At 37.7% G+C, this 72,089-nt stretch overlaps 1 protein-coding gene across 1 annotated transcript; it reads right to left on the reverse strand.

Moving 5' to 3' along the window:
• Positions 1 to 10,808: 10,808 nt before the first annotated feature.
• LOC117989599 (acyl-CoA:lysophosphatidylglycerol acyltransferase 1-like) lies at positions 10,809 to 54,088 on the reverse strand. Its single transcript, XM_069503942.1, has 7 exons — positions 54,083 to 54,088; positions 52,704 to 52,840; positions 50,040 to 50,173; positions 46,191 to 46,372; positions 43,485 to 43,612; positions 11,125 to 11,238; positions 10,809 to 10,881 (listed from the first exon to the last, which is right to left on the reverse strand). Exons 1-7 carry the CDS (start codon positions 54,086 to 54,088, stop codon positions 10,809 to 10,811), a joined length of 774 nt encoding a protein of 257 aa, XP_069360043.1.
• Positions 54,089 to 72,089: the final 18,001 nt, after the last annotated feature.

The raw sequence follows: 72,089 nt of genomic DNA on the forward strand, positions 1-72,089 counted from the left end.
AAGTCGTTGCTTCGTACCTACAATATTAACTCGCTATGAACACTTCCTGAATCTTGATAACTTAGGCGGGCAGTAACCCTGCAGCATCAGGATTAAGGAGTTGGATCCAGAATTTTTTGTCACCACTACAGAAACTTTCTCTGTTGATTAATAAAATCCTACAACCTCCGTTTTGGAAGTCGGTTAAAAAGTAAAGAAATACACCTAACCTGGGACCTTGCAAGCCTTCTTGCAACTAGGCCAATAAGGCCCTATATAAACAAAACGAACCTATGATTATGGTGCTCAAGCAATTGAATAGCCAAGTAAGAAATAGCTAAAATCTTGATAACCCTTAATACAAACGGCATAAAGGTGATATTAGAACGGCAATCGTTTTTGCATCACATACCTTCTAAGCAGTTCATGTAATGAAGGCTCGTTATGTTTAGGGTTGCCACATCCACTCTTTTGTTATAAAAATAAAAAGATTATCAGTGGTACTGATTCTGAGCACACCTAAATTTTAGAGTATTCGCACCTCCTTCTTACTAATGCATTGTGAAAGTCTGACAGTTTTAAATTTAATTTAGAGCTGTCAAACCTCGTGAATGTAGCTGCCAGTCGCGAGCCTAGTGTTTAAATTTGTAACGTGTACTCAAATTTAGAGTCTTTAAATGTAAAATTTATGTTCCGTCCTTTAGCATTATTAAAGAGAATAAAGATGCAGATACTCTAAATTTAGTTTAGAGTAAGACAAGAGGATCGGCGCCAGTAAGTTACTAAATAAATAAAAGCGATATAGCCTATATAGGGAGGTTTAGGTTTCGGTTTTAAGTTCACCACACTTGAACTGGCTTTAAAAATAAAGAAAAACATTGTGAACAAACCTTCATATCTTTAAAGGTGTGGAAAGTCTGAAGTGAAGGATAAACGTCAAGTAGAAGAAGGAGCTAAAATAGCGTTCTCGTACTGGAAATCGCAGCGTTGGAAGACCCTCCACTAGGTAGACAGACGACGAGTCGCAGCGAGCCGCTGGATTCGAGCGGCGCAAGAGCGTGGCGTGTGGAAGTCCCTACAAGAGACCTATGTCCAGCTGTGGACGTCTATCGTTTAGTAATCATGATGATGATGAGAAGAAGATTGTACCTGGATTATCATCATCATCATCATCATCATCGTCATGATCAAACTATTGCCGGTACAATACAGAGCACGGGTCTTCTCCCAGAGTGAGAACGGTTTTTTGCCATATTCCACCACGCTGGCCAAGTGCGAATTGGCAGACTTCACACACCTTTGAGAACACTATAGAGAACTCTTAGGTATGCAGATTGCAGTGTCCTCGATATTTTCCTTCACCGATAAAGCAAGTGATATTTAATTCCTTAAAAAGCACACTCCGAAAAGTTAGAGATACGTGCCCGGGATCGAACTACCGACCTCTGATTAGGAGGCGGACGTCCCACCACTAGGCTATCACAGCTTCTTTACCTGGATGCCAAGTGGCAACCCTGATGATATTCCTCGTAATCGGATTGGCAGCGTGTAGTTGTAATGAACCCATTTCAGCATAGATTCCTAATGAAGCCATTACAGTGGGTATTATATTATTGTTAGCCGAATAATTTTAGATATCCATAAATAGCTCACAGCAATCTCCCCTGACATACGTAAAAAAGAATAAACTGACTAACTGACACATTGATGCTCACTCCACGGATCCGTGTGGCACTATAAAAACGGAGCGTACCTATCCTACCGATCCGTGTATAAATTATTATTTACTAGCTGCCCCAGCGAACTTCGTACCGCCTAACAGTCGATTCTTTTTCAGGAAATTTTTAAAATTTGCTCTCCATAAGAACCATCCTCATTCCTCCATAGCGAAATCGGCTCAGCTGTTCTCGATATTTGCGATCAGCAACACATTCAGCAATTCATTTTTATGTATAGAGATTATGTATATTATATACTTATACGCACAGCCTAAACCGCGGGTCTCAGAGACATGAAATTTTGAGGGTGTGTTATTTGTAAAGAGTAGGTATCCACTAAGAAAGGATTTTTCGAAATTCCACCCCTAAGTGGGTTAAATGGGGATGGAAATTTGTATGAAAGTGCGTCGTTTTTGAAGTTACAGCGTTGAAAATTGGTATTTAAGCTTTCGATTAAAAATTAAAAATACGATACGATTTTTGAAAATTCAACTACCAAGGGGGTTAAATAGGGGTTGAAAGTTTGTATAAAAGTCCGTCATTTTTCGAGTAATTTGCATAAAAATTTGTGTTTGGGTTTTCGGTCACAAACGAAGAAATACTTGTTTCAGGATTATTAGAAAGTCAACCTTCTCGATTTTCTAAATTCCACCCGAGCAAAGCCGGGGTGGGTCAGCTAGTTCGCTATATAACATACAATAATGTTAATATATAATATAAACATGTTAAAAAAGCAACTCTAAAATACCCATTTCAGATTTCTATGGTCTGTCCAAACCTTAATATTAAGGTAGCACTTTCTGTTCCGTGGTAGCACTTCAAATAACTCCGTCGTCTGGTGACCTCCGGCTCAGTCAGTCATTAGCATACAGATTGCATCGCGCCCCTTGTAGCGGCGTTATTATATTCAGTCCGAGATTCGATTCTTTGCATTCCACCCGTGGTTAGCATTTCAAAGTGCTAATATAATATCTGTGCTGATAAAATATGCAAGGGGTGAAATTAACGTCTTATTTTACATTTTTTGTTAAATTAAGTCGTAAGATTGAAAAAAAAAGTTATTACCGAAAATGACCTAATCTAGGACGATTTATTAAATTCAAATACAAGTCAGCCTTTGACTGCAGTCTCCCCTGGTGGTAAGTGATGATGTAGTCAAAGATGGAAGCGGGCTAACCTGCAAGAGCAGTTTTTATTAAATCCTTCCCCGTTTGTTTTCTACGAAAGCTTAGGCGGATATCTTCTTGTATAAGAAAGTACTGTACATCTTCCCACTGTCGACCAAAGCTCATTAATTATGTGTTATAAGCACGCAAATCGCTAACGGGCTCGCGTCAACGGCTTACATTCAATCGGTGATTCAATTGATTAAGGCGTCAAGTGTGGTTAGCATTGCAAAATGCTCCCTTCCATATTAATGAGTATGCAAATGGAGTAGGTACGTGTAGTTTACTGAACGAGTTAATGCGTGGAATTCGAAATATTTAAATTACGAAAACAAAGGTACCTACTTAACAAGTAATATTTAAAATAGTTTGGGTTAAGTTTGGCTAGGTTTGAGTTAGTTTGTGTTAGGATTGGGTTAGGTTTAGGATTGGGGCGTGCCGGCCAGGTAAATTCCCAGTGTGCCTGAGTGCTGCTGATCCCTTTCGGATACGTCCGAGGGGTGTTCGGGCCGGTACACCCCGGTAACAAGGCTAATAATCTCTCTTCAGGGATATTGTTGGCTATGGCTAATGACGAAGTGAAATAAAAAAAGTTTTTTAATAAATAAATAAAATAAATAAAATGTTTTTATTTCGACCAACAAGGATCATATTGGTGTTAGTAATTACACGAAACTTAAACCTAATTGTTAGTAATTATTAATTAATGAACAATCATATCGAAAATTACGAACAATGAAAAACAGTGAATAAATCTGCATTTAGTAAGTTTTCTTTTAAGACTAAGAACAGTCTTAGACCCCTAGACTGACAAAATCATATTTTTCAATGAAAATGAATAATTTCGCAGAACTTTTAATACTTAGGACTAGTTCAGTAGATAGAAGGGAATATTTATTAGCATACAGATTGCGCTCGGCCCCGGGAGGCATCGGCGTGATTACATTCAATCGGAAACTAGATTTCTTTGGGTGGCGAGTGTGGTTAGCATTGCAAAGTGGTGTGATCCATATTAATGAGTTCGCAAAACGGAGTAGTTCGGTCGATGTGTTTGTAAAGTTTACCACTTTTTAATTTGTGTTTGTTTAATTATTCTAGAGCTGTCAATCCACACTTGGCCAACGTGCTGAAAATGAACTATAGGTAAAAAATGTCTCATTCTGCAAAGAGTTGAGAAGTGGGCTGTCGATGGATTGATGAGATGAAAGTGCTTATGTGGCCCAGTTGCAACACCGAATACTAGACGGTTGTTCTGGTATGCGACATTGTCCCAAGTTGATAACTGGAAGGGCGACTGACGGAAGTCCGAATTCGTTTCCATTTCTTTTCCTCCGTGCTTCAAAGCTCGTTCGCATTCTGACGAGTCGTATGTGGAAGGATCTGAGAGCTCACTCCGATTATTGTCCCAAGAAAACCACAACCATTATGCAAAGGGGTGATAGTTCCATTCTGGTTTTGCTAATAAAATCAAACTCAAGAGGTATTCTCAAGAACTCGAATAATCAACGTTGAACAACAATGAAAACTAATCTGTAAACTTGTAGCCTGATTACATGTATTCATTATTAAAAGAAACTCATCAAAGAAGAATCTCGTTACTCCCGAAGTTGCACGAGAGTTGCCGAACTATCCCGAAGTTGTGTTCTTTGATACAGCCCGCAACTATCGGTTGGGTTTTACTATCGGCGGGTGGTGTAACTTGAGAATTCCAAGCGACTTTTAGGTGATTTTATTTTATTTAGGTAAAGTTTCTAAGTTTGTTTGTAGGGGGTAATCTTTGGAACTACTGAACCGATTTTGAAAATTCTTTCACCAGTAGAAAGCTACATTATTCCTGAGAGACATAGGCTATATTTCATTTTCAAAAAAATTAGAGATCCCTTCATACACTCCCATTTACACACACACACACACGCACACACGCTCACACATACTCATAAGCACACACTCACACACGCATACACACACACATACAATCATACACACACTGTTGTAATTTTATTTTATTATTGTATATACCTACATTTATTCTAACTCTATTCTGTTAAAATAGTTTAATTATAATTTTAAGTAATCTCTTTTGGCCTTCTGTTATACCTAGATTTAAATTTAAATAATAATTATGTATTTACGCTGTTGATTACTTTCAAATAAACAAAAAAAAAAAAAAAAAAAAAAAAAATTGCAATAAAGTGAAAAAAGTCGTCTCAAAATAACAAAGTATTCTATGAAAGCAGAAATTTCTCCGCGTATTGTCCATCAGCGACTAATGAAGTTTGAATCATGGTAGCTTTGGGATATAACAGGTAATAAAGGTGTAAAAAAAATACGTCAAACTACCTATAAAGTCTAATTTTTTTTATATTTTCTTCGAAACAGTATTAGAAGTCACGTCATGCATTGCCAGACACTAAGCATCGTGGCAACCCCCTGCCAGATGCCCTTAAAGTAAACTAAAACTGCAAGTTAATAACGGACTGCGCCATCTAATGTGATTTAGTAAGGTTTTTTCGTGAACACATTTTTTTTGTCGCGTAACCACAAATTTATAGGTTTCGGACTTTTTCCTTTACTTATGCTATAAGACCTACCTGGCAAATTTCATCACTAGGTCATCGGGAAAGTCCCCTATAGGTTTTCCCGACAGACATGACAGACAGAGAGACAACAAAGTCCTTATAGGATATAAGGGTACATTTTTCCTTTCGAGGTACGGATCTCTAAAAAGAAATTTCTGTTGTCAGTAGAAGAAATTATTGCTCTATCTATCTCTCTGAGTATATTATGAATCTCTCAGCGTCTATCTTGAAAAAATTAACAAAAGACTATTTTTATAAAAATAGTTTTTTTGTCAAAGTCTTGAACCTCATTATCACAAATTCGAAGACTTTTTATTTGAAAAATTGCACCCCCTTAAATTTTGCACCACACACCATAAACAAGATCAAAGCATACCGTCTACGACATCATTAAATGACGACCATGTGAATACATCCTTACTTTATATAAATAATACTCTTTCCCCCTTTGCGTTAAGCGGCATTTTCGCTTGGCAAAACTTAATTTTGCTCTCAAAGAATGTTCGTGATTGCTTATAGGTGCGTTCAACGTAAGAATAAAATCTAAAGACTATTACTTACATGGGATTTGGAACTTTATATGGCTTGAAATACAGATGAGATTTGTTTGAGGGAAATATATTTTATAGTTTATGTTGCCGTCCATATTTTATTAATATGTTACTATTGAAACCTAAACTGAAAGGAAAATAGTGGAAATTAGTATTGCTTGGTCGTAACGGGTCTTTGAATATAATAGGGTGTTGGGATGTATGGATTTTCTTATCTATTTACTTGCTTATGAGTAAAATCTTATTTGATGGTTAGTGATGATGCTTTCGCCCGCTAAACGACTCAGAGCTTTTTTATGAGGCCCATAGTTAGCGACCATGTCTCGGATCTCGGCCATACTCAGAGTACGTTGAATGTATTCTAGAAGATTTGTGGTGGTATAGCTTACGTATTCCTAGGACACACAATCTAGTTAGGTGGGTCCAATTTCGAGAAAGAGGTCAGCCGCCGAGTCCAACTCGGCTAAGCAGCGTCAAAAAGCTTCAAGATGTCTTATTGTCCAAAATTCCGCAGTGCTTGTAGTCCAAAGTCTTCGAACTGTGCGTGTTGCCAGTGATGACATATTATGTAGGCCAGTGATGACATATGTAGGACGTCTATCGGTTGATGATGATGATTGCTTACTTTTCCTTCTTCTTTAATAGTGGGAGGGTGAGTGGTGCATATCGCATGCTGCACATATTGTACCACACAGATTTATCTGGTTTGGCGGATTATAAAAGAGATTTTAGATTGCTGTTCTTTGTAAATTGTATTTATAAAAAAATATTGCTACAACATAAAATAATGGAATTAACAAGCACGTTATGGAATTAAAAATAAATAAAAATCTGTTTTAGAATGTACAGGTACAGCTCTTTCATAAATTAGACAGGTTTAAAATACTAATTAAGTATTTATTTGTTCCTGAACACATTTAAAAATTTTATGATATGACCACAATTTCACGATTTTCAGATTTTCCCCTTTACGTGTGCTATAAGGCCTAAGGCCTACCTGTCTTCTTAACAAATTTCATAATTCTAGGTCAACGGGAAGTACTTACCCTGACAGACAGACAGACAACGAAGTGATATTATAAGGGTTCCTTTTTTCCTTTTGAGGTATGGAACCCTAAAAATGCTGCACTTTTTTGAGTCAACACGGATAGGGTAGGTGTACATATTTGCGGTAGGTACCTCGCTCTAGTTGGGTTGTCTCAATCAACGCGGTGGGACCACACAATCGTCCCAACCACCCGCACAGAACATTTATCTATTAGATCACATCCTAACCAAATAGTGACTCAATCGTTAACTAGGGACAAGGGTAACTTGGATCTATCGTTGCTTTACTCCGCTTTTAGTATTAGCTCCAAACCAATGTATAGTACGCGACAGGTTGAGATGGTAATCGGGCTATGAGGCGGGGGATGCCCCGCACACCCGCATGTCACCCGCGCTATCCCGCACTGGGTTAGCGTGAGAGCTGTGCGGGTGTACGGGGAGCACAGCCAGTGGCGTAAAAATAGAGTGACAAGCCGGAGAAAAAAAGGTCACGGGCCCACGGACCAAGGGCCCCCCACAGCCTACGAGGGCCGGGGGCCTAAGAAAAATTCGTACCCGTTTTATCAAATAATACCTACCTAGATTTGATTTGGAGGGTGCCGAAAAGTAAAAAAATATGTGCTCTCCATGGGCAATACTGTAAGAAACTTGGCGCTCGCTTCGCTCGTGCTTTATTGATTTCTGGATGCCTAGATTTGATTTCAAGGGTGGCAAAAAGAACACAAAATATATGTACATCTCTTGAGGGACTTTTGAAAAAAATCGAGCTCGCTTCGCTTTCAAGTTTTTGTGTATTTAGATTTTACTTATTTTCCGAAATATTTTTTTATATAATAAATAATTTTGTCGTTGCTTCGCTCGCGCTTATAGGTTTATGTGCATAATGAGGCCTGAGGTGCCTAAAATGGAATCTTGCACCGCAGGCAAATCTGACCCGGACTAGCTCTAATATTCATTCATATGTGAACAGTAAATATGAATGCGAAAATAATATAACGTCCGTCATAACAACCTCGTGACATATTCTGTGACGCGTGACATGACATGACGTCATGACGTGAATATGCCCCGCTAATACTTGTTCACTGAAACAGGTCATTAGCAGCCTATCTCGCGCTTAGATCGCACATCAGCCCTAGCATAATCAGCGCGACACATCTATCGTGGCTTTTGCAACAATGATGTTAAAATGTTGATGCCGATGGTTTACACAATAGAGGAAGAGCCTGGGAGAGCCAGACCTTCGTTATTTTATAAAAGGAAAGTGTATCTGCGCGTTGTCCCCAACGCAGGGAGGAACGATCTGCGACTATGAAGTTTGGATCATCGTGGCTTTGGCAGATGACCATTCTCAGTAGTAGGCCAACCCACCACCACCCATAGCCCCTCCAACCTCGCGGTTATATGGGCCGAAACGCGGGAGAGCGCCCGTTCGGTACTTGTTCGTTGGCTCTTTCCCGGGGCGCCTTCTTGACTCCCTACAAGTTCTTGCTCTCTGCTTCCTTGTCCCCATCAGGTCACTCTCCTCATTCTGGGGCAGGCGTCACAGATACGGGAGATTCCCGTCGCCGTTCGTGGTGTCTCCTGTTTCCCACATCCTCTCCTGTCATTGCGTGTCTGTTTCCTCGCTCTCGCTTCCCTCCTCTGAGCTCGTCGCGTCCTCCTCATCCTCCTCGCTTCCTTCCTCCTCGTCTTCCTCTTCTCCGCGTCCCCTTCTCCGTCGTCGCTGCGTCGGATTTCGGAGCAGCTCCTTCTCCTGTGCCACGCGTGTAGGAAAGAAGAATCGGTAGTGGGACAATGAGTTAAGATGATGATGAAATTTCCCCTATCGCCTATCGGAAATCAAACCCAGAACTTTCCAGTTATAAGAACACTGCGCTCACCAGTACGCCAGGGAGGACACGGGTAGATGCTAGTAGATATAATGTACCTATTTGATATTTTTTCATAACGTGTTCGCTGGCACGTGAAGAGGATGTAACGTGACACGACGTGACGCGAATACGCTGTCTACGTCACTTCATAATAATATATTTTATTTGATGAATATTATAGAGAGAGAGAGAGCCAGGGTGTGCCAGACCTTCGTTATTTTATAAAACCTGAAAGTCTCTCTGCCTATTGTCCCTACCACTGGGAGGAACGTTTGTTTGGATCATGATGGCTTAGGAGATAACAGGCATTGAAAAATCTTACGTCAAAGTAGTCAAAGTCAATTTTTTATATTTTAGAAACTACGTCATGCATTGCCAAGTATCGTGGCAGCCCCCTGCCAGACTCTCTTATCGTTCAAAAGTTTAAGGATGTCTGGTAGGGGTTTGCCAATATACTAAGTGTCTGGAAATGCATGACGTGATTTCTAATACTAGTTCGCAGTCGAAGACGTCTTGTTGATTAAAAAAGCTGTTAAGTACTCGCGATCTCAAAGAAGAAAATAAAGTGAGTAAAACCGCGTAAAAGAGCAAGTTCATACTAAGAAAGTTGTACATAGAAGTCCTGTCGCTGCCTTTTAATCAAGTAAAGTAAAAAGGGCGCTGCGTTAGACAATGTAACAGTTTCGTATCAAGTACGGAAACTACAACTTTGTGTTCTTTGTGCTCCCAATAACTATGAGAGGATGAGATAGAACGGCTACACCGATGGAATGTTTACACTTGCTACTGTACTTGCTCACTTGCCTGTCAAGTTGACAGTTTTGTCACTGAGAAAGGGAAGAATGAAAGTTTTATATTAATTTATTATTGTACAAAAACTACAATTTTATGTTCTTTGTGCTCCCAATAACTATGAAAGGATAAGATGGAGCGGCTACACTTAAAATTCCATCACAGCTTTTCATCACGTCAAATAAATTTAACCGTGGAGGTCACTTTTAAGGTTTGCATTTGACATACTCTACTTACATAAAAGCAAAAAAATTAAAGACATCTAAAGAGAAACAGTACTTAATGACAAAAAGTAACTTTTCGTATTGGTGGTGAAGTTAGTACTATTATATATTCTGTGGTGAAGTTTTCTCGGCGCGTCGTATAATAGCCTCAAGTTGACGGAATTTAAATAAAGATATTTAAAATTAAATTCAAAGAAAAAGAAGATAAAGGCAAAAAGTAAGTATAAGGTAATAAAAACTTTTATAACCACATATTTATTAGGCAAGTCTCCTGTTGTGCGGTAGCAATACTACCAAGTGATACCCGCGGACGAACACAGATTTTAGTGGAAGCAAGCCCCACATAACCCCTCCGTTTCCCTTGACTCCGACCGAGTATGCGCCAGGCATTCCCTGTGTATAAAAAACGTTTGTCTCCTGTTGAAAGTCAACTTACCCGTCAAAAATTCCGTTCAAACGTGGCACGGTGCTGCAACAAAGTGATTGTTTCAGTTACCTGCCGAGAGACGGTGCCTTAATTTCGCTGCGCCTGTCCAATATACCCCTCGCAGCGCGCTCTCTTACACTATACCTGCATACTATTATAAACATACCAGAAGGGAAGTTATTTATTAACCACGACACACAGCGGTATATCGAGAGTTATTCCTTTCATAATAACCTTACTGCAATATTAACTTGATTAGGGCACAATTGCTATTGAAACCACTCAATCAGAAATGCGACCTAAATACAAAAGCATTTAATAGTCGAATGAGTCTGTGGTCGAACACAGACTGCCTTAAGAATCATCAAATACTCGCTTTTATACCAATCGATTCAAGATGGTGAATGGTGATGCAACACATCACGTGACTTCTGTAAGAGATAATTAATTATCATAAGTGCGCTAACAATCGGCCGTCCTGCAAACGCTTCCGCCCTCGGACAGCGTAGTGGTCTAATGAAGAGCTGAAAACATTCACACGAATTAGACACACTTAATAAAGTTCCACAATATGTCGATACACGAGTTCTAGATGATGTTCATACAGTATCATTCTAGCCGTGCATCACGTCACCACAACAACATTTATAGCATGGATACCTGTTGCAGTTTGGATAACCAATTCTCACACTACGACAGCATTCACAATGAATGCCTGCGGCAGTCCGCAGAATCAATCCCAACACTACAACAGCGTTCACGGATACCTGTTGTAGTCTGTATAACCAATTCTCACACTACGACAGCATTCACAATAAATGCCTGCGGCAGTCTGCAGAATCAGTCCCAACCCTACAACAGCGTAGTGGTCTAATGAAGAGCTGAAAACATTCACACGAATTAGACACACTTAATAAAGTTCCACAATATGTCGATACACGAGTTCTAGATGATGTTCATACAGTATCATTCTAGCCGTGTATCACTAGTCACCATAACAACATTCATAGCATGGATACCCGTTGCAGTTCGGATAACCAATTCTCACACTACGACAGCATTCACAATGAATGCCTGCGGCAGTCCGCAGAATCAATCCCAACACTACAACAGCGTTCACTTACAGCATGGATGCCTGTTACAGTTTAACTTCTTCATTGGACTGTAAAGGAGGGGTTGGCTTGTATCACCTGTGGTTTGAGCTAGATGATGTTCAGGATCATCCTAGCCGTGTATCACCACCCACTACAAACAGTGTTCACTAACAGCATGGATACCTGTTGCAGTCTGTATAACCAATTCTCACACTACGACAGCATTCACAATGAATGCCTGCGGCAGTCTGCAGAATGAGTCCCAACCCTACAACAGCGTTCACTAACAGCATGGATATCTGTTGCAGTCTAGTCATTGGTAAACCAACTCCTCTAATACTATCCGCCATGTTGAAGCGATCACATTAAACAAGAAAATTCTAACCAGAGATATTCATTTCAATCTTTAATTTCGTAAACTTGTGCAGATCAAAACATAACTTGATCCACTATCAAACAAATATTACGGGTACCGTCTGTATGACTGCAGTGGGAATATCACCGACTTTTATTTGTCACCTCGTGACAAAAGTTAACTTTAGAATTACCACGCGACTCGACTATTGTTTAGTCACTCTAAACACACATTAATTACTTTTATTTTGCGTCAAAACTTAAACTTGTTTTCATAACAACTAGTCAAAACTTGTGGGTATTTGAAAATAATTACTTTTAGGTACATATGAAATTCCTTTAACCGACTGTTGAGTCCGTCTTTCTGTCACATAAAAGTAATAAGTCGATTTATGTTTAACCTCGAAATACTTTAACAAACCTTCATTTTAAGCGAAGTGTATGAACTAGCTATCGGCCAACACGCGTACCATCTACATTCTACTGGTACCTTAAACGACAGCACTAATCACGTCACGTCGGTAGTGAATTCCGAGATGCTACGTCTAATTATTTTCACCAAAATTAACTAAATCACGTTACCGTTTACTACAATGCGATTGTTCGGACATTCAATCACAACGCTAACACAGAATACACAAAACGCAAAACTACTACGCAACTTTAAATAAAATCAAGTTGAAACACTTTATTTTGAACTGATTCTAATTTCGGTCAGATGAACCCAAAGCGGGTAGGCAATTAGGTACCGTCCCACTTCTGATATAAACATACCAGAAGTGAAGTTATTTATTAACCACGACACACAGCGGTATATCGAGAGTTATTCCTTTCATAATAACCTTACTGCAATATTAACTTGATTAGGGCACAATTGCTATTGAAACCACTCAATCAGAAATGCGACCTAAATACAAAAGCATTTAATAGTCGAATGAGTCTGTGGTCGAACACAGACTGCCTTAAGAATCATCAAATACTCGCTTTTATACCAATCGATTCAAGATGGTGAATGGTGATGCAACACATCACGTGACTTCTGTAAGAGATAATTAATTATCATAAGTGCGCTAACACTATATGCATTTTCAATTTAAAGTTTCTTTGTAAATGAGTTGGGAATTAAATGGTAGTGTAAAGCCTGCCCGCCCACACCCTTAAGTTGAAAGACACGGTCTGCCCGCGAAATTCAAATTTAATTTGGTTTTTCGCAATTTGTAAACTAATACGACAAGGTAAGCTTATGGCATTCAAATTGAGCCCCTATCAGTATCATCTTGACAGGCTTATATAACAATCTTTACTTGAAAGTGTCCAGTTTAAGATTAGTCAAAATAATGACTAATTTGTGAGTAGCTCACGTCAAACACATTATTTTGACTAATTGAAGGCACAACTCTTTTTATTCGGTAGGGTGACGACAAAACTATTAAGTACAAAAATTATTAATATAAAATCAAAGTACGAACAAAGCGACAAGTGCCCAGCAACTAAACAATCGAATAAGCTCTTAATTATTAATTAATTAGTCGACAAGCGTTCAAGCGCAAATGTTATCATATTAATTGCACTTTACATAATTGTAAGCAACTAATAAATTATTATCATATTAGCATTGTCCCGGCTCTAGGTATTGGTTTTTATGCGCGTTCGATTTGATAAATAAATAATTAATTAATTAATACGAGAATTACTTAATTGATTATTAAATATTCATAATGTGTAGGGAGTAATTAAGTGCCTAATTTAATCAAAAGGTCCTTTTTATGATTTCTTAGTAAAAACAAGGAATCCCACCAATTCTTCATCATCCTCATCATCCTCATGATAAACCCATCGCCCGCGCCGGCCCATTAATGAGCACGGGTCTTCTTTCAGATTGAGAAGGGTTTATACTACAGTCCACCACGCTGGCCAAGTGCGGATTGGCAGACTTCAAACACCTTTGAGAACATTATCGCATGCAGGCATGCAGGTTTCCTCACGATGTTTTCCTTCACCGTCAAGTGAGTGACATTTAATTGCTTAAAACGCATTTAACTCCGAAAAGTTATGCGCGGGATCGAACCTCCGACTTTCCGAATAGAAGGCGGACGTCTTAAAAATAGAAATAAATTCCTAAATTGATCGGCAGTCGAACTTAAGACCTTCTTCGTCTACTTATAAGGCCACAGCAATGCGGTTATCTATATATAAAAAAGGAAAAGGTGACTGACTGACTGACTGACTGACTGATCTATCAACGCACAGCTCAAACTACTGGACGGATCGGGCTGAAATTTGGCATGCAGATAGCTATTATGACGTAGGCAACCGCTAAGAAAGGATTTTTGAAAATTCAACTCCTAAGGGGGTGAAATAGGGGTTTGAAATTTTGTAGTCCACGCGGACGAAGTCGCGAGCATAAGCTAGTATAATAATAATATAGAGGCTGTTAAGTCCGTATATTACCTCTCGTCTACGACAAATGGGCCCTCAAGACATTATTAGGCCCCCGGTTACGCTTGCGTGAATTCAGGATTGCCTCCCCATGTCTTGTATATTATTGTAGTTCCTTAGATATCGAGTAGGACACGTACTTTATAATAGTTTATACAACAAAAGTAAGTATACTTAAAAAATCATGTTATTTCCTCTTCTGTAGGAAAATTGTAAAACAATCGTCATTATCATGATCAACCCATCGCTGGCCCACCAGGTACTAAGAATAGGTCTCCTCTCAGAATGAGAGGGATCCGGCCTTAGTCCACCACGTTGGCCAAGTGCGGATTGTGAGACTTGATACAGCTTTGAGAACATTATGGAGAACTCTTACGCATGCAGGTTTCCCCACAATATTTGAAAACCTTCGACGTTAAAGCAAGTGATATTAATTAATTTTAGCGTTTATACTACCGTGAGTGCGTGAGGCGCGTGCGCGAACGGACTCCCTTGAAAAAGGACCCCGTATGGGTTCGAAACTAGTCGGGCTAACGTCGACTACACACGTGAGTAAAGCCGGGACAGATATTATTTAGAATGATATTTAATTGTTTAAAACCACAAAACTCGGAAAAGTTAGAGGTGCGTGCCTGGCATCGAACCCCGATCTCCCGTATAGGGACCCACGTCTAAACCGCTAGGCTACCACTGCTTTCGGTTGTAATAATATTAAGTATGTATTATTTATTTTTATTTGGTTATGACTTATGATCATTTGGGATGCAACTTGTGTAGACACTTTAGCTGCATCCCACATTCAGGCGACCTCCTCTATGGCGGGTGCAGCGGCCATCAGCGCCGAACAGGCCAAAAGGCGCAAATATGAAAACCTCGATGGGAGCTTCGTATTCGTGCCTTTTGGTGTGGAGACCTTGGGGCCGTGGGGCCCGGGGGCTCGAGCTCTTTTTGAAGAAATTGCGAAAAGAGTTATCGAGTCAACCGGGGACCCGAGAGCTGGCAGCTACCTTGGCCAAAGAATTAGTTTGGCCATCCAAAGGGGTAATGCTGCCAGCATCTTGGGTACAATGCCTCGCTGCGGTGGTCTCGATGAGGTTTTAGATTTAATTTAATTTATTTTAGTTTTAATTTAATATTGTTTTCTTTTTTTTTAGATTTAAGTTTATTAATAGTTTATTTGTTTCCATCTTCAAGTAATTATTAAATAATAAAAGTTAATCTAAAAAAAAAAAAATATCTAAATATATAAAAGTAAAAGGTGACTGACTGACTGACTGACTGTCTGGTCTATCAACGCACAGCTCAAACTACTAGTCGGATCGGGCTGAAGGCATGCAGATAGCTATTATGACGTAGACATCCGCAAATAAAGGATTTTTGAAAATTCAACCCCTAAGGGGGTAAAATAGGGGTTCGAAATTAGTCTAGTCTACGCGGACAAGGTCGCGGGAATAAGCTAGTAAAATATAAAAATAGGATCGCCTTAGTCCAGACAAAGGGTAGAAAAAAATATAAACAACAAGATTTTGTACAACAATACAAGGGTCAGTTGGAACGTGAGGGTTGATCCGACCCCCTGACATATGGAGAGCCGTGAATAATGAAGTTAACGGTGTGACAGGAAATAATAGTGCTACATTTATCCTGCGACTGCTGTTACAGTGCAGTGTTATACAGTACGTAATATTTATCTTACCGAACTTTACTTTCTCATCCACACCTTGCGAGCTAATTTATTTTATTTTATTTTTTCTTTATCATACAAAAAAAAAAAAAAAAACTATCGTACAATTTTCCTATTCTTACAATTTACAACATCTATTTCAATGTATTATTTCTTATTTCTTCTTTTATGTCCTACATCACTTTAAATTTAAAAACTTTAAACACTTTATTTCATTTTATTTATCCATTTACTCGCCAACTTTATATATTCTATGCCACTGACCATAAGGTAATATTTAAAAGGCGGTCACTGAAAATCAGCGTTGGGGCATCTGGTACCTCAGATGTTTGCTCTAGAGGTTTGTGTCTGAGGGGCCCGACGTCTCAACACAAGCTGAGTGGCCTACCTGTTCGAGGTGTTGCACTGCTGTACAGGACGATATTGCCTACACCATGTACCACCTATATACCTCGAATAAACATTATTCTATTCTATTCTATTCTATTCTATAATACAAGAATGACAGACCTTGAAAATATATTAATTATTTGACCATTTTTCGTCCAAATTTCAAGCCCCTATTTCACCCCCTTAGGGGTTGAATTTTCAAAAATCCTTACTTAGCGGATGCCTACGTCATAATAGCTATCTGCATGCCTTATTATCCTGCGACTGCTGTTACAGTGTTATACCTACAGTACGTAATCCAAGAATGACATACCTTGAAAATATTTTATCATGGGGGTAATTATTTGACTTTGATTTTTTTGGAACAGGCACGAATAGGGTCTCATCATCATCGTCAACCGATAGACGTCCACTGCTGGACATAGGTCTCTTGTAGGGTCTTGCGCCGCCGCCATCCGGCGACTCCCTGCGACTCGTCTGATGTCGTCCATCCACCTAGTGAAGGGTCTTAAAACGCTGCGTCGTTCGGTGCGACGTCGCCATTCCAGCTCCTTGGGACCCCAACGTCTATCCGTTGTAAGAACTATGTGCCCTGCCCATTGCCACTTCAGCTTCGCAATCCGTTGAGCGGTGTCGGTTACTCTAGTTCTCCTACGGATCTCCTCATTTCTGATTTGATCACGTAGAGAAACTCCAAGCAAAGCTCTCTCCATCGTCCGCTGAGTGACTCTCAAATAGGGCCTGAATAGGGTCTTGGGCTGTAGTAATAAAATTAAGTGATTTTTGTATAGCGGTAGTTAATGGGTCTAGAATTCATTATTATAAAGAGGATAATTTTAAAAAACATGATTTTTATTTATTTTTAACATGAACGTCACGCTGTACGGAAGGTGAACAATGACGTCACAATCTGTAAACGAAAATTTCTGTTAAATTTTTTAACATAAAAATAGAGTAAAATATTTTTTTACTATTAATAAAATAAATAGAGCTTTTTATATTTTATAATTTATACACTAACCCTGTAAGTTTTATCCCTTATATTATTATTTATTAATAAAATAATGTTTATCTAAAATCAGTCACTGTAAAGCGTAGTAGAGCGTAGTAAAGCGTAGTGGTTCTATCATTATAACACCCTACCCTACATTTATTTAATGAGCGCATTAGGGCGCAGCTACGCGCGCGATGGATTTTTTTACGCCAGCTTTCCGCTTGCGAGCGAAAAGCGGAAAAACGTAATTCAATGCGCATCTGCTTATTATAATAAAGGGTTTTATTTAAGCATAAGCGAACTGCTCGTTGAATTAGCGCATGAGCGTGAAAAAAATAATATGTTGTTGTTAAACTTTATATTTAATTTTCTAATATTCAGTTTAATTTATTTTAACTTAAGGCTAGCCTTATCTAATTAACTACTGTTAAAATCATGCTCGCGTGGACTGATGCCAAAAATATTGGCCGCATTTCCGCGTTGGACAGCCAGACTGCTCCTTTGCGCAAAAAATGAGCTAGCCCTTCTGTCACCAGATCATGCTATTAATCGCGGTGAAATATCTCGTATTTTTTTTAGCACAAAGACTCCATGGCGCCTTAAAGTAATCCTCATATTTAAAACTAGCTTATGCTCGCGACTTCGTCCGCGTGGACTACACCTTTCAAACCTCTATTTCACCCTCTTAGGGGTTGAATTTTCAAAAATCCTTAGCGGATGCCTACGCCATAATAGCTATCTGCATGGCAAATTTCAGCCCGATCCGTCCAGTAGTTTGTGCTGTGCGTTTATAGATCAGTCAGTCAGTAAATCTAAATATATTAAAGGAAAAGGTCCTTTTATACATTTAGATTTATTTATTTACCTTACACGTCTAACGTCCATGACTGCGTCAGTTCCGTTTTACAAACAACAAACCACTTCCAGACTCAATATTGTTTTTTACATCCTCGAATTAGAACTGTGGAACCCTTGTACGAGCGCACTAGAAGCGACACATGTTTGAAGGACGTTATATATTTTTACGGCGTCTGAAAATGTTATTTACGGGTTGAAAGAGGTGATTTTCAGTTCCCTCCAATATTCTGCAGACGTTTAGGACGTATTTTCATATTGGATTAGACGCCCGATACAAATGGGACGGGAATTTATTTTTGGCAAGTTTACCTTGTTGCGGGGACGAAAATTATAATCAAGTCAAAGTCAAAGTAAAATTATTTATTCAGAATAGGTAACATGTTACGCTTACTGATGGTCAAAATTGTTAATTTGTAAGATGATACAGTGGTGATAATTAATTATGTACTTAAAACTATAGCTACGAGGGTTCCAAACTCGCCCAAGTCTGAGAAGAGCCCACAACAAACTCAGCCGGGTATTCCTTTTATTATCATCACTAATTTACGATGATGACTAGATGATACCCGCGACTTTGTCTGCGTGGATTTTTTTTTAAACTTCGTGGGAACCCTTTGATTTCTCGGTTTAAAAAGTAGTCTATGTCCATCTCCAGGATGAAGTCTCTCTTTACCAAATATGTAGGTATATACAGGACACAAAAAGTAGCCTATGTCACAGACATAGGCTACATAGACATTCTTTTCAGCCGAATTTGACGACCACATCAAAAACAGAATGAGCTATGAAAAGTTTGCAGACAGTCAGACACTCTTTCGCATTCTTAATATTAGTCTTAATATTAGTCGCATTTATAAAGTCGCGAGCACCATCACTAGATGATTCCCGCGACTTCGTCCGCGTGGGTTTATAAATGAGGATCCAAATTATGTATAATGAAAGAGAGTTAAACACGAATACAGTAAATAAAATTCAGTGAATCTGAAAAATTAAAACTGATTTTAATATTAAAAACTCTTTAGTTTTTTCTTCGCAGATTTTAGGATAGAAGACTAAAATATGATTTTGCGGCTATATTTTAGTCTCATCATAACACCTCCCCATCAACAAAATAACGCATCATTTAAACCCCATAACAATACTGAGTAACTCGAAGCATGACATTCGGCAATATGACGAGGTGTGAAATAAGGGTGGCCACTCACAATTCTCGATTATACCCCGCCCAGTTCACTTTGGCCCCCAGTTGTTATCCAGCCACCGGTTCTGTTTGGTTAAGACAATGAAGTTACAAGAGGGACGGGTCTAGGTTAACTGGTTATGTCTTAGTAATACGCGCTAGTGATGTACCGAATTTTACATTAGACTAGACCGAAGTCAAATATAAGTAGAACTAATTTTTAGGGTTCCGTACCTCAAAAGGAAACGGAACTCTTATAGGATCACTTTGTTGTCTGTCTGTCTGTCGGTCTGTCAAGAAACCTACAGGGTACTTCCCGTTGACCTAGAATCATGAAATTTTGCAGGTAGGTAGGTGTTATAGCTGACATTCGGGGAAAAATCTGAAAACAGTGAATTTGTGGTTGTAACCACAAATCCACCGTTTTTTTTTGTATGATGAAAAACAATCATACAAAAAAAAATTGTGGTCATGAACTAATAATAAGTTTTTTCAATTTTCGAAGTAAGATAACTATATCAAGTGGTACCCCACTTGATATATGGGATTTTTCCCCTAATGTCTGCTATAAGACCTACCTATCTGCCAAATTTCATGATTCTAGGTCAACGGGAAGTACCCTGTCGGTTTCTTGACAGACCGATAGACAGACAGACAGACAGACAGACCGACAGACAGACCAACAGACAGACAGACAGACAGACAAGCAGATAGACAGACAGACAGAACGTTCAGTTTTTCCTTTTGAGGTAGGTACGATACCCTAAAAAGCATTTAATAGTCGGTAGAGTCTCGAGTCGGAACGAGACTCAACAGATAACGTGACTTCCGTTCCAAAAGGCATCAACTACAAGTGCGACAACATTACGTACCTACTCTATTTGATTACGATATTTAAGTGAACCACATCACTAGTTCGCACCCTCGTCACGTAAGAGAAGATTAACAAAGATATTATGGAATTCAGAATGATGTACCGACTGCCTACGTATACCTACAATCCTACAGCTGTGTGTAGGCTCTTCGTATCAAGTGCACTTGAATTATTTTATTTGTTCATCCACCTGACATGAAGTTAAAATCACAGAGAATTCAACCTCAAAAGTACGCATATACAAGGTTTTGCATGAAAATTTGTTGTGATTGGTTGACTCAAATTCTTTCACATAAATATCTACCTACGATTAAAAAGTCGTATAAAATTAAAGCTGTGACAGCCTAGTGGTTAGGACGTCCGCCTTTTAATCGGAGGTCGGGGGTTCGATCCCGAGCACGTACTTCTAACTTTTCGGAGTTATGTTCGTTTTAAGTAATTAAATATCACTTGCTTCAACGGTAAAGGGAAACATCGTGAAACCTGCATGCCTGAGAGTACTCCATAATGTTCTCAAAAGTGTGTGAAGTCTACCAATCCGCACATGGCCAGCGTGGTAGACTATGGCCAAAACCCTTCTCACTCTGAGAGGAGACCCGTGCTCTGTAGTGAGCCGGCGATGGATTGATGGATTGGCGGCGATGATGATGTTAAAATTAAATGTTCTTTCACAAAACGGTTATCTACTAAGTGTTTTTATAGTTAGGTACCTAAATTTTTTCGAGTACCTATTTCGATTATTTCCAGCTTTTGCTAGTTCTATGAACATTCCTAAGCCAATATACCAATATCTACGCACTGCAACGCTACCCTTCTGCTGATCTCCAATAAATTCCCCGGGCAGGCTATTTATTGTGGATTTCCATAGAAATCCCGTCACCTTCCACAAACACCGGGACGTGACGCCGAATGTAGGGAACAGTGTTTGCAGAGACGACGTAGGCTTATTTCTCTTCAATCCCACGAAAAAGGCCGTTGTTGAATATTTTGAATACTAGCTTATGCTCGCTTCGTCCGCGTGGACTACACAAATTTCAAATCCCTATTTCACCCCCTTAGGGGTTGAATTTTCAAAAATCCTTTCTTAGCGGATGCCTACGTCATAGTAGCTATCTGCATGCCAAATTTCAGCCCGATCCGTCTAGAAGTTTGAGCTGTGCGACGTGCGTTGATAGATCAGTCAGTTATGTAACGAACATAGCCTACATACAACATAGGGACACGTTCCTTACCTATTGGGCTACGCATGTGTCTGAACATTGAATTGAATTGACTAGAGACACCAGATAGGTCTGTTGATCTCTATGTTACCCTAATATTGCTTGGAGCGTTGCATTCTTCTGATGGCTATTTATAAATAATACATAAAGCAACTTTAGCGTTCGAGAGCACTTTAGCGAGAGAGGAACATAGCACTCTGGTGTTTGTGCATCCTACCTAAAGGAGAGCCTAGCGCCCAGTGCTTGTGAATCTTTACTATAGTGATTTCTAGCGTACACAAATAAGTGATGACTTATCACTTGAGACCGAGCACTCTGAGTGCTAAATTACAAGGGTATGTGTGTAAAGGGACACGTTCCTTACCTATTGGGCTACGCATGTGTCTAAACATTGAATTGAATTGACTAGAGACACCAGATAGGTCTGTTGATCTCTATGTTACCCTAATATTGCTTGGAGCGTTGCATTCTCCTGATGGATATTTATAAATAATACATAAGCAACTTTAGCGTTCGAGAGCACTTAAGCGAAAGAGGACCATAGCACTCTGGTGTTTGTGCATCCTGCCTAAAGGAGAGCCTAGCGCCCCAGTGCTTGTGAATCTTTTGCTAGAGAGTGATTTCTAGCGTGAGTACTTTATCACTTACAAGTAAAATACAAAAACCCAGCATTAGCGTTTGAAGACACCTATGCGAGAGACGACCATAGCGCTCTGGTGTTTGTGCATCCTGCCTAAAGGAGAGCCTAGCGCCCCAGTGCTTGTGAATCTTTTGCTAGAGTGATTTCTAGCATGGACTACTTTATCACTTACAAGTAAAAATAATAAAATGCAACATACCTTCACACAATGGATTGAGGTCAGGCCTGCGATTATAACTTGCTTCGGCGGTATCGTAGTGCAAGCCGCTCATCCTTGAGATCTCTAAGATCATTACACTCATTCACACACAAAGGATTGAGGTTAGGCCTGCGTTTATAGCTTGCTTCGGCGGTATCGTAGAGTAAGCCACTCATCCTTTAGATCTCTAAGAGATCGATATACCTACACCACACCACACTACACAAACCATTTACAGTGGAACACGCCACTATAAAGTATGCTTGCATGCGCCGTGCTATCTCATGAGAGGAACGCACCTCTCCTAACAGTATGCTTGCATACATTGCGCTATCCCTTGAATGATGACGCGTAGTGGGGGGGGAGCTCGTGTTCGTTGGTATTTTATGTTCTTAATGTGATAGGATACCAAGGGAAGGCAGAAGCTCACCGTTGAAGGCGCGGCGGAGCTTTCAACCATCATTCACTCCTAACCCCTTTTACACGAACTGGAGTGAATGGTGCCATTACACAGGGCTTCTTCTTCCTACAGTAGGAGGAAGAGCTTACATTTAGGTTTACACACGTTGAGTATGGGTACTAATATTATTACACTTCTTTTAATACGTCTCAATTGCTGAACCCACATCTTAAACCCCAATGGTTTAAATTCTATACCCGAACACGGTAGACATTTGGTATTCAATACGCGAACAACTGAATGATCGACCAGACAACTCCTATACACGAACGCACGTTCCAAAATAATGTGTTAGTTTCTATGCGTGAATACATACCTTCAAAGCCCGAACACCTACAGTCATTTGAGCATTCAATACGTGAATGCCCACTTCCCCTGCTCATACCCCGTAAGGTCCGTTAGGTCTGATGAACTCACTATTTCTGATACTCTAAACGTCCTTGGGTTATTGCGTTCACAACATGTTAAAAGGTTTCTACTGTTAGATGATACGCGTGCCACTAAAAGATATGAAATAGGAAGCGTATTCTTTAGGTAGATCAGTATATGAGGTAGGGTAGATTCATTAGGTAGGCCTCGGTATAGTTACAATTGGTGCCGTGACCAGGATTCGAAACTGGGTTATTACGGCTAAACAGATGGTATAAAGATTATATAGGTAGGATAAATTGGGCGAAAGCCTACAATTGTTGCTTGTGAAGTGGAGAGAGTCAGAAGAGATCTTGAGTTCATTATGGCCTGGATGACTTCTGATCTGGGGGTTGAGAAATTAGGTAAAGCACACAACCGAATATTTTTTTTTTTTGTTTACAGAATTAAACGTCACATTGAATAAGTTAACACGTAAGAGACTTCCTTGAGTTTAGTTAATAAAAGTAAAATAAAAATAAATTAGTAACAAGTGTACGAAAAAAAAAAAATGGAGCAAAGAACTAGGAGGGGTAGGAAAAGGAAAGCGCAATCACCAGTACAATCAGAGAATGTAGTAACAGAAAATGATATAAATGTTAACCAGCCAATGCCGGGAAGAAATGTTGCTGGTGATGTAGAAGTAGCGCCCAAACGCAGAAGACTAGTAAAAGCAAAGCCTTCTAGTGTAAGGAATAAAGAATTTTCAATGTTATACAAATTGATAAACAGAAATACACGAATGATCGAAGAGAAATTCAAAACATTAGAAAATCGTTTAGCACAGGAACAACAACTCACCGATAATGTAACTTCCGTACAATTAGAGCCTGTAGAAAATACAGCATCTAAGATAGAGGATTATGCAACATGTAATATAATGAATATAGCAACCGAGAAACCAAAATTTTATAATGGTAAGAGTCACCCTGTTACATTTATAGAAGATTTGACTGCATATCTTCGGAAGGTTCCAAATAAAGGGAAAGAATTAGAATTGGCCTATGAATGCCTACAAGGCGAGGCAAAGGACTGGGTTAGATTGTATAAATCTAGATGGAAGAATTTGGATGACTTTAAATATGATTTTTTGCAAACTTATTGGGGAGAAACGGAACAGAATAAAATAAGGAGAGAAATAGTGTGTGCAAAGTGGAATAGATCTACACAACCAACTATGCTTGGACATTTTTTAAAATTAACTTCACAAGTTAAGATGTTGTCCTTTGAAATACCCGAAAAACAATTAGTGTCTGATATGATGAAGCAATATCCAAAATCAATACAACAAATGTGGATTATTACGAAGGGAGAAACCATTTTTGAAGCAACAGAATTTCTAAGAAAACAAGATGATATAAATAAACAAGAAGATACAGGGCCAATTGATAAACCACGAAATGGATATGCCTATAAGGAAAAGACCTTACAGAGAGATCAGAATAGGCAAGGTAACAGGAATTGGCGAAGGCCATTTAACGCAATAAATCGGCAGTATAACGGTCAAGATGAACAATGTAATGCTATACAAGTAGGTGACATAAATTATGGAGAAAACTTGGATGAAATTCAAGGTTGTAATACACATCAATCAAACTAAAGGTGGCTGTGGAAACGGTCCCCAACACAGCTACTAACACAGGGGACAAAGCTTTGAAAATTATGCTGAAATATGGATGGCGACCACGGCAGAGAATAGGCAAAGGAGGGGGGTTGTACACGCCAATAGAACACAAGGGTCAAACAGGCAAAACTGGTTTAGGATACCTAAATGAATTAAATTGTAAAGAAATAATTAAGTTACTACAATTTCGGACACACCACGCAGAAACTTACGTATTAGACGGTGAAATTTTAAATGTTTATGAAGAACAAGAAATTTTAGAGACATTATATCAGATAAAATCTGAGATACATATTAAGTTATTAGATTTTGAAGTTGACTGTTTACTTGATACCGGTAGCGATATTACTTGTATATCAGAATCAATGTATTTGCAATTAAAACAATGTGCTGTGAAATTACCTTTAATGCCTACACGTACTATACAATTGAAAGGGGCTATAGGGCAAAAAAGTATAAAAATCCAACAAATGGTTATAGTGCCAACCAAAATAGGTAGTTTAACTTTAGATATTGGTTATTTAATTGTGCCTGGATTGACTCATTCAGTGATATTAGGGTTTGATTGGATAAAGAATAATGAGATAGTTTTAAATCTGAGGAAGGATAAAATGTGCATAATTATTCAAAAAGATAATCAAAAGTATGTAATACCATTTATTAACGGGCCATTGGACATTCAAACAAAAGAAGTAATTGGCATACAAGGGGATACTGATCTTACGATTCAGATTAAAATCGGAACTGAAATAACGGAAGGTGATAGGGTTAAATTATTGGGTATGTTAACACTTTTTAAAGCTATTTTTACAGAAGAATTAGGGAAGTGTAAATGTTATGAGCATGTTATAAAAATGAACCATGAAGATCCCATAGTGAAGAAATCATATCCTATACCATATGCGTATAGGCAAAAAATGGAACAAAAGTTAGAAGAATTGGAGAAGTTGAAAATAATATCCAGGGCGTCGACGCCTTACAATAGCCCCCTAACATTTACATTGAAACGAGATGGATCAATTAGGGTATTATTAGATGCTAGGGAGATAAACAGACACATGGTGGCTGAGACGGAAAAACCACCATTGCAATTGGATGTGTTAAACTCATTTCATGGTTGTAATTTTATAACTACACTTGATTTAAACAATGCTTATTTCCAAATACCTATCAGTTCGGAAAGTAAAAAATATACAGGATTTTCATTTAATGGAAAATCTTATGTATACAACGTATTACCACAAGGATTGAAGACAGCGGTAGGAAGTTTTAGCCGTGCAATGGACAAGATTTTAGGCCCAGAAGTACGCCAATTTTGTATTAATTATCTTGATGACTTAGCTATCATCACAACGGGCTCTATAGAAGATCACATAAGTAGTATTGCAACAGTCTTAAGGAAGTTAGAACAAGCTGGGATGACATGTAATATAGAGAAATGCGAATTCCTATGTAAAGAAGTAAAAATGTTAGGGTATATCATTTCCACTAAAGGAATTCGAACTGACCCAGAGAAGGTTGAAGCAATACAAAAGTTTCCTACTCCCAAGAAAATTAAACATTTAAGAGCTTTCCTGGGGTTGTGCAATTTCTATAGGAGATTTATACCGAATTATGCAGACTGTATTTATCCGTTGTGTGAACTTCTTAAAAAGCAGAAACGATGGAAATGGACTGAAAAGGAACAAGATGCATTTGACTTAACGAAGAAACAATTCATTGATACTATAGAATTGCAACACCCAGATTTTGGAAGTAAATATTATTTGCAAACGGATTCATCTGGGGTGGGTTTTGCTGGAGTACTATACCAGATAGGAAATGGTGGGGAAGTTAAACCTTTAAGTTATTATAGTAGAGCTTTAAAGGGACCCGAATTTAATTGGACTGTTACAGAACAAGAGTTTTTTGCAGTCATTAGTTGTCTAAAGAAATTTGAAACTTATTTGAGGGGCTCTAAGGTCGTTATAAGAACGGATCACAAAGCTTTGCTGTTTGTAAAAACTTGGAAAATGTTTAATAGTAGAGTAACTCGTTGGTTGTTATATTTAGAACAATTTGATTTTGAGATGGAGCATATTTCCGGTAAAGAAAATATAGTTGCTGATACCTTATCTAGATATCCGGCCGATAGTCGTAAAGTACAAGAAGAAAAAACTAAGGTGCCAGGCATCTACTATTTATGCAAAGGAAACAAACTACTGGCCTCAAAACTTAAGATGCTACTACAATTGCAAAGAGAAGATGAAGAAATACAGAGTCTTGTTAATGGACGAGAGATAAGATATAGGGACAGAATTTCAATAAAGGACGGCATTGTATATTTTAAAACTAATTATGGAGATAGAATATACCTACCTAATTGTGTGCGGGAGGAAATGGTAAAGCAGATACATGAAGAAATGGGTCATCAAGGTGCTTATAAGATAATCAAATATGTAAAAGATAGAATGTTTTGGAGAAATTTAGCAAGAGACGTGAAATCTATTATAAGGAAATGCCATATTTGTCAGCTCACCAGAAGTAATAATATAAAATATGTTGGACCTTGTCAGTCTATAATATCCAATGACATTGGAGAAATAGTAATGGCGGATTTATATGGACCGCTACCAGCAGGAGCATTCGGCTTTACTTACATACTTGTAGTGCAGGATTCATTCAGTAAATTTATTAAATTATTTGCTTTACGGAAGGCTACGAGTCAAACTTGTTTAACAAAAATAAAACAGTTTAATGATATTATAAAAATAAAAGCTATTATGACCGACAATGGTTCTCAATTTATCAGTAAAAAATACAAGGAATGTCTAAAAACCCTCGGAATTAAAGCTATATACACTACCATTCGGAATCCTCGACCAAATACCACTGAGAGAGTCAATAAAGAACTAGGTAGATTATTTAGAGCATATTGTCATAAGAATCATAAAACTTGGGTAGGGTTTTTGCCTAAAATTGAAGAGTTGTATAATAACACGATTCACGATAGTATAGGATATACTCCATACGAGGTTTTGAATGGGGAAAGAACTAGATTAACAATTGATGCTTTAATCCATCAAGGACATGAGAGGCTAAATGTAGAGGATATACGCAAGAGGGTTAAAGAGAAGTTAAAAGAAACAAGTAAAATAAGGAACGAAAAATATGATAGACGTCATAATCTGATTGAATTTCAAATAGGTGATTTAGTCAAACTAAAGAAATGTAATCGATCTAGCGCTCAAAAGAAAGAAATAAGTAAATTTGACCTATTGTATGAGGGTCCGTATGTAGTTGCAGCAGTGCCATATAAAAATGTATATGTTTTGATGTATCCAAACACGGCAATTATTCGGGGAAAATTCAATGCTATACATTTATCAAAATATTATTCTTGAATCGATAAGAAGTAAAGTCTATGCATTTCAGCTGTAAAGACAACAAAGTTATGTGAAATTAGCTATTTAATAATTGAGATAAGTGAAGTTCTATTACTGAATTATTATTTTTATTATTGATTGTTAAATGTATTGTAGTTAAAGGGAAGCAATTCATGAATGTAAAAATTAAAACTAATTAATAATTTTTTTTAATTATTTAATGTTAGTAGTGACTGAATTAGTATATTTAGTTAGGAACACTATTGTTAAAATGTGTTGAAATTAAAGGAGAAGATATGATTAAAACTGATTAACAATTTTAATTTTCAAATTACTTTCTGTAAGTAGTAACTCAATAAGTAGGTTGTTAGAAACTTCGATGCTAAATGTATTGTAATCAAAGGGAAGGAATCCATGAATGCTATAATTCGAACTAAGTGATAATGTTAATTCCAATTTAAGAAGTCATTCAATGTGTAATAACTAATAATTAATATTGTGTAATCAACTATGTGTGTGTATTGTATTATTGGGTGGGTGTAACAGTAGTTGATTTTCTAGACAGATATCTATGTATATTCATATTGTAAAATAAAATACGGTGGACGCCCAGTAAACCGACTTGACAATGTTCGCTAATGCAAGATTGGACGAGTTATAACTTTTACGCACCATCACTATAATTGTGCTCGACTCGTTGTAGTTTTGATTCTTATTGCTTAGGTTAAATTAAAGTTAAAGAAGATAGCGATGCGGTCTAGCGTGTGTTAATTTTGTACTGTTTACACAAAACACCGACAATTAAAGACAAAGATATTACATGGATATTTAAGACCGCCTTAATCGTAATTTGTCGGATTGCCGGGAGTCCACTGTAGCAATGAATTTTGTAGTTGTCATGTAAGGCCAATTGTTTAGTTAGTAATTTGTTTAGTTCTATCAAAACACGAACCGACTTTTTTTTTTCCCGCTTAAAAATTGAGAAGAAAAGGTAAATGGTCATCGTAATGGTAAATTTTATTCAGCATGCCGCGAGGTGCAATGCTTCATAAAAATTTAGGGGGTTGGATGTAACGAACATAGCCTACATACAACATAGGGACACGTTCCTTACCTATTGGGCTACGCATGTGTCTGAACATTGAATTGAATTGACTAGAGACACCAGATAGGTCTGTTGATCTCTATGTTACCCTAATATTGCTTGGAGCGTTGCATTCTTCTGATGGCTATTTATAAATAATACATAAAGCAACTTTAGCGTTCGAGAGCACTTTAGCGAGAGAGGAACATAGCACTCTGGTGTTTGTGCATCCTACCTAAAGGAGAGCCTAGCGCCCAGTGCTTGTGAATCTTTACTATAGTGATTTCTAGCGTACACAAATAAGTGATGACTTATCACTTGAGACCGAGCACTCTGAGTGCTAAATTACAAGGGTATGTGTGTAAAGGGACACGTTCCTTACCTATTGGGCTACGCATGTGTCTAAACATTGAATTGAATTGACTAGAGACACCAGATAGGTCTGTTGATCTCTATGTTACCCTAATATTGCTTGGAGCGTTGCATTCTCCTGATGGATATTTATAAATAATACATAAGCAACTTTAGCGTTCGAGAGCACTTAAGCGAAAGAGGACCATAGCACTCTGGTGTTTGTGCATCCTGCCTAAAGGAGAGCCTAGCGCCCCAGTGCTTGTGAATCTTTTGCTAGAGAGTGATTTCTAGCGTGAGTACTTTATCACTTACAAGTAAAATACAAAAACCCAGCATTAGCGTTTGAAGACACCTATGCGAGAGACGACCATAGCGCTCTGGTGTTTGTGCATCCTGCCTAAAGGAGAGCCTAGCGCCCCAGTGCTTGTGAATCTTTTGCTAGAGTGATTTCTAGCATGGACTACTTTATCACTTACAAGTAAAAATAATAAAATGCAACATACCTTCACACAATGGATTGAGGTCAGGCCTGCGATTATAACTTGCTTCGGCGGTATCGTAGTGCAAGCCGCTCATCCTTGAGATCTCTAAGATCATTACACTCATTCACACACAAAGGATTGAGGTTAGGCCTGCGTTTATAGCTTGCTTCGGCGGTATCGTAGAGTAAGCCACTCATCCTTTAGATCTCTAAGAGATCGATATACCTACACCACACCACACTACACAAACCATTTACAGTGGAACACGCCACTATAAAGTATGCTTGCATGCGCCGTGCTATCTCATGAGAGGAACGCACCTCTCCTAACAGTATGCTTGCATACATTGCGCTATCCCTTGAATGATGACGCGTAGTGGGGGGGGAGCTCGTGTTCGTTGGTATTTTATGTTCTTAATGTGATAGGATACCAAGGGAAGGCAGAAGCTCACCGTTGAAGGCGCGGCGGAGCTTTCAACCATCATTCACTCCTAACCCCTTTTACACGAACTGGAGTGAATGGTGCCATTACACAGGGCTTCTTCTTCCTACAGTAGGAGGAAGAGCTTACATTTAGGTTTACACACGTTGAGTATGGGTACTAATATTATTACACTTCTTTTAATACGTCTCAATTGCTGAACCCACATCTTAAACCCCAATGGTTTAAATTCTATACCCGAACACGGTAGACATTTGGTATTCAATACGCGAACAACTGAATGATCGACCAGACAACTCCTATACACGAACGCACGTTCCAAAATAATGTGTTAGTTTCTATGCGTGAATACATACCTTCAAAGCCCGAACACCTACAGTCATTTGAGCATTCAATACGTGAATGCCCACTTCCCCTGCTCATACCCCGTAAGGTCCGTTAGGTCTGATGAACTCACTATTTCTGATACTCTAAACGTCCTTGGGTTATTGCGTTCACAACATGTTAAAAGGTTTCTACTGTTAGATGATACGCGTGCCACTAAAAGATATGAAATAGGAAGCGTATTCTTTAGGTAGATCAGTATATGAGGTAGGGTAGATTCATTAGGTAGGCCTCGGTATAGTTACAGTTATCAGCAGTGGCGTGCACAGGATTTCAAACCAGGGTATGCATTTAGGTATGAACTTATTTTCCGGCAGGTTTTAATGAAAAATAAGCATTGATTTATTACAACGAGGGTAAGCAGTGCGTTTATGCCTCTATCAGCTGCACGCCACTGGTTATCAGTCACCTTTTCCTTTTATTATTTAGACTAGCTTATGCTCGCGACTTCGTCCGCGTGGACTACAAAATTTCAAAACCCTTAGGAGTTGAATTTTCAAAAATCCTTTCTTAGCGGATGCCTACGTCATAATAGCTATCTGCATGCCAAATTTCATCCGTCCAGTAGTTTGAGCTGTGCGTTGATAGATCAGTCAGTCAGTCAGTCAGTCATTCAGTCAGTCAGTCAGTCAGTCAGTCACCTTTTCCTTTTATATATATAGATAACCTTTACTAGTATGTCATTATATAGATATTACATGAATGATAAAAAAGCGTGGATTTGACTCGCTCCAGCAATGTGCGGGACTGCATTCACTTTTGCATAATATTATTTTAAATCGAACCGTGACTCAACGGGAAGAACCCCATACAAGGGTCATACAAGAAGAACCTTTAAACATTCCTTCCTTTACATTCCTTTTCTTATAAGGGTTCCTTTTTTCTCTGGACATACGGAACCCTAAAAAGTTGTAGTATGACTCTAAATAAAACAAAGAAATCATGTGCCACAATGTGCTTTATTGATATAAACCGACGAGCATTGCCCTTAATATTACGTACAGCAGCCAAGCTTTGTCTGTTTCAAGTTATATCGACTATTGACATTACCCAGAACTAACAGAGGACTCTCCGTCACTCGCCCCATACACACGTACTTTGGTTCTCATTTGAATATTAACCAATTAAACTCGATGGAATCCGGTATTTGACAACTAGTCAAATCAGTAACTTTTTATCAAACGTCAAAACGCGCGCTTTGTATGCGAAATTCTATGAAATACGGGTATGTGACGTCACAATCATTTGACGTGCTTTTTTAGTTTAATCGATAATTTAAAATGGTTGTCACACATAAAACTTGTCAAACTAACAAAGGATGTGGAATTTACGTATTTTGGAAGACGCTCTATTTAATAATCACTGAGAAATAATTTATTTTTGACATACATAGTCAAATACCGTATTGTGTACACACGTTCTAGAAACTAATATCTTTGTCTGTGGTTTGCCAGTCTTCCGTAAAAGTAACTAGCTTTAAAATTACACGTGTTTAAAGATTTGAACAACGCGTAAAATTTAACTCCTCACGCGCTTTTTAACTTTTTGTGTCAAATTTCATGTCAAAGTACGATTTTAGTCCCTATTTTAAAGATGAACCGTACTTTTGACATGACAGCTGACCCATAGAGTTAAAATGGCGCGTGAGGAGTCATTTTTTACGGACTATATTATGTAAATTCTTGGGACTGTGTAACTTTGGAACTGAATATTTTAACGGAAATCTGGAAAATCACAGATATAACAATGTATTTCTGGAACGTGTCGACACAATTTTCATTGAGTTCAATTAATTGGTTAGGTAGTGTTCGAATAAGAGCCAAACTACGTTTGTTTGGACCGCACTACAAATAGACTCCTCCTAAAAAATATCTGACTTTATAGTTGACTAGCGACGGCCCGCGGCTTAACTCGGCAAAAATATAAATTCTGTTTATTCCCTGTATCGAGGGAATTTCGAAAAATCTTTCCATATTACTTGTCTATATTGTAAAGGGAAATTTCAGCTTTTTAGGTAGGTATTAGTCTGTGGCCCAGGTGGGAGCGGGTACGTCCTGCGGGGCGGCCAGCGGGCGCGATGCCATACTCTCTCGCCCGCTCTCGATTAGGACGCGTCCGCCCGTCTTCCTTCCAATTTCTTGTAAATATTACGACTACATCACTATATTTAGATCATCTTTTCATTCATTAATTGTAATATTATTGCGGGTTCTTCTACTTTTTTCATGTATTTACATAGTTTTTAGTAAGTCTTTTTTGTAGTTTCAGCTTCTCCTTTACATGTGTAAAGTGTGATTGTTTCAAGTATGTTTCAATAGCATTTATGTAATACTAGCTTACGCTCGCGACTTCGTCCGCGTGGACTACACAAATTTTAAACCACTATTTCACCCCCTTAGAGGTTGAATTTTCAAAAATCCTTTCGGATGCCTACGTCATAATAGCTATCTGCATGCCAAGTTCCAGCCCGATCCGTCCAGTAGTTTGAGCTGTGCGTTGATAGATCAGTCAGTCAGTCAGTCAGTCACCTTTTCCTTTTATATATTTAGATAATATTTTGTTGTCTTAAAAAAAAGAGTTTGTTGTTCTACACGCTAGCCGCCCCGCAGGACGCAGCCGCTTCCACCTGGGCCACAGACTAAGGGTTTGAGCTAGGCGTTGATGAGTCAGTCAGTGAGACTATTCTTTCTAAATAGATTTCAATTAGATTGCGTTTATATGGATTAGGGTGAAGTTCTTAAAAATACGTAGGAACTTAAAGGTTCGTTGTTATTTGGTTAGGTTAGGACTTAAGATTAGATACTCTTTGAAACAGTTCGGTTAAAAAGTTCGAAGTTTGAGATTTTGTTCCTAACTATTAAGCTTATTTCAAACTACCAGATATGAATTATATATAATATTTTAGCGTTTAAACTATCGTGAGTGATTTCCATTATATATAATATCTGACGCGTCGCGGTTAAGACTGACGCGTGCGCGAACTGACTCCCTTTGAAAAAGGACCCCGGATGGGTTCGAAACTAGTCGGGCAAACGTCGACTAAATACGTGAGTAAAGCCGGGTGTGAGATATTATATATGTACATAATAATGGAAAACACTCACGATAGTTTAAACGATAAGTATAACTTATATTATAACTCGGTCAATATTGGCGTTCCCTTCATTCGTACCAATTTTTACTTTAAAAATATTTAGAATTAAATATTTTGTAATAATTGTCAATTGTCGATATTAACTCCGATGCAAAACTACAAATCAAATTGACAGGATTAAAACCCTATCCCTCTATCACAATGTTTGTTACAAAAAGGACGAATACTTAGTTTCAGTTCTGTCAATTTTGTTCGAGTTTTGTTTTTAACAAAATTCATACCTTCATAACTTCAGAATACATTTATCATTTCAAATTTTTACACGAGTTCATGTTAGTAAAAAAACGAAATTTACAACGTAACTTAAAAAAAAAAACAGTTGGCAATATTTTACATCGTACAGTTTTATGTTAGTCCGCGTAAAATAAAGTTTTTTTTACCACGATATCATACAAAATTTAATTCACAGTACACTTCTAATATCATTATAGAATAGGTACATAAGAAATCTCGTCTTAACAATATGTTTAGTTGATGAAAATGTATATACCTAGTGAGTTATTTGATAAACCAATTATTGTTATTAGGTATGTGCGGTACAAAACCTATTTAAAATTACATACTAATTAAATTTCCCTGATTTTTCTTACTTTACATGTGGGCTTCTTGACAATGATCAATAGAATTTCGAACGTTGAACTATCGTTTAAACATACAAAATATGAACTAATTAAGAGGGCTCTCCATAATCGCTCCTAGTCAATATAGTAGGTACTCAAGAGCGAGATGCATGATGTGTGAACAACGCGAATCAATGTTTGGTATTACGTTAATTTTTTGAAAATAAAGGCATCGTTCCACCAAAAGCGATAACACGATACGATAGTTCAACTTCCAAAATGGGCATTTTAAAAATACGCCTATTAAGAAAATACGATGACAAAACGACACACACATATTTTATCAACCTAATATCTACAAAATTACAAACTTAACTGAAACAAAAAGTAACAATGACAGTACAAGCATCACATAGCCCATCAATACGACAATAATTAAAAAAAATTACACATTACTACTAAACATATAAAAATTCCGTGCCGATATACTCAATATCCAATTTCATCACGGAATTCTTGTACAGTGAGTTAGACTCGCACATTTATATTAAATTCTTCATCTTTAACTAGCTTATAAATACAAGTTTATTGAAAAAGGTGAAAACAAGTGAAAAAATGTCTCAACTTCGGAGAAAAATCTAGAAAACTTGAATTTGGAACCATTTGGAGTCTAAAAATAAAAATGTAAAGTTTGTTTCTCTATCAGCACAAACTGAATTCAATTGTTTCCATAATTATCTAAAAAAACCACCACATTGATTAGACCACAATCATATTATCATGACTTCCAAAAATTCTAACTTTTCGGGTCTTTCCCGAAACGGTAGTACCAAAATAGACAGATCTAAAAGTAGTGCTAGACTCCGTAGGGTATATTATTGTGCATCACTTTGAAACCTGGCCATATACTTAGTTTAGAAACTTTAGGTACAACGAAGTAAGGACAGTTGTCTAATTTCACTGGACTATTTGTAAAAAGAAAAGAAAGAAAAAAGATGGCATAAACTAAACTATTCACAATCATACATTATACATTAAGTTTTCAATACATGTAAATAAGTAGGCATGGGAAAAGTGGTTCAGACACGATGACTTTTTAGTCTTCTTAAAAAAACTAATCAGTTAATGTACCTACTATTGCCCCATTCATTAGATCATATAAAAAAAATAAGGACCTATTCAATTTAAAAACGTTAATTTGGTTCATTAAAACATCCTCTAAATCCCTAACAATTACTAACCACTCTATAAAATTCCTTTGATCTCCGATCTAATCACTAACAAAATTCAAATTAATTAGATTAAGAAATTATCAGATTTTTAATTAAATGTTATTTAATTTTTCTTATTGGTAATGAATAGTCATTAGGTACTTTTACAGATTTCTTTTTGTAAGACAACTAAAAACTCACCGTGTACACATTTTTTTCTATATATAAATGCATAGCATACTGTTGTAAATTTAATACTTGAAATGATGAGGTTTTATATAAGAATCTCTCTGTAATTTACAAAAATGAATTTCTACAAGCCAGGTTTGGAAATTCTGCCCATTAAAATAAATATAATAAATTGAACAGAATCAATAACAGTAGTCGGCAGTGCCTTCTGTTTTTTAATAATATAGTAATTAATAGTACTAAAATGATAAACATAAATAAATACTATATAATAGCGAATGGAAAATAATATTAAATCTTATAGTTAGAGGAAAATCTTAACCAATAAAACTATTTGAAGATATTTGGTATATAGCGGATTGCCTTTATACATATAATTAATAATGGGGATATTATCCAATGAGAACACAAAGCGATAAACTGCTATATTATCGTATCGCTTGGAAATATTATTTAACGTTTTCTCTCTTAGATATATTATAATTAAATATTTATGGCATCTAATCAACCTACTGATGGAAAAACATTATTGCTTTTTTGTACGAAGCTATTACATCTTTTAGAATAATATGTCACTTAAAATTTGATGTTATGCGATAAATATTTTTTCTACTGTAGTAGGCCTACTTTCAACTTTTGATTAACTATTCGAATTTCATGTTTTTCTGTTTCAGTATTTAAACTTAATCGTTTTTAATTTCATCATAATTGTCTGATTTACTTTTAAATTGATTAAATTATTGTTATTTTGGTTCTTATAAAGCATATAGCTTAGATTTGTATAAAAGTTGATAGTAGACCTACTGTTTTTAACTAATAATTTTATTGATAATTATTATTATCAAGGCACACTTTTGGACATAAAGGAACTTGGTCGGACATGTCAAAATATCTGTTACAATATTATTAAAAATAATATTTTCATCCTATTTTATCGGATAAGCTTATTGTTTCTCTACTTCGAAATATATAATAATTAAATGAAGAAATAGTCAATCATTATTGAGATGATAACAAAATTAATAGCAAAATGTGAAATTGTAATCTAGTCATTAGTAATAGTATTTTGTAAGTAGGTAATGTTCTTATGAACTAACTATTTATTAGATTAAATAAACTTGCATGATAAGGATCTTCACATTTTTGTTAAGAAAAAACAAAAACTTCCTTTAAGATGACTGAAAATAAAAACAAATAAAACAACATGTATAATAATATTATTTTCATGCAAACAAAATTGCATGCATGTTTTAAGTACAGTTGTTAATACATACAATATAAAATAAATAATTATGCTTGACTTAATTATTTTTTACTAATATAGCTCATAATGGCGTGGACAACTTCATAATAAAATAGACCTTAGCGCATTATAGTAAAAATAAATTTTCAAACTTAAGTCATTTAATGAGAGTTTTTTATTTTTTATTGATGAGTAAATATTTAAAGAACCCAAAAACTAACAAAGCAGTTGATTTGATATGTATCCTCTATAATATAAAAAAGCCAATGTGCGATAACATCAAAATATTACAGCTATAAAACGGTGAAACACAGAGTTTATTTACAAAATATCAAAGCAAAAACAAAAGCTTTGTACAGCTTGCAAAGCAGTGGAACGTTAGCTTTATTTCAAATTCAGTTTTTATTTATAAGCGCCAAGTTCTACAAAGTGACGTCATATAAAAAAAATTGAGAGATAGAGAGAGCAGATACCTATCTATCTTGCTCACACAACCATGATGAAAGACGAATAAATTTGTACTTAGTATACAAAAGTAATCCCGCATAAGTAAGCTTCAAAAACCGATAAGCCTAGGCACATAAGGCAAACATTCTTGTTTTTTGGCGTGTAAATTAATTGTACACTCAGAGTAAGGAAAATATCCCAAAGTAAAATCATTGGTATAAGTCCGAAAATTGCTAATGCGCGTGGCTGCCATTTTAGTGACGTCAGCACTAGACTGAAGTTTCGAGCTGATGGTTTCGGCTGACGTCAAAATGACGTAGGTAATTTCGATGTTAATGAGACATGGTTTCAGCGCTATAGCAATTTGCGGTACTTATATAGAAAATTGGGAAGCATAAACTAAAATACTTAACACAGAGTTTTTTTAAATCCGCAGAATATTGAAGAGTAACTATTTTTTATTTTATGCGGAACAATTTTCATAGGATCAATTCAAATTCAATTTAAAACATTAAAATCAGATTTTTTTAGATTGGAAAAATATTCAATTTTTATTGTACTTTATTGAATTAAATATAAACAACAGATTACGTTTTTGAAAAAAAAATTAACATATTGAAATCTCATCAAAAACTTAAAACTTTACTCTGAGCTTCTTTCATACATCATCATCATCATCATCATGATCAACCCATCACCGGCTCACTACAGAGCACGGGTCTCCTCTCAGCATGAGAAGGGTTTTGGCCATAGTCTACCACGCTGGCCATGTGCGGATTGGTAGACTTCACACACCTTTGAGAACATTATGGAGAACTCTCAGGCATGCAGGTTTCCTCACGATGTTTTCCTTCACCGTTAAAGCAAGTGATATTTAATTAATACATACCTAGCACAATTAAATATTGTACAGTAAGCGTCAGAAAGTAATGTTCATCGACCTTTATTTATTCGAGATAGCAGATTTGTAGAGCATTGTCTCCGTCGTTGAGACCGACAAAACGTCATATAGGTATGAGTGACAGAGACAACGCTCTACAAAGCCGAAATGTCATTCTAAAAGCCGATGTACATTACTTTCTGCTGCGTACTGTACAATTAAACATTTAACACATACCTAGGTGAAAAGGAACGTTTTAGAAGTTGATGGAACGGAACGTTACTTAAACCTAATATTTGATGTGAAAATCTTATTAATTAAATTTTAATCGTTATGCTAATATTCATTAATCCTTTGATTATACGTGTTTATATTGTACTAGCTTATGCCCGCGACTTCGTCCGCGTGGAGTAAACAAATTTTAAACCCTTATTTTACACCCTTAGGGTTGATCTTTAACAATGAGATTTTAACATAATATGAATTTAATAAAATATGTCATACTGCTAATTGCAAAAATATTAACTACAAAACTTCAAACTTCTAACTTTAAAACTGACAGACTTTCATACAAATTTCAAACCCCTATTTTCCACCTTTAGGGGTTGAATTTTGAAAAATCTTTTCTTAGCGGATGCCTTCGTCAAAATAACTATTATATAAATTTCAGCGCGATCCGTCCAGTAGTTTGAGCTGTGCGTTGATAGATCAGTCAGTCAGTCAGTCAGTCAGTCACCTTTTCCTTTTATATATATATAGACTAGCTTATGCTCGCGACTTCGTCCGCGTGGACTACATAAATTTCAAAACCTTATTTCAACCCCTTAGGAGTTGAATTTTCAAAAATCCTTTCTTAGCGGATCGCAATAGCATGCCAAATTTCAGCCCAATCCGTCCAGTAGTTTGAGCTGATAGCCAGTAGCTTAACATTTTCTGATAAATAACTACGAAATAACTACGCATACTAAATTTCTAACTATTAGTTACAGATAGATTGAATATTGAAAACGGGTGCTAGACAACTCCAAACTCTATAATCAAAGGACCAATTTCACTGAAAGAAAAGTATTTTTAATCTGTGCCAAAAGTGACGTCTGTCAAGTACAGGAATACAGATTATATTTGTTCAGAGGCGCCACTCCAATATGTTAATTTAGTATTCAAGGCGCGTTGAGGCCCCGAGAGTTTCCTTTGTAAAATTCGATTTTATATTTTATTTTAGAAGCGCGCCAACGTGATTAAATAGAATGTGAAACGTGATTTTCGACTGCTTCTCAACGGAGCGCTGACTGGGCACTAACGCGGCAACGCGGTTGTTATGCCCGTTATATACGTTATGGTATTTAAAAAAGGAAATAAAGTAATGCAACAAAATTAAAATTGTATACCTGAAAATACTGAACCAATTTTAAAAACTCTTTGGTCATTAGAAAGCTACTTTAGCCAGAAGTAACTGACTATAAATTACGTAATTAAAAGCTAGTAAATTATATATTGATGAATTGTCCTAAGCCAGCGCTCCATAAAAAGCAGTTGAAACCTTATAAAGATTTTTATTTTATTGTCAGCGAATGAAAATTTGGTACAGCCAGGGTGCTTGCATAAAGAAGCAGGCTTCCGGTACCGACAGGTCGGTGTTGGTGTCTACCTTTCGGTACGGATGAATCAGCCTTGTAAGTTGTAACATATAAGTAGTTCCCAACGGCGATAATAGATGGCACCACTAGGTGGATATGTCGCGCGAGTAATATCCGCAAGTAACAAGTTGCAGCCGCCGAGTCAGCACTGCCCTCGGTACCCTAGTACTGGTCTCGTGGCTCATAGTCTATAGTAATTTTTTAGAGTTTCTTTGACCGCAGCAGCCCTTCCCCTACGTAACAAGCGTTACAGCCTTATGTTATCTTATACCTATTGTCTGTCTCTGTATGTGAGAGCTCATACCCTGAGCAGATGTGCATTGGCGGTGAGGGCGCCGGATAGAAATGTCCGTTCATGGCGTCATGCCCTTTTTTCATCTGGCAATGTCACGGACAAATTTTGCCGAAAATGCGCCAACCCTAAGAGCACTTACCTTGCTCAATGGTCTGATTGCTCAGCACTAACAATTAGATGATTTTAATATTAGTTTATTATGTGAATTCAACAAACTATGTATATGTAACTTCTGACTCGGTATGCGATTTGGCGTTGCTGTACGGATACCGAGAATACTGTTTAAGAAATCAATAAATCAATAAGACAATACCGCACCGATCAGTATCGACCTGCATCGATCTATCAGTATCGGAAACCTGGTTCTTTATGCTACTACCCTAAAGCGCAAGTACTATGCTAAGGAGAAACTTACATACTGACTTGTTTGTCACAGCTCGCTTTGATTACAACACTACAGTGTAACTTCTCACTAACACCAAGTGCTTTATGAGGTGGGGGGACACCCCGCACATCCGCATGTCATCTGTACCCGTAGTACAACATTTTACGTCTTACCAAACGAAACCAAATTCGAGAGTCGAAATACTTCCGCGTTACAGTTAACTGGATCTTAAATGCCTTGTTTTAAAGCTCAAGTTTGTCTACACTTCTACGGCCAGCGCTCCAAGCGGAAACATTGCGAAATTAAAATCAGTGGCATTGAATATTTGACTTCAATTCAAGGCTGTTTAGGTCCATTTTACTGTAACGCGGAAGTATTTCGACTCTCGAATTTGGTTTCGTTTGGTGAGACGTAAAATCTTGTACTACGGGTACTGCACAGCCCAGGGGCTAACCCAGTAGGTAGGTAGGACTTGCGGGTATGCTGGCGTCCCCACCCCGATTGCCACCTCGATCTGTCGCGTACTACACCTAGTACACTACGTACGGCACATTACACCGAGACACCCCGATATGTCAATACTTGGTAAAGGTAACGATACGGATATAAAACTAAAGAAAAAGATAATTCTCATGACATTACTAAACAAATTGACAAAAACATTCTACTTACACTTTGCACTCACAAAAAAAACTAATTACTTCTACTTATTGACTATAAAGACCATAATGTAGGAAATTAATTTATGTTTAACTGTATAGAAAGGAAAAATACATGACTTATAAGTTATTAGGTTTAATACTCACCTGCAGAATGGAGTGGAGTCAAGATGCAGCGTCATTGCCAACTCAAACTAAGCTTTATTACATGACTGCCCAAAAAAGGGAGTGTTATGTTTTAATGGTTCATGTAGTAATACATAGGTGGGTTTCTTTATTTTACCATAACTTCTAAATGCCTGAACGATCTCGAGTGGCACCGGCTATAAATTTATTGAAAAAATTTCATTACGGCAGCTTATGGCGCCATTTTTAAATATTTTTAATTCATTTTTTGGCAAGACAGTCATGTTTTAAATATCTTTTAATTAAAACGCGTCCTTTGAGTCTCTTCTGTGTTTTGTTTTAAGGATACCAAATTCAACCATATTCCAAAGTTCATAAAGCTGAGTTTATGTTGTAAGAGCAGCTGGGTATGACTTAATTCTTTATATAATAAAATTGTATGGTACACAAGATCGCGCTTATTATGTGAACGTATCTAATACTCCATAGTTCAATAATGTTCTGGAAGTTTTATGAAGGAAAAGAATGGAATTCAAGATGATGAAAGGATTCTCATGATACTACAATCCAAATCTGTTCAGACATTTAGAAGTTATGGTGGAAAAAATAAACTCATATACACATTAACATACGTGAACCGACCTTGGCTTCACTCCGCTCTGCAGGTGGGTGTTACACCTAATAACTAATAAGTCAGCTTAATTATTATTATTTATTACAACAGTTCCACTGCACGTGGAAATTTATTTTAAAAAATCATTCACACATTATTACAACTAGTCTTTTTAGGGATGACGTGATGAAAATTTTTTACTATCTATTCTATCTTTTTTTCTGTAAAACATGCCCAATTTGTATACATCGAGTTTTGACTGCGCAAGTACATCACGATTAGCTACTGAAAGGCTTCTGTGAGTTATGCGTTAACTCACTAGTGTGCGTGATAAACTCGCGAGCGAAGAATCTGGGTCGGTTTACGGTTTATTGAAGTAAAAACTATAACCGACCCAAATAATTGGCCCGTGATTTTATTTGAATGACAAATGCACCATCTAAGATTAAGTTTTTGGCCAACTAAAGTCTCCAACTAAAGCTGCAAATAAACTAATTTGCATTTTTAATGTGGACTGAGTTCTTGGAATAGGTACTACAACGGAGAATATTTGAAGTTCGAATTTCAGTTCACCCACTAATTGTTCACCCACATATTAAGCTTTGTTAAGAACTTGACAATTTGTCATACAAATGTCTAACGCAGCCACTAGTGCGTTTGCAAAACTCATAGTGACCTTAGGGTGGGAACTCACAGGTGGGTAAAAGACGGGCGCGAATGGTCAAATAGCCGACGCTTTTCCACAATGAGCGCCACTAATTACACGATCTTTTTTTTTTAGCTGACTTAAAAGGTAAATAAATCGCTTCTAGCAGAAACATAACTGACGCGTTAAGTACGGCGCACAGGGCTGTCTTATCGCGATCTAACAATGAAACCATGATACAAGTGAAAAACCTAACGTTTGAACAACGAAAATGCGGAGAAATGTACGGGAATTATCTAATATTGAATATCAGACTTGTTACAATATGGAACTGAAGTATCAACATACTGAAACAAGGTGCAGCAGCTATTTGACCTGCGCCGATCGTTTTACCGCCCATGCGTTTCGACCATTGCAATTAATTTAGTTCCGATTTATAAATTCGTTACCAGAGGTAGTTCCACAATTCAAAGAACATCCTATATTGTAAATACGTTGACGCTATAAAAAATAGATGCAAGATCAAGTAGCGTATATTGTCCTGCCTCACTTGCCTAGCTATTTCGGGGCTGTTTCCCTTGGAAGGAAAATGCCCCGTGCGGTAGAATTCTTCTAGCATTTTATCTTTCTCTATGAACCTGTCGTACAGCCACTGAGTCATGCCTTCTGAGTCTGTGGGTACCTAGAACAGAACATCCAAATTAAATCTATACTATATATATATATATATTGTAAAGAGGTAAATTTTGTAAGTTTGTTTGTAGGGAGTAATCTCTGGAACAATTGAAGCGATTTTGAAAATACTTTCACCAGTAAAAAGTTACATTATTTCTGAGAGACTTTATTTTCAAAAATTAGAGAAACGAAATTTGTAATAAGCTACTCGTGCAAAGCCCGGCCGGATCGCTTGTCTCTTATAACAAACGATATCAAAATCGGTTCATCTGTTTAGGTGCTACTATCGAGTCATAGCAATCTAGTGGAAGCTACAGATACACAGATACACACAGACGTAGGTACACACCTATCTATTTCTATTCGTTTTAGTGCCATACCTATTGCAAAAAATCCTAGGTATAGTTCGCGACAGGTCGACATGACATTCGGGGTGCGGTCGCCCCGCACACCCCAACAGCCATCGATTGCCATGTAGACCTGTCGCGAACTATACATAGACGGTCTATAGACCAATGAGATGAAACCATCGAACGGATGAAACGTATTTTTTTATTTTTTTATTCAGATACAAGTTAGCCCTTCACTGCAATCTCACCTGGTGGTAGGTGATGATGCAGTCTAAGATGATAGCGGGCTAACCTTGAAGGGGTATGGCAGAAGGGGTATTTTAGTTCATAAGCATTATCTCTCTCTCTCCGGCCGTTCCTTCATTGCTGAAGATCGTGGTCCTGGCAAACTGCCCTCGAAAGGCTTATCTGTTTCCATCGGCTTCTGTCGGTGGCCATTTTTACAATGTGATGAAATCATTATACTGAGTTTTAAATACCTAAGGATCCAAGTATGATTAAATTGTTTCCACTAGAAACCGAAATGATACGTATTACGTCCTAACTCAAAACTTCGATTAAATATTATATTAATGCAAAACAAATAAATTCTAAGAACAAACTTTTGTTTCCATTCCATGAGTCAACTTAAAATCAGGAATCCTACAATAAAGGAGGACACTATTATTTAAAAAAATCTGTAAAATGTATCGAAAAAGGACCTGTAATGTACCACGTCTAAAAATAGGCAATATAGGTTTTGGCAGCACTTGTATTTGGACGCTCGCCAAGGGCTTATTGCATGGAAAATGATTAGATAATCTGTCATCGATATATTTATGGGATCTTCGGCCAATAAAATATTATTAAAGTTATTGCCTTATCCGGGGAGAGTTCGAATTTTTTGTCTCTTATTTATTACCGTGTTACATAGAGATATAAGAAACCCGTGACTCCATTCGCGTGAATTTAGGCTTTTAAAATCCCGTAGGAACTCCTTGATTTTCCGGGATCAAAAGTAGCCTATGTCCTTCCCCGGGATGTAAGCTATCTTTGTACCAATTTTCATCGAAATCGGCTAAACGGATGAGCCGTGAAAAGCTAGCAGACAGATGGACAGACAGACACACTTTTGCAATTATAATATTAGTATGGATATGGATGGATAAGTACCAAACTAGGTTATTATATTGATTAATTGATCATAAAATGATCATGGAAGATTATCATAATGTGCTTTGTTTTTATGTGTAGATTAACATATTTTATGTAATTATATTAGGCCCGATTTCACCATACTCTGTTTGTTATTTTAACATTGTGTTAAGTGTTTTAACAGACCGCTGTCATGTACAGCATGTAATAAAGATGTATCTAAAATTTATCAACTTCACTACTAGGATACATCATGTAATATAGATGTATCCAAAATGTACCAACCTCACTACTAGGGTACAGCATGTAATAAAGATGTATCCAAAATATAGGAACCTCACTACTAGGGTACAGCATGTCATAAAGGTGTATCCAAAATGTACCAACCTCACTACTAGGGTACAGCATGTAATAAAGATGTATCCAAAATATAGGAACCTCACTACTAGGGTACAGCATGTCATAAAGGTGTATCCAAAATGTACCAACCTCACTACTAGGGTACAGCATGTAATAAAGATGTATCCAAAATATAGGAACCTCACTACTAGGGTACAGCATGTCATAAAGGTGTATCCAAAATGTATCAACTTCACTACTAGGGTACAGCATGTCATAAAGATGTATCCAAAATGTACCAACTTCACTACTAGGGTACAGCATGTCATAAAGGTGTATCCAAAATGTATCAACCTCACTACTAGGGTACAGCATGTAATAAAGATGTATCAAAAATGTACCAACCTCACTACTAGGGGACAGCATGTAATAAATATGTATCCAAAATGTACCAACTTCACTACTAGGGTACAGCATGTCATAAAGGTGTATCCAAAATGTACCAACTTCACTACTAGGGTACAGCATGTAATAAAGATGTATCCAAAATGTACCAACCTCACTACTAGGGGACAGCATGTAATAAATATGTATCCAAAATGTACCAACTTCACTACTAGGGTACAGCATGTCATAAAGGTGTATCCACAATGTACCAACTTCACTACTAGGGTACAGCATGTCCTAAAGGTGTATCCACAATGTACCAACTTCACTACTAGGGTACAGCATGTCATAAAGGTGTATCCAAATTGTACCAACCTCACTACTAGGGTACAGTCTGTAATGTAGATGCGTCCGACACGCAGGTCTGGTGCCGCAGACTATGTCCTGCAGGTGGAGGGGTATGCGGTCAGGGTACGCGATGGTGACATCCAGTACCCACTCTATGGTGTCACCGCTTTTTGTGTCGATGATCCGAGTGTTGTTCTGGTTTACGTCATCTGATGAGAAAAAAATTTACATCAATATTTAGCTATAATACAATTATTATATACAAGTAGGTATATTGGTTAAAACGAATACGATGAGATATTTTTGTTTGACCACCTCTCTGGCGCAGTGGTGACCGCTGTGTTCTTGTCCATGGGAGGTCCCGCCCAAGTAACACAAAAGTGCTGCATATCAACTGATTTACCGTCCACATTGGAAACTTTAGCTGCATAAACGTGCTATATAATAGCTGAATAATAGCTGAATAATAGCATCCTCAGAAGATATAACTCTGATTTGGGCACAAATTATTCAGCAACTAGCTGATTAACTGCCCACAACTGCGTTATATCAGCATTATATAAGCATTATTAAAGGTAACAGCCGCCCCAAGAGCTGAACATTGGCTGGTAAAGAGAGTGTATGTTACCCATTATGCAGCTAAAACTACAAACCAGCACCCTTTTTACGCTTTTATGCAGCTAAAAGAGAAATTGTGAATAAATATTACTCCAATGCTATTATTTCGATATTCTGCATGCAGTGTTTACTACACTAAGTGACATATCTATTTTTGAAATGAAAAGTTAATTCATTTTCGGTAAGTGAAACTTGTATTTGTTTAATAGTGTCTGAAATTTGATAGGGAAAGCAAGTTTATCGTCAAATATCATATACTTTTAGACCAAAATTTTCACGCGCCCTCGAAATATAACTGTTTTCTTGGAAATTCTATTATAAAATGGATTGTAATATTATAAAAATGCCAGCAATTTCTTAGTTACGGAACATTGAATTTGACGATAAGCTTTTTACTTATAAATTATTAAAAATCTTTTCCAAAACCAGTAGATATTTTCGCAGACAAAATAAAAATAAATAGTAAATATCATAAAATATTATAGTTTAGAACATGGAAAATGGTGGACAAGCAATGTGAACCGTTATAATGCTTTAAGAGGTATATTAAGGTGCTAAGGGCATATTAATCAGCAACAAGCTGATACGAGTAGCTCCTGTGTCTAACAAGTCGGCCCTAGATCGATGTAGAGCTTGATAGTCGGTAACATATACGACAAAGCCCTACCCAATGAACAGCTGAATAATCTGTCAAGGATTAACTTTTAGGGGTCCGTGGTGAACGCTTGGACATGAGATAATAAGTCGGTTACCTACTTTTTAGGTACTCGTAGTCTATAAAAGTTAAAATTTAATTGCACCTATTAAAAAATCGTGGATAAAATAGATACAACACGTCTGCCGTGCACACTATTTAAGATGCGGGGCCAATTCGTCATTAGTTTATAATACTTATTATAACTTTATTTCACAGGGTAATTCACAACTGGACGCAGCAGCTGGTACAAGTGATTAGCTCAGAGAACATGAACACTCTGATGATCAAGCTTTAATTTTGGATAAACTCAATACAGCCATAGAAAATCAAAAAAAAATTATCCTCCTTGTCGGTACAATTGGATGAAACAAATACCTCAATTACTCAGCACTATGAGCAGCCAGTAAATGTTAATCTGCTGCAGCGGAAGAAAGAGAAAGCTCCAATAGAAAAATACCAATAACCAGTTTTTTTGAGTTTTCTATTTTTTTTAGGAGTTTTTAATTACTAATAATAATTAACTTTCAATATTATTGTAGATGAAACTTTTATGTTCTGTACTGTCTATTGTTTATGTAAAAATGAATGGAAATTAAAGCCTGAATATAACCACAAATGCATTTTATATTTCTTAAATAGGACCTAAATATTACACATACTACGTAACAATGGAACGAAGTACTGATACAATGTAGCAAAGTATAGACCAAAACTCGTTTTTAGAACTCTTAAAGATTACCGTCAATGTTTTTATTTAAAGAAATTGTATCTGGAGCCTCTTTCCAACAAAGCAATATTTTTTCACAGGAATTAATATTCCATGATTCCTTAAAAAAATCGAAGAATGCGAATACGCATTCTTCGATTTTTTTAAGGAGATTTCTCTGGGTATTAAAAAAAAATACGGAACCCTCGTCTTATAAAATTTGCACTCTTTCATGGCTCACTTAACTTGCAGTTATGGTTCTTGTTTCCCTTTCTCTGATTAAATTCCTACGGGAGTACAATTATTCAGCCCAATTAAGGACAAAGGGTAACAAGTGAATAGTTATATACCAGTTTGCTGTAATTTAGCACCATATAGTTTCACCAAAAGTGATCATGTGACCTAGATAAGTGCAGTTATAGGAGTGCGTATAATAGCTGATTAAAACTGTGAAAGTTCCACTATATGCAGCATAAAGCGTTAATTGAATTCACAGAATAACTAATAGCATTATAATAACTCACATGTGCTCTGTTAAAATGCAAACATTTGAAAGATACACTTGTGACCTTTTATTCAGCAAATAGCTGAGTTAGAGTCCACAAACGTACTTTATTATAGCTGACAGTGCTAAAAATTGCTAATAGCTGAATAACATGACCTGCGCACCTGCTAGTAACGCTCGCAGCATTACAGCGGTGCCTTCGTGGTGCTTAATAAAGTCAATATACAGGCGAAAGCGTAATATTAGGCTTTTGCAGTGACGGTGGACTCTAATAACTCTTCATAAACGCTTAAAGTACCGATGTGGACCTCATGTGACATCTTATAATGCAGTTTTGTGTTACTTGGGCGGCTTCGATTTCTGGCAGGGGAACTTTGGAATTTTATAATTAGGCCGTAGCTAGTTACCACCCTACCGGCAAAGCCATGCCGCCTAGCGATTTAGCGTTCCGGCACGATGCCGTGTATAAGCCAAAGAATTTAATAAAAACTGCCATATCCCTTTTAGGTTAGCCCGCTTCCATCTTAGCCTGCATCACCAGGTGCGATCGCAGTCAAGGGTTAACTTGATTCTGAATTTTAAAAAAACTTAATTGGGTCACAGCCGAAGTGATTGACGGTCGTATAAAAAAAATAACCCGTAAATAAGTTACACGAGACATATAAAACTCAAAAACATAAATATTACTAGCTGATACCCGCGACTTCGTACGCGTGGAATTAGGTTTTTAAAAAATTTAAAAATCCCGTGGGAACTCTTTGATTTTCCAGGATAAAAAGTAGCCTATGTCACTCTCCAGGTATTTATCTATACCCATGCAAAAAATCACGCCAATCCGTTGAACCGCTGCGACGTGATTGAAGGAGAAACCAACAAACAAACACACTTACGCATTTTAATAAGGGTACTGATGTAATTTAAGTGTGTAATTCTGTGGGCGGTTCTGTGACAGAGAAAAAGTGTAAGAGAGATTGCCCATTTTCTTAGGAGCTTTGGGCCCCTCCTAATATAATTTTTATGTCACCATGGTTTTAATTTTATTTTGTAGACAAATAATTAACTCTTTATATTCTGCAGACGATTTCTATTTATTTACCCTGGTTATAAAGAAATCTTATTTTTTATATTGCTGATATTGAGGTTATATTTAATTAATACTTCTTCAAAATAAATGCATGTTTACGATTCTAACTGTAATTGTGGATATTTTCAATAATAGAGTGAAAAAAAGTTATAAATCGTTATAAAACATAATCGTACAAAAATAACACATTTAAAAAAAAAATTATTTAAGTTTTGACACGACGCGACGCCACAAAAGAGGGCCCGTTCACGGGCGATCTCCTTTACCTCTCTTATCTCCTTGTTTTGACGTACTCGCAGTCGGGTTCTGTGGGCCCACTTCCTCCATTATAATCTTCATGGCCCCTGCGCGAGGCAGGGACACGTATTCTAGCTTTGGTAAATTATTCTTCTCAGCAAACCTAGAACAAACAATATAAACACATCCATACTTAATATTATGAACGCCTGAGTCCAGTTTAATTAATTTGTGTATTAATTTAAAAAAAAAAAAAAATTAAACTAGCTTATGCTCACGACTTCGTCCGCGTGGACTACACAAATTTCAAACCCCTGTTTCACCCCTTTAGGGGTTGAATTTTCAAAAATCCTTTCTTAGCGGATGCCTACGTCATAATAGCTATCTGCATGCCAAATTTCAGCCCGATCCGTCCAGTAGTTTGAGCTGTGCGTTGATAGATCAGTCAGTCAGTCAGTCAGTCACCTTTTCCTTTTATATATTTAGACTAGATAGATAATGCCCGCGACTTCGTTCATATGGATTTAGGCTTTTCGCACGCATTGATTTTTCGGGATAAAAATAGCCTATGTTCTTCCCCCGGATGCAAGCTATCTCTGTACCAAATTACGTCAAAATCGGCTGAACGGATGGGCTAAGAAAGGCTAGCTAGACAGAAAGACAGACGGACAGACATACAGACAGACAACAAAGTGATTCTATAAAGGTTTCTTTTTCCTTTTGAGGTACGGAACCCTAAAAATACATACAAATCGAATTGAGAACCTCTATTGTAATAATAACGAAAGCATTGTTCAAATAAATACATATCGAGATATTCATCGAGCATTCGCTCTCAAAAAATTATGATTCAGTTTTTATTTGCAGCCAAGAAGTTCCATTCGATATCATTGTGGGCTTCGTAATAACCAATTATGTTTTCATTCAACACAAAGCCTTCGCCGATACCATATATCGGGTTTGGATCGAATACCCAATATCCATAGAGTTACACGTCTAAGACAGAAGATATGGTATTCCCGCCCCTGCCAACAAGTGTTTGCCATATTGTATGCTAAATGTATTCTGTCATTTTGACGTTACACTGAAAGATCAACAAGTTAACAATTTTCCTGACGCCTTCATTTGTGATCCAATAATCTTAATCTAAATATATAAAAGGCAAAGGTAACTGACTGATCTATCAACGCACAGCTCAAAATACTGAACGGATCGGGCTGAAATTTGACACGCAGGTAGCTATTATGACGTAGGCATCCGCTAAGAAAGGATTTTTGAAAATTCAATACCTAAGGGGATGAAATAGGGGTTTGAAATTTGCGTAGTCCACGCGGACGAAGTCGCGGCCATAAGCTAGTTCTGTATAAAGTCTCGCTGCCTTTACCATGTCCACATTAGGGTTTCGCTTTATTTTTTAGCTAAAACCACTGCAAAAAGTCGATTTAACGTATAAGTATTATAATTAAGATTAAGATGTACCTAATGTAGAAAATAAAAGTATTAACATGCTTAGCGCATTATGATCTGCGTTAGCTTGTCATCGAATAAAAACAAATTGAACTTTTATAATGTTTTGATGGACCCAGTGGTCAGGTACTTTAGTAGAGAGAACGTGTCCCCTTCGAGAAGGAGGTTGTAAGCATTGCTTTTTGCCCGTTGTCCGACGACTTTATTTCCCGTATTATTTACAAGGACCAATTTAATGGGAGCCGGCGCTCGTTATTGTAGAGTGCCTACGATTTGTCTACGGGTATTGCTCGAAGAAATATCGATAACTAAAGCCTTCCATTATAGGTTCCCATTTTTATGTTCTTATTTCTAGTTCGTTCTAGCCTGTTTCCAGTGTTTACCTATGAAATGTTCATTAAAAACTTACTTATGCTTGCGACTTCATCCGCGTGGACTACACAAATTTCAAACCCCTATTTCAGCCACTCAGAGGTTGAATTTTCAAAAATCCTTTCTTAGCGGGTGCCTACGTCATAATAGCTATCTGCATGCCAAAGAGCCCGAACCGTCCAGTAGTTTGAGATGTGCGTTGATAAATCAGTCAGTCAGTTAGTCACCTTTTTCTTTTATATTTTTGGACTTTGTTTGGTGTCACTTGCTACTAGAAATAACTAGAAATGTGGTCAAGCGTAAAAATGCGGATAAATTAGACGATGGATTGGATGTTAGGCAAGATGCTTGAAAAGCTATCTCACACCAAAAAGCTCAGCGTAGGCAAACTTCCACTAGGTGTACAGATGATCGAGTGGCTGCACTTTCTCCAGGATGTGTCCAACGGGCGTCGCGCGAGAGAGGCACCGGCGTACGCTCAGTTCCCGGAGCCTCTCAATAACGCGCTGAGGAGGGCCACCGAGGGGGTTTTAGTGGATAGAAATCCCACATAACCCGATTGGGTATCTTCAGAAGATTTCCCCCTCAAAAAAAAAAAGGTGTACAGATGATATCAAACGAGTTGCAGAAAGCCGTTGGGTCAAGGAGGCGCAAGACCACCGCGTGTGGAAGTCCCTTACTCCTACACGAGACCTAAATTCAGCTGTGGAGTGTGGACGGCTATCCGTTGATGACCTGTCCCAAGTTACCCCCTTCCATCTTAGGGTACATCGTCACATAACACCAAGGTAAGACCGCAATCAAGGGTTATTGTTATAAAATAAATGTTTGAAAATAGATAATCTCTTTCTAACCTCTGACTGACTTCCCTCCTCTTGTGTAGGAAGCCCCCTTCGGGAAACAGCACCATGAACTGCCTGCCGAGCGGGATGTAGTACTTGTGTATGTGCTCCTTTAGCTCTACAAGCGACTGCTCTCGTTTCGCCTTGCCCTGGGGACAAAAGAAATAATTTTACTAAGTGACCCATGGTGACACATACACAAACATCTCCCTGTCTGTCTTCTAGGTTTTCACGGCTCCACCGTTCAACCGATTTTGACGAAATTTTGTACAGAGATAGCTTACATCCCCGGGAAGGACATAGACTGCTTTTATAATAAATAAATAAATAAAATAATTTTATTTCAGGCAATGAAAATACAAGTTACAATCCATAACTATATACACACAATATGAAGCAGATTACATTAGATATTACAATTTAATTGAATAACAATATAAATGAAAAAAAATGGAGCTAACAATTTAAAAATAAACTAATCTAAGTAAATGTGTTATTTATTTATCCCGGAAAATTGAAGAATTCCCACAGGATTTTTAAAATCTAAATCCACACGGACGAAGTTGCTTGCATTACTAGAGTAAGGAATACTTTTGATATCCATATTTAAATTAACAGTGGTCTTATAAGTGGAAGGTATCAAAAAAATTATTATCATATTGTGTGAAAAGCTGTACCAGCTTGGCAACTTTTATTAATAGTACCTAAGTATTTAGATTTTCATCACCATCTCTAGACTAATTACTGAGCAGACCATTATTGAGCACGTGTCTCCTCTCAGAAAAAGTATCTAAACAAACCTTCATTTATTTCTGACCCACACCTATATTTTTATTTCTTAGTTACTAACCCATTACATACAAAAATACAAATCTATATATATAAAATTCAAAGTCCTGACTGACTGACAATATATCAACGCACAGCCTAAGCCGCTGGTCCTAGAGACATGAAATTTGGAGAGTGTGTTCTTTGTAAAGAGTAGGTATCCAATAAGAAAGGATTTTTCGAAATTCCACCCCTAAGGGGGCTAAATAGGGGATGAATTATGAGTATTAGTTCAGTACGTTTGTATGAAAGTCCGTCATTTTTCAAGTTATTTCCATGAAAATTGATATTTGGGTGTTCGGTTACAAAATAAAAAATACGTAAATACGTACTTCAGGATTTTTTTAAATTCTACCCCCACGCCAATTTTCTAAATTCCACCCGAGCGAAGCCGGGGCGGGTAAGCTAGTATGTAAATACGTACCCTTGATGTGCAAATAAAATACAAATATTTATACCCTTCGAAAGGCAAAAAAATATATCGACAGCTGGCGCGTTGTAGTCGAAATATTTTTATTATAACATATTTTATTTGATGGAAAATATTTGAGCAATTAATTTACCGTCATGTTTCTTACTGATTACCCCACCCCACGGAACATTACCCCCAATCGTCGGTACAGTGGCGAGCATAATAATATTATGTCGACTATTATATTTTTGTACGTCACGACTCTAGATACAATATGGATAAGATGTACGGTTTAACACAAGCTTTCTCTTTTAAAACAGTGATGATTGGGGCGTTAGCTAAGCTGTGGAAATAAAGCACGTCCATATTTTAAAGTATAAGGATATAAATATAGATTTAGTGCAAAAATATTTAAGGAATAAATTTACCCTGATGTTTCTTACTGATTACCCCACCCCACGGAACATCACCCCCAATCGTCGGTACAGTGGCGAGCATAATAATATGTCGACTATTATATTTTTGTACGTCACGAATCTAGATGCACTATAAATAAGATGTACGCTTTAACACAGGCTGTCTCTTTCAAAACAGTAATGATTGGGGCATTAGCTAAGCTGTGGAAATATTACACTTCCATTTAAAGTATATAGTATAGTAGTAGTAGTTAGTATAGTATAGTAGGTTTTAATACAAATATGGATTTAGTGCAACAATATTCGAAGGAAACTAGATCTAGTGTCCTTCGTAGCTCCGAAATAATTATTTCTCTTTCGTAAATATCAAACGCTGCGGCGTCGGCCATATTGCGTAGGTAACAAAATGCACCGAATTCGAACGCGTTTTTTGATATTGATAGTTTACGTAAAGAACACAAAGTATTTCTAGAAAACACAGCCTGGAGGTTTATAATGCGGTTCGAGGCACCAAAAAATATATGTTCAATAGGGAATGATATACCGAGCACTTACCCTTTGCGCCAGCTGCAGCATAACACCCTGGGCCCAGGTCTTCTGTGTCGATAGCACCCTATTTTTCACATATATATTGTCTTGAAAATAAAGTGGTGGTGGTTTCAGTTAAATCACAATCACAACACATCGATTGAGTCCAGATTCCAGAAATTAATTTGTTTTGCACTGGAACGCGTGCTTATCGATTATTGCAGTCGATCTGAGAGATATGATGGCGCCGAATCGCCAATCAGAAGGACGCATTCGCATGCGTTGCATCGGCGCTAGGGGGCGCTCGACAAACCAACCCAACGAACAATTACGAAAATAAATATTAGATAAATTTGCTAGAAATAAATCCTCCAAATTATGTTGACTTTAAAATATTATATTCTGTTCCAGTACGGAACATTCGAGGAATTAAATCACACTCTACCCTCCTATTTCTTACTGATCACCCCACCCCACGGAACATTACCCCCAACCGTTATAAACCCAATAAAATACTAAACTGAAAATGAAAGTAAAAAGGACACGTAAATATAATATAATATTTACAAGAATACAGAAATATGCGTATATTCAAAAACTGGCAGTTAAAAGAATTTTTATTATAGTAGAAGCTATAGGTACCCTCGACATCACAAAAGACCTTTGAGGCTTTGTACCTTTTGTGCGCGTAATACAGGCGTCATACACGGGGATATAAACCATTAATCCTCCATAAATATCCACCTGCTTTTACCATAACATACCACATGATTGATAGAAGCAGACGTTAGTTTGCTGAATTCTATGATAGACAAAATGTTGTACTTAACAACAAGCTAAATTTTCTTAAGTTCGCATGCCCAAAAAAATCTATATCTAGTTAGTATGTTAGTGTTGTTCAGTTATACCACTAAATCTATCTTCTGAATATATAAAAGGAAAAGGTGACTGACTGACTGATCTATCAACGCACAGCTCAAACTACTGAACGGATCGGGCTGAAATTTGGCATGCAGATATAGCTATTATGACGTAGTACATCGGCCTCTAGAATGACGTTTCGGCTTTGCAGAGCGTTGTCTCTGTTACTTATACCTATATAATGTTTTGTCAGTCTCAACGATAGAGACAGTGCTCTACAAACTTACCATCTCCTTCTAAAGTTCGATGTACATTACTTTCGGCCGCGTACTGTAGAGAAGCAGACGGCAGAAAGTAATGTACATCAGCCTTTAGAATGACATTTCGGCTTTGTAGAGCGGTGTCTCTGTCACTCATACCTATATGACGTTTTGTCGGTCAGACACAGTGCTCTACAAATCTGGTGTCTCCTTCTAAAGGTCGATGTACATAACTTTCTGCTGCGCTCTGCAATTTACTTTTAAAACAGTTACTCGGACCCCATTTGAATGCAAAGGTTTCAGAGAAAGTCTTCTAATAAGAAATGCAATTTTATAGAACGAACCATCTAAGTGACTATTCAAGCAATCGACATATATGGGAAATAGGTATATTCCGTTCAGACCCAAGGCAACAATACATTGCAGCCACATTGTAGTAAAAACTAAGTGTCGAACTGTTTCCGCTAGTTCGACGGCCGGCCAATTGCACTTCGCTTACGGAGTGCTCACGAAGTTTGCGCTTTGCCAATGGTATCGACACATTTTTTTACTATTGTTTTATTTATTTACGGGCCGATGTTTAAAATAGAAAAGTAAGTTAAGTACAAAAAGAACAATTTATTTTACTGGCAATAATTTCAGCATTATTCGCATTAGCTTATTTAGTATTACAGTTTTATTATAAGTATTGATAACTATAAAAGGATCTCCTTAAAAATAAATTAATATAAAACTGAATCATAACGCAGAACTTCTCCAGATGCGAGGCGATTTACAACACGGACTTTAGTTTTAACACACCTAATAATTTCTTTGTGTCGACATTATAGCAACGGTGGTCGACACCACTGGACAAAGGCACTCAATATGTCGATCGTTAGCGTTTTCAAAAGTCCTCCCGCCGAGTCCAGATTGGAGTTAGGACCGTTCCTGTTTAGGAGCGGTTCGTCGCACCCGTGGGAACGCGCTTACCTCCAGATGCGACGCGATTTACAACACGGACTTTAGTTTTAATACACCTAATAATTTCTTTGTGTCGACATTATAGCAACGGTGGTCGACACCACTGGACAAAGGCACTCAATATGTCGATCGTTAGCGTTTTCAAAAGTCCTCCCGCCGAGTCCAGATTGGAGTTAGGACCGTTCCTGTTTAGGAGCGGTTCGTCGCACCCGTGGGAACGCGCTTACCTCCAGATGCGACGCGATTTACAACACGGACTTTAGTTTTAACACACCTAATAATTTCTTTGTGTCGACATTATAGCAACGGTGGTCGACACCACTGGACAAATGCACTCAATATGTCGATCGTTAGCGTTTTCAAAAGTCCTCCCGCCGAGTCCAGATTGGAGTTAGGAGCGTTCCTGTTTAGGAGCGGTTCGTTGCACCCGTGGGAACGCGCTTACCTCCAGATGCGACGCGATTTACAACACGGACTTTAGTTTTAAATTGATTCGCATTTAGGAATGGAACGTTTGGTAACGGTGAAACTAAATAAATTGGAAATGCGCGAGCTTGGATGGAGTCAATGGGCGTCGTAGACTGGGCACTGAGTTTTGCACGCTATACATTGCGGGTTTGAAAAATACTAAATCACTAGAACTACAAAATGAGACAAATGGTTATTTGTATCGGATTGTGTTTAGGTAGTATAACAGTACCTAACGCTAAGTTTTTGCTAGTATACCTGTATAATTACGGGTTCCAAAATAAAGACGTTGGAAAAACTTTCGTCCTTGTACATGGCTGACCCATTATAAGTATAAACACAATTCGTTAAGAGAAACTACCAACAAATGTCCAAGCGCTTAACGAGGGTGGGCAGTGGCTGAACTTTTGTCTCGTTTTCGCTAAGCGATAGATAAGAGATTTAACTAAGTAATAGTAATGTCTTAATACGAGGCTTTTAAAAGTTTTTTTTTAAATTTAGTCCACAAAACTGACTACAATTATTGTATGATAACAAAATAGTAGATATACAGAAATACTAGTTGTTAATTGAGACGTGGCATGTGCGATTAGGTGGTACAATAACTGCAGCGCAACAAACACACTTATCAAATCTTACAAATGTTGGTGTAGTAGATGTCTGTGTGTATGTCTGCTAGCTTTTCACGGCCGGATGGGTCGGTCTTTAACTGAGTTTTGGCGACAGGCAGTTTTGGTGGCAGACATACGAGTAGTTTGCAGTCTGGGGAAGAACATAGGCTGCTTTTTGACAGGGAAAATCAAAAACTTCTTATTAAAATTTATAAAAATCCATTTTCCACGTGAACGAATGTAGCATGCATAATCTGGTAATATATAATTTTTAACATATTAATGTGTTAATTTTTCTACGATTTAGTTTTTCGCAATCGATGTAATAAAGATAATAATTACTTGTCAAGACTTGGCCTACTATATTTTCTTATTCTTTACTTATTTTCTACCTATAGGTAGATAGATAGGTAGGTGTCAGATAAGCTTAGTTGTAAAAAAATTTGCACGCAAGTTGTAATAAAGTTGTTACGTGCGGTTTTCTTATAGCAAGCTTAATTACCTAAGTTTCTTTTATTTTTGTTCTTTGTTACTATTGTTAGCTTTTTATTTCATAAATTAATATTTGAGGCTATTTGACTAAAATAAAGAAAATACAAAGTCTTCATTTGACTCAAATTTAAATATAAAAAAATATGTCTTGATTTGAATAAATTCAGTATAAATATTTTTACAAGTCATGATACTAAAATCATAACGTCTATAAATAAGAACTTTTGGCGGTATTAACGCCCAGTCTTACTCTGTCAGTATTGACGCGTTTTAATATCGGTCCACGACCGTAAATTTACGAATTACCTAATAAAGTGAATCATCAATAATTGCTAAACAAGTAAACGAAATAAAGTCACGGTAAATAACTAATAGTGCTCGAGAGAAATAAACGTTTTACTAAACGGGCTATGTATGTCTATCATTTCATCGAGGAACCTGGCTACGATGTTACAGTATGTAAGCTTAAGTGGCAATGGGCAGGGCACATAGTTCTTAAAACTGGTAGACGCAGTGTTAATATAAAAGGGCCCCGTTGGCACCCCTCGGGTACCAACGGTACGGAACCCTAAAACTTACCTATTTTCTTTGCAGCGAGATTAAGCGAACTACATTTCAATCTCTGTGATTAATAAAAGAAAAAGTTTAGATACCGAACTTATTTGGCACCAGTCCCTGTACGCTTAGTACAGGGATGTTATTTCCCATCAACGTTGATAGTATTTCAGATTCGAAATACTTTAGCGTTAAAGTAAAATAACCCTTAAATGCCTTGTTTTAATGCTCAAGTTTTTACATATATACCTATTACAGCCAGGCTCCAAGCGGAAACGTTGTGAAATTAAAATCAATGGTACTGAATTATTGACTTTAATTCAAGAATCTTTAGGTCCATTTTACTTTGACGTTATTTTGTTTCGACTCTCGAATACTATAATAAAAACCGGCCAAGTGTGAGTCAGACTCGCGCACTGAGGGTTCCGTACTACACAAAAAATATTATGCATAAAAATAAAAATAAATGTGTTTTAGAATGTACAGGTAAAGCCCTTTTATATGATACCCCACTTGGTATAGTAATCTTACTTTAAAATTTGAAAACACTAATTATTTGTTCATGAATACATTTTAATTTTTCAGATTTTTCCATTTACTTGTGCTATAAGACCTACCTACCTGCCAAATTTCATGTAAGTCAACGGGAAGTACCCTGTAGGTTTCTTGACAGACAGACAGACAACATAGTGATCCTTTAAGGGTTCCTTTTTTTCCTTTTGAGGTACGGAACCCTAAAAGTTGTTGCGAAGTAAAATCTTGTACTAAGCGTTCAGCCATTTAATATCTGGGGCGTAACGGGAAAATTTCAACTACAGAATGTACTTCGTATTTTCGAAAACAATGTTGTTTTAGCCGACAATTCTCTTTTCATGAAATTAGGTCATGAGATTTAAAACAAGCTTTTTAAATAGGATTTCCTTTATAAATGCAGTAATTTCAAAGGGTTATGAAAGAAAACTCTTTAGTAAGAACTGCTCTGAAAAATGCTGATGATAAAGATAGGTTTTCGAACTTAGTCATTTAAAAGTCCAAAATAATTATTTATTACTAGATGATACCCGCGACTTCGTTCGCGTGGATTTAGCTTTTTAAAAATCCTGTGGGAACTCTTCAATTTTCCAGGATAAAAAGTAGCCTATGTCCTTCCCCAGGATGTAAGCTATCTCTGTACCAAATTTCGTCAAAAACGGTTGAACGGTTGAGCCGTGAAAAGCAAGCAGACAGACAGACAGACACACTTTCGTATTTATAATATTAGTATGGATGAAGAGGCGGGCATCTTGACCACTAGGCCAACACGGCGGTAATGAAATCTTCAAATACCTCAATCAATGTGGACCAAGTCGGGGGATAAACTTCGTATTTCATTAAAAAAAGAATCACGCAAATCAACCGAGACTTCTCCGACAAAATTTTCGTCGGTACCCAAAAAAAAACCGGCCAAGTGCGAGTCAGGCTCGCGCAACGAGGATTCCGTACTACAGTCGTATTTTTTCGACACTTTGCACGATAATTCAAAAACTATGATGCATAAAAATAAATAAAATCTGTTTTAGAATGCACAGGTGAAGACCTTTCATATGATATCATTTGATATAGTTAACTTACTTCGAAAATTGAAAATACTAATTATTAGTTCATGACCACAATCAAATTTTTTTTGTGTGGTGTAACCACAAATTCACGGTTTTCAGATTTTTCCCCAAATGCCAAAATTCATGATTCTAGGTCAACGGGAAGTACCCCGTAGGTTTCTTGACAGACCGACAGACAGACAGACAGATAGACAACAAAGTGATCCTATAAGGGTTCCGTTTTTCCTTTTGAGGTACGGAACCCTAAAAATGTAAACGGGCACGCCTAGCCAAAACTTTTATCCAATAAGCGACATTCGATCGACCCAAAAAATCTAATTACGGCGATAGGTATCGACCGAGGCTAAGATAAATAAAGATAATCCCGGGAAAGTATTCCGGCCAGTTAATTTCCCCGGGCTAAAGTTCCGCGGCCCCAGCAAATTGGAGCTAAACTTCTCTTCATTTCCTTTTCGATCCGGGAAATTTCAAACCTCAGCGGTTAGGGGGCGAATCACACGTGTCCGGAACTACACCGTTATCTTCTAAAAGGAAAAGGTGACTGACTGACTGAGGTTAGACTGACTAACTGACTGACTGATCTATCAACGCACAGCTCAAACTACTGGACGGATCGGGTTGAAATTTGGCATGCAGATAGCTATTATGACGCAGGCATCCGCTAAGAAAGGATTTTTTCAAAATTCAATCCCTAAAGGGGTAAAATAGGGGTTTGAAATTTGTGTAGTCCACGCGGACGAAGTCGCGGGCATAAGCTAGTTTTTTTATAATAATAAATGGTTTTCAAATATTTTACTTAGATAGTCACACTCAACTATGCGGTTTTGGGTTGTAGCTAGTTTTTTGTGAAGACGAAGACATATACAAGACGCGAGTATCGAAAAAACCATACGCTAGTTATAGGTAAAGTACGCGATAGGTCGAAATGGCAATCGGGACATAAGGCAAGGGGGACACCCCATACACCCACACGTCACCCGCGCCGTCCCGCACCAGATCAGCACGGGGGCTGTGCGGGTGTTCGGGGCGTCCCCACCCCGATTGCCATCTCGACCTTCTTCTTCATTCTGGGCTGGTTTCCGCACTTAAACGATTCCGTCTGTTGTGTCATCTCGACCCGTCGGACTATACATACCAGCGCGACGCGTACAAGTGTGGTTGCTCCCAAGGGACGTTTAGCCGTCATCACATAGTTTTTCACAGAGTTGAGCTTGTTCTATCTTTACAGAGTGATTATGCGACGTCGAATGGCCGCCGAGAATTCCGTTGGACCTTAAACTTGTAGAATTTTAATTAACAACAACTTCAACTGTTCGCGAACTTGCAGTTTCTTATTAAAAGGTGAAGCCGAAAGTGTTCACTTTGAACACTTCTTGTAGAGTGTAAAGTTGTTTTGTAATTTAAGAAACTTAGGTACAGATATTACAAAGTATAATTGGGTTTTCTTGAAGTACTACCTGAAGTTCTTGAGGAAACTTGCATGCCTCCGTAATGATTTCAAAGTGTGAAATCTGCCAATCTGCACTTGGCTAGTGTTGTATGTTACCCACCATTTCCTAAACCCAATTCTCTTTGTTTTATGTATGCTGTATAATCAAGAGCTCATTATAAATTTATATTAAACTAGCTTATGCCCGAGACTTCGTCCGCGTGGACTACACAAATTTCAAACCCCTATTTCACCCCCTTAGGGGTTGAATTTTCAAAAATCCTTTCTTAGCGGATGCCTACGTCAAAATAGCTATCTGCATGCCAAATTTCAGCCCAATCCGTCCAGTAGTTTGAGCTGTGCGTTAATAGATACAGTCAGTCAGTCAGTCAGTCAGTCAGTCAGTCACCCTTTCCTTTTATATATTTAGAAAATCCAGTCAGTGTACTACTTCAAAAAGTATGTAACTAAAGTAATCAATACCCATATTATAAATGGGAAAGTGTGTTTGTTTGTTGGTTTGTCCTTCAATCACGTCGTAACGGAGCAACGGATCGACATGATTTTTCGCATGGGTACACTTTAAGACCTGAAGAGTGACATAGGCTACTTTTTGTCCCGCGAAACCAAAGAGTTCCCACGGGATTTTTAAAAACCTAAATCCACGCGTACGAAGTCGCGGGTCGTAGTAATTAAAATAAACTACGAATTAATAAAATAAATTAGGAATAATTATCATTATGTCAACTTAACAATACAAAATGCGTATAGAACTTAGTTTACACTTTACACGCACGTTAATTAATACGTTACTAAGGAACCCTTTCAACTAACTGACACGTGCTCTGTTTAATTATGTAAAGCAAGAGAAACTATGTAGTTACTTAGAGCGAGTCGGTCTTGCATTTTAAATGTTCCGTATATGTATAGTTTTCTGCTCTAGTGTTTCTTGCTGGTTCTTCTCAGTAGGAAAATGATTATTGTAAAAGTTTATTTGAATTTTAAAAAAAATGTTTTTAATTAACTGCCGGCTCTTCTCGGTTGGAAATCCGAACCAAAATATATATTTATTTGATTCCAACCATCTTTTATATAGAGAAATTCTTTGGATATTTTGTTATAATAGTTTTTTTGGTTAATCGGAAACATTCCCAGTTTTCATATTTTGCTGTAACTTCGGTGATCAAAAAGTTATTTATATTTTATAATTAATATTAATACTACCTAATCTAAAAATTACCTAGTTACTAGTTTTAATGAATCTAGAGCAATAACAATAATAAATAATTAATCCTCCTTTAACCGACTACAAAAAATGTGGAGGTTGTCAATTCGGTGCAATTTTTTGTTGGTAAATTATAGTTATTTTACGGTAAGTACCTACCTATCCTTTCGCAACTCGGGATCACTGCTCGACTCTCCTCCATATGTTACCAACGATTAGGCTCTCATATTTCGGCCACATCATACGGCGGGAGGACGACAGCTTAGAAAAGCTCATAGTGACGGGCAACACTGAGGGCAAAAGACCGAGAGGCCGCTCACCAACTAGGTGGTCCGACCAGCTAAAGGAGTCCAGCAGGTGTAGATTTTATCACATTGCGAAAATGGCCACCGACAGAAGCCGATGGAAACAGATAAGCCATTCGAGGGCAGTTTGCCAGGACCACGATCTTCAGCAATGAAGGAACGACCGGAGAGAAAGAGAGAGACCTACCTATAGTAAAATTTGATACGCAATCTTATGATCGATACCGCTAAATTTGTGTTTTTAATTTCCTAACGGAACCCTAAAAACAATGGGTCGTCGCGTGCGCACAGCCAACCGCGCTTCCTGTCATAATAACATGTCAAAAGGGGGGAGGGGGAGGGATGAGCCATAAATCAAGTCTTACAGAAAAAAAAGATAAAAGCATGTGATAATTTAATTCGGGCCACACAAGCTTTTTATTGTTTTGTTTGTCTTGTTCCACAAAGTGAACATTGGGTTAGTGTTCTAATTTTTCATATCGTTGATTCTGTGATGTATGGTTTTGTAGAATTAGGGCCTTTGTGTACTCATCCGTGATTTGACGGATCCGTGAAAAAATACGAACCGACTCTACGTATTTGTATGACGGCCACTTCAAGGAATCACGGATACGAACCGAATACGGATGAGTGCACATGATTTACGTTACGCCGGGTACGGACCGGGCCTGGCCAGTTAAGCAACTGTCCCGGATAAGCCGGGCACAGAATGGTAAGTAGGTACAGCATAAAAACTTGATTTAATGTCTTACTACAAATTGTATTCTTTGAACTGTGTCCCGTCCAGGCACAGTATCGTAAGACCTGGATTAGTTTGGTTCATCGTAATCATGATCAATCCATCACCGGCTCACTACTAAGCATCAGCATCTCAGAATGGGAAGGGTTTGACCATAGTCTACGACCTGGTCAAATGCGGATTGGTAGACTTCACACACCTTTGAAAACATTGGAACTCTCAGGCAAGCAGGTTTCCTCATAATATACCCTTCACCGCCAAAACAAATGACAAAAGGTGACTGACTGACTGATCTATCAACGCACACCTGAAACTACTGGACGGATTGGGCTGAAATTTGGCATGCAGATAGCTATTATGACGTTGGCATCCGCTAAGAAAGGATTTTTGGAAATTCAACCCCTAAGGGGGTGAAATAGGGGTTTGAAATTTGTGTAGTCCACGCGGACGAAGTCGCGAGCATAAGCTAGTCTGTATATATAAAAAGAAAAGGTGACTGACTGACTGACTGACTGATCTATCAACGCACAGCTGAAACTACTGGACGGATTGGGCTGAAATTTGGCATGCAGATAGCTATTATGACGTAGGCATCCGCTAAGAAAGGATTTTTGGAAATTCAACCCCTAAGGGGGTGAAATAGGGGTTTGAAATTTGTGTAGTCCACGCGGACGAAGTCGCGGGCATAAGCTAGTAATTAATAATTGTTTAAATCGCATAACTCCGAAAAGTTAGAGGTGTGTGCCCGGTATTGAACCCCAGACTCCCCGAACTTTAGCCTTTAACCACTAGACATCAGGCAACCACTGCTGCAACACACTGAACTACAATAATATTTTCATCCCTTTCGGAACGTCACACGTTCGCCTATATTATTAACTAGCTGACCCGGCGAACTTCGTTCCGCCTAACAGTCGATTCAATTTTTTTTTTTTTTAATATCAATTCACTATCAGAAATTCTAAAATCCCCACGATTTAGGACTTCAGTACTTTGCAGCATCAGGATTGAGGAGTTAGGATCCGAAGTTCAATGATGTAGCCTATGCTTGGTACCTAAAATATTTTTGCATCATCCGCAGTTCCTGAAACATTATAGTTTAGCAGTGCTGTACCCTACATCATCAGGGTTGAGGAGTTGAGACTTGAAGTCTGAGAATAAAGTCGCTGCTTGGTACCTACAATATACTATCACTATGAACACTTCCTGAATCTTGATAACTCAGGCGGGCAGTAACCCTGCAGCATCAGGATTAAGGAGTTGAATCCAGAATTTTTTATGTGACCACCACGAAAACTTTTTTGTTGATTTAAAAAAAAATTTTGCAAATCGGTCCAGAAACCTCGAAAAAATTGATGTAGAAAAAAGAACCACCTCCTTTTTGACAGTCGGTTAAAAACCGATGACCTTGAAATATTTACGGAACAATCTTTAAAATATCCCCTTTCTAACAAAAAAAGAATGAATGAAATCGGACTACGCGTTACTGAATTACAACTCAGTATACATTTTAACTTTCATCCCCTCTCCTACGAGAACCATGCTGAATTTCGGAATAAAAAGTATCGTATATTCTTCCTCATAGTATGACCTCAAATCGTACCAAGTTTCATTGGAATCCATTCAGTAGTTTCAGCGTGATGCGCGGCCGTGATACAGACAGACAGACAGACAGATAGACAGACAGACAGACAGACAGACAGACAGACAAAAATGAAAAAAATTACAGTTTTGGGTTCAGTATCGATTATAGAGTGCCCTCGAAAAAAAAATTTCAAAATATCTTCAATGTACAGAATTTGACCTGTTACAGTTTTATTATAAGTATATTGATTGATGATTACTAGAGGATGCCCGCGACTTCGTCCCCGTGAATTTAGGTTTTGAAAATCCTGTGGGAACTCTTTGATTTTCTCGAATAAAAAGTAGCCTATGTCCTTCCCCGGGATGCAAGCTATCGCTGTACCAAATTTCGTCAAAATCGGTTGAACGGATGGGCCGTGAAAGGCTAGCAGACAGACAGACCCACTTTCTCATTTATAATATTAGTATGGAGTATGGATTATAGCGTTGTCAAAAGTACTTCATTATTAATTGATTAAGTAGGTATCTACACAGTAAAGGCTAGTCCATTATATAACAATCTCAGGCAATCAAACTCTCGAAATGGATGTTTATACAACCCAACAAAGTTTTAACCAACCCCGACAGAAGATTTCCGAACTCACCTAAAATCCACGGTATTATTCGTAAATTTCGAAGTGCCATCGATCGGCACAAAGAAGGGTGGCATTATCAATTAAAACAAATCGTCAAACTTGGCTACCTCAATTATAATAATGGACAACTTTGTATTAATCAAACGTTTCAGCTTAAGTGGTGAGGGGGATACCCCTTAGGGGGTAAGTACAATATCGACTTGAAAGAAGTACTAATGATAGGTTAGGTTATTTGCCTCATTTTGTAGTTTTAGTGATTTAATATTTTTCAAACCCGCAATGTATAGCGTGCAAAACTCGAGTCAATGCTCCGCCTACGACGCAGCAGACTCCAAGTGGCCTACTTACGCAACGTTTGATTACCTCTAGCATAAGTCAGATGAAAAGAGAAATTATAGGATTTTTAATTTTTTTTCGCGTTTTTTGTGCTATTATATCAGTAGGTAATCATCAGTAGGTACTATCACCCTGTATGTATGGGATTACGTAACAAAGATAGCGCAATACTTAGTAGGTACTATTATATATTCAGTGGCGTGCAGGTCATAGAGCCGTAAATGCACTGCTTACCCCAGTTGTAATAGCTCAATGCATATTTTTCATTATGACCTGCCAGTAAACAGGTTCCTACCTAACTTATGCCTACCCTGGCTTGAAACCGTGTGCACGCCACTGTATATATTCTGTGCCAATACTAACTTCTATCCATGGATAGAATATAAAAAACATAACCGACTGAAACAAAAGTACCTACTTCAATTTAAAAGAATAGAATCAGGTACTGCTCAACTTATAATCAAAATTAGTTCACTAAAATATTGACCCAAATAACATTCGGGTGAAGCCGTGGCAAGTCTATTATTACCTAGTTAAAGGTAATTTCTCTCCTTATTTTCGTTCAGAACAGTAATTGATATCCACGGATATGAAATAAGCGTTTTATAAAATCGGAAGCCATTGGAACACTCGATACGGAAGCCCGACAATTTAAGGCAGTGGTCCGACCGCCGACGATGAACTAGAAACTATAAACGAGTTTCAATAGTTTTGTCACCGGGCTATAAGCGAGTGTGCAAGTGCGACGAGCGATTACTCGCGCCATTCGCCCGTGGTCGCTCAGTCCTATGCGAACCTGCGCGCGCGTTACATGTGTGCGAGGAAGCATCGCTGAACGAATATCGCTGAGCGAGTTTATTTTTGAAAGCTCGTCGCTCAGCCACAAATCTAGTAAAGCGAGTCGTCGCCGGCAGTGTGAACAGTCAGAGAGCAACTTTTGATATATGCATCTCTTTCGTTTACACGGAAGGTACATTTATTGTGCGTTTCTTGAGAGAGTAAATCGCTGACAGTTAGTCGTTTTTTCGCCGGCGGTCGCACCACTGCCTTAAACTATACCCTCGTTATGGATCATTTGAGCCGTTTGAGCGAAGCGCTAATCCACGCTTATATTTTGCTAGTTTCACCTTTTGCAAGTTGACAACATTTTAGCGTTTAAACTACCGTGAGTGATTTCCATTATAAATACTATCTGTCCCGGCTTACTCACGTGTGTAGTCGACGTTAGCCCGACTAGTTTCGAACCCATACGGGGTCCTTTTTCAAGGGAGTCCGTCCGCGCCCGCGCCGACGGACAGTCAAAACTAGTCGGGCTAACGTCGACTACACACGTGAGTAAGCCGGGACAGATAGTATTTGTATTGACAACATTTGTCGACCTTATGGCGTACCAGCAAAGTGAACTAGAGAGAGAGAACTCTCGGTTTTGATCCTGAATCGCCATCTGTCAAATTTTTTTTTTTTTTTTTATTCATTATAGGCAAACGCTTGACCGCAATCACACCTGATGGAAAGTGATGATGCGGCCTAAGATGGGACGCGATCCTCATATTAGGCTATGAGTGACGTGATGGGCGATTCATAGGCCACATAGCATCATATTTGGGAACATTTGGCGTTCCAGTGACGTCGAAGCCTCGACGTTTTGTTACAAGTTGCCTAACCGTGACCTTATGGCGTACCAGTGCCACGTTCCTACCTACTACAGCTGCATTTGAGGATTCAAAAGTACTTGTACCACGACCACATTGCTGTGTGTTACGACGAAGAAGAAGAATAGACTAATGTGTGACTTACAAAAATAAAAGTTTACTTTCTCTCTTTCAAACTTTTTTGACAGCGTTATTATTGAGGTCACATCTAAAAATAGTCTTACCTGAAATCTAGCTCGGTAAATAGTAAATTCTTTGGTAGTTGCAAGATATTAAACAGATTTTATCATCCACGTTTTATTATTGTCATAATAAAACTAGGTCATTTCGCATTGTAGCCGGGCGGCGGCCATCTTGGAATAATCCCCAGTGGGTTAATTCGAGGGTAGTTTATGATTTTAATGAGATGCACACAGGAGCGCGCGCCGATAAAACTGACCGCGTCGGACATTATGCCTCTGCGGTATGTGACTTTATAGACCTCTTTGTACCGACAGCAAACAAAATATTTTTTAATCTAAATCTATCTAAATATATAAAAGGAAAAGGTGACTGACTGACTGACTGATCTATCAACGCACAGCCTTAACTACTGGACGGATCGGGTTGAAATTTGGCATGCAGATAGCTATTATGATGTAGGCATCCGCTAAGAAAGGATTTTTGAAAATTCAACCCTTAAGGGGGGGAAATAGGGGTTTGAAATTTGTGTAGTCCACGCGGACGAAGTCGCGAGCATAAGCTAGTCTAAATATATAAAAGGAAAAGGTGACTGACTGACTGACTGACTGATCTATCAACGCACAGCCTTAACTACTGGACGGATCGGGTTGAAATTTGGCATGCAGATAGCTATTATGAAGTAGGTATCCGCTAAGAAAGGATTTTTGAAAATTCAACCCCTAAGGGGGTGAAATGGGGGTTTGAAATTTGTGTAGTCCACGCGGACGAAGTCGCGAGCATAAGCTAGTATTATATAAAAGGAAAAGGTGACTGACTGACTGACAGATCTTTTCTTCTACCTTGCGCTATTACTATTACCTACTACATTTTTTTTAAATCACTCATTTTATGAAAGATGTGGTTTTTTTCTGTATATGGCTTCTCTGAATTTCATACTTTACATGTGGAATTACATTATCAGCACCAATCCCCGTCCAGTTGAAATAATTCTAGAGTTTTCATTGTCCGGGTCACAGCTGAAAATCAGCGTCGTGCATCTTATGTGTGTTAACGCATATGATGCAAGACATTGTGCTGAGCTGTACACCCATTTGGGGTTGTGTCACAGATGAAAATGTTACATTTGTACTTTGTTTTTATCTGTGACACCAACAACAAATAAATGCATTTTCTTTCTTTGTTTCTATCTTTCTTAGGCTTAATTCTTTTGAAAACAAGAGTCAATATGCATCTTCTAGGTAAACGCGTCCCATCTTAGGACACAACATCACTTCCCATCAGGTGTGATTGTGGTCAAGCGTACCTATACCTATAATGAATTTAAAAAAAAAAGCTACCATTTTTTTTGCTATCCGTACTTATGTTTAGCAAACCGCTTCCAATATCCGTATTTGCCGGAGCTACCGCGAGCCGAATTGAAATTACGCGAATAATCCGCATACAGATCAAACTTCGCTGACCAAGTTAGCTTTGCTGATACGCAATCAGCTTCTATGTCTCTATCAATATAGAATTAAACCAAATTGTTTACTCGCTAATCTCTGTTTGTCACCACTCGCGAGTATGGGCGAGTTATAAACTCTGTATCGGACCAGTGAGGTAGGATCTGTGAGATTATTGGTATATGGTATATTGGTATATATATATGGTATTATACCATATAGATATGTTACTCATAATATTACGTGCCGTATAAAATCTATTCTCGCGTAATTAACGAGTAAGACAAAAGATATGCACGAGATTTTAATTTGTCTTTAGTTGGATTTATCTATATTATGGTTGCATAACAATTAGTTCTCTATGTCAATGTGAAGACGTTCAAGAAAAAATTTGAAAAATGTGTCAAGTTTGGAATTAAATGAAAGGACTTACCCTCTAACAAATAAACCTGGAATAGCGGTGGAATAGTTATACTCTGTTTTGTCTTTTTCCTTCAAATGTCAAATTACTGATGACAGAGAAAGACAAAACAAAGTATAACTATTCCACCGCTATTCCAGGTTTATTTGTTAGAGGGTTATTGCGTAGATCCTGAAAAGTGGTTAACCCCATCCGTTGCACTATTGTTGCTTTTTCCTAGCACAAGCTAGTTGAGGGCAAAAGGAGAATATTAATCATAAATTACACGAGTAATCCGCATACAAATCAAACTTCGCTGACCAAGTTAGCTTTGCTGATTGCGTCAGCTTCTATGTCTCTATCAATATAGAATTAAACCAAATTGTTTACTCGCTAATCTCTGTTTGTCACCACTCGCGAGTATGGGCGAGTTATGAACTCTGTATAGGATCAGTGAAGTAGGATCTGTGAGATTATACCATAAAATATGTTACTCATACTACGTGCCATATGAAATCTATTCTCACGTAAGATAGAAGATATGCACGAGATTTTAATTTACCTCATGTAAGATGTGAAGCTGTGGTAGCCTAGTGGTTAGGACGTCCGCCTTCCAATCGGAGGTCGGGGGTTCGATCCCGGGCACGCACCTCTAAATTTTCGGAGTTATGTGCGTTTTTAAGTTATTAAAATATCACTTGCTTTAACGTTGAAGGAAAACATCGTGAGGAAACCTGCATGCCTGAGAGTTCTCCATAATGTTCTCAAAGGTGTGTGAAGTCTGCCAATCCGCACGTGGCCAGCGTGGTAGACTATGGCCAAACCCCTTCTCACTCTGAGAGGAGACCCGTGCTCTGTAGTAAGACGGCGATGGGTGATGATGATGGAAGATGTAGTTGGATTTATTTATTTTATGGCTGCATGTGAATAAGTTCTCTGTGACAATATTTTTTAATACAAAAATTAGATAAATGTGTCAAGTTTGGAATTAAATGAAAGGACTTATTGTGTAGATCCTTAAAAAGTGGTAAAAAGAATCTTCAAATGTAAAATTCATGTTCCGTCCCGTTTTAACAATATTAAAAGAAAAAAGATGCAGATACTCTAAATTTAGTTTAGATAAAGATAACAGAATCGGCGAAATTGACATACCTGAAAACATGTTTAAATAAACTCTGTTTTTTGTTAATGCATGTTTAATGTTTTTTGTACAAGCTCACGGTAACAAAGACTTTATTGTTATTGTGAATGTGTATAACATACTGTTATATTTATGATAATACCGTATTATTATATTGTACTTGTAAAAACAAAAGACGACGGATAAAAAGGCCTCCACTCGACTTAACTTCAAACAATTCAATATCCAACAAACCAGAACTACAAGGTTCAGCCCACGGAACAGAAAGAACAGTGGAAGTGCAATTCACCAAAATTACTATAGGAACCGCTGTCGCCAAACTCATACAAATATAC

The sequence above is a fragment of the Maniola hyperantus genome, chromosome 16 (assembly GCF_902806685.2).
Source record: "Maniola hyperantus chromosome 16, iAphHyp1.2, whole genome shotgun sequence".
NCBI classification, from domain to species: Eukaryota; Metazoa; Arthropoda; class Insecta; order Lepidoptera; family Nymphalidae; genus Maniola; species Maniola hyperantus.

Coding starts and splice junctions, on each gene's coding strand:
- LOC117989599 (XM_069503942.1), bottom strand. Junction 46,373..50,039: donor AAAACAAGGAGATAAGAGAG/GTAAAGGAGATC, acceptor TTTTCTCATCAG/ATGACGTAAACCAGAACAAC. Junction 11,239..43,484: donor AACAGCCCCGAAATAGCTAG/GCAAGTGAGGCA, acceptor GAATGTTTTCAG/CTCTTCATTAGACCACTACG.